Source organism: Acomys minous (genome assembly GCF_964271855.1).
Source record: "Acomys minous genome assembly, chromosome: 4".
In the NCBI taxonomy this organism is placed as follows: Eukaryota; Metazoa; Chordata; class Mammalia; order Rodentia; family Muridae; genus Acomys; species Acomys minous.
Genome location: NC_140486.1, coordinates 95,738,659 through 95,810,747, shown reverse-complemented (window position 1 = coordinate 95,810,747; position 72,089 = coordinate 95,738,659). Strand labels below are relative to the sequence as shown.

General features: G+C 40.2%; 1 long non-coding RNA gene across 1 annotated transcript; it reads left to right on the top strand.

Annotated features, from left to right (window-relative positions):
• Positions 1–33,599: 33,599 nt before the first annotated feature.
• On the top strand, positions 33,600–68,817 carry LOC311595689. Its single transcript, XR_014778542.1, has 3 exons — positions 33,600–33,823; positions 62,380–62,504; positions 68,718–68,817. It is a non-coding gene; the product is annotated as an uncharacterized lncRNA (long non-coding RNA).
• Positions 68,818–72,089: the final 3,272 nt, after the last annotated feature.

Sequence of the window (72,089 nt, the reverse complement as noted above, 5' to 3'; positions counted from 1 at the left end):
AGGCGTGAGTCATAGCCAGTGTAGCAGAGCAGAGATGCTAAAACCGAATTGTCTATCGGAGGTGGAGAGCGGCAATAATAAATAAGCTGATTCATCCATCCATGGGTCCTCAGAGGAACAGTGATGGAAGAGAGGAGAGCCTCTCAAATGGAACGTAAGCTAGAAGTAAGATACAGTCATAGCATACCCCCACCCACGTTTGCACCCCAGACACAGAGTGAGCTAACTCCCCTGCAGAGGCAGGCTGAAGCAGCAATGTGCCTGGGATGAAAAGAAGAAAAAGGAGCAAAGAGCAGGATATTAAGAAGCCAGTGTCCAGCCAGCTTCATGCCCAGTGAGCTCCCGGGCAGCTACCATTGAGACTGGATAGTGAATGGTTTTTTTTTTCCCCTTGGGAAATAGATAAACAACTGTACTTAAATTATTATGTCATAATATTAGACTTTCAAAACTATATAACTCTGTTCATTTAAAAATGCAAACAATTGATCAGTAACAATAAAAAGCTGTTTAAAACTTGCATCTTAAAATCTGGATCTGACATGTAATATATAGTAAGAGCCTTCATTAAACACCCCACTAGTCCATTATGCACATTTAAGCATGAGGTTGAACTCATCCTGTTTTCTTGGAAGTAGACACACAGATTCAATGAGAGGCTTAAGAATCTGCAAGTAACTCTGTATTCCAAGAATAGTTTCAAATAATGAGGACAAAGCATCCCCTCCAGGACATACCACGTTGTGGTGAGAAGGACTCTGGGACCCCAGCCGTTATCTCAGCCAAACCATTTCTGTCCCTATCCCCTCTAAGAGATTACATAATTAGTATCTTTGAAGAAAGGAGTAAAATAAGAGGAAATTCTTGTTGGATTCCAGATATTTGATCCCACCCCATCTAGAGGAAAATGAATAGCTTTGAGAAGGGGGACTTGTCCTGCCTATAAAGCTATGAAAGAATTATGAGATTTAAATTGCTGCCATAACAGCTAATCATAAAATATGCATTTTTAAAACAACACACATTTATTGTCCTTCAGTTTTAGTAATGAAAATTCTGTGTCTCGTTAGCTGCTATCAGTGTGTACATAGAGTTGCAATCCTTTCTGACAGTGCCAGAGAAATTTTTTTCTGTGCCATGTATAGTATGTAGAAAACTCCTTCATTCTTTGGTGTATTTCCCCTTTCTCTGCCTTCAGTAGCAACAATAAAGCCTGAGTAGGTCTGTGCTAGGTCCTCTGCATGTGTGTTATGGCTGATAACTTGGTGGTTTTGTGGGACTCCTAACAGAGAAGGTGGGGTATATCAGATGCTTTTGCTTGCTCCTGGGTCCCTTTTCCTCCTACTGTGATGCCTAGTCTTATTGCAACTTGTTATGCCTACTTGGTTGATATCCTTAAGGCATATGCTTTTTTTTTTATTTTTTTTATTTTTTTAGGAAAACAGAGGACGAGTGGATCTGGGGAAGGGAGGGTGGAATGGGAATTGGGAGGAGTGAAGGGAAGAGCAACTTCAGTTGGGACATATTGTATGAGAGAAGAATGATGCATGAATAAACAAGCAAACAAACAAACAACAATGGCTAGTTAACTGTTCTCACATTACCCTGTTTTAACCTACTTCTGCTTTCTTTCTTTCACATTGAAAGATTCTTGGTATATACCTAGCCCATTTTTGTCTGAAATAATCTCTTCCTTTAAGATTCCTGATTAAAGCTATAGTAGTGTTTCTCTTATGAACTTGAGTGCCCTTGTGCTTGGTTAAGATGTTAAGAATTGCAATTGGGTGGATTTTTTTCCTTTGATGAGCATGTAGTTTCCTCCCTTATCTCCTAATTAGTTTTGAAGTCTATTTTGTCAAACATTAAGATGGCTCACCAGCTTGCTTCTTAAGCCCATTTGCTTAGAATAGTTTTTATCATCTTTTTACCCTGCGGTGATGTTTATCCTTGATAGCAAGATGTGTTCCTTGGATGTCACAGAAGGATTGATCCTGTTTTCACATTCGTTCTCTTAATCTTTGTCTTTTTATTGGGAAATTGAGAATACTCACATTGAAAGTTGTCAGTAAACACTGTTGATTCTTGCTGATTTGATTTGTTCTCTCTCTCTCTCTCTGTCTCTCTCTCTCTTCTCTCTCTCTTCTCTTCTCTCTCTCTCTCTCTGTCTCCTCTCTCTCTCTCTCTCTCTCTCTCTCTCTCTCTCTCTCTCTCTTTCGCGCACGCGCGCACGCGTGCGTGCATGCGTGTGTGTGTGTGTGTGTGTGTGTGTGTGTGTGTGTCCCTTTGAGTTAATGGTCTGAGATTATTTCTTTCCTGAATTTTCTTGGGTATTGTTAACCTTTTAGGTTAGAGATTTTCTTCTAGCACCTTTGTTAGGGCTAGATTTATAGATAGATGTTGCTTGAATTTTGCTTTATCATGGAGTATCTTATTTTCCATATCTATTGTGTTCTACTGAGTATAGACATTGAGCTGTCATCTGCAGTCTCATTGAGTCTGTAGAACATCTACCTAGGCCCTTCTGGCTTTTAGAGTCTCCATTGAAAAGCCGGGTGTTGTTCTTCTAGGTCGGCCTTTATATGTTACTTGAACTTTTTCACTTGTAGCTTTTAATATTTTATATTGGTTTTGATTATTACATGGCAAGGAAACTTTCATTTCTAGTCCAGTCTATTTGGTGTTCTGTATAATTCTTGAACCTTGATAGACATCTTCTTTGTGTTAAACATATTTTCACTGCCTTTGACCTAGGTCTCTTTTCCTTCCCCCATTCCTTTTACTCTTAGATTTGATCTTTCATACTGTTTCAGATTTTCCTGGACGTTTTGTGGCAGGGTTCTTTTTGTTTTTGTTTTTGTTTTTCAGATTTAACATTTTCTTTCTCCTGTGTCTCCATTTCTTCTATCCTGTTTTTAGTGCATTAGGTCAACCTTCCATCTATTGTAGTTCACTGATGAGGCCTGCCTCTAAGGTTCTTGTAAGAATTTCTAAATTTTTCATTTCCATATCTTCCTCAGTTTGAATTTCCTTCATTGATTCTATTTCCAGTTTTAGGTATTGAACAGTTTTCCTCGTTTTCTTCTACTGTTGACCCTCACACATTGATAGTGGGAGACTCTACCAAAGAGGTATATGTGGCTTAGGGCTAGGAATGAAGACATATCCAAAACCATCACATTTGTATCTTACCTGGTTCAGGATGTTTGATAAAATAGGTGGAAATGTAGTTTTAAGTCAAATGTTTTCCTTATGTAGGTTTCCTCTGGATTGGCAAGGGATAAGTTTGAGGTGTCATTAAACATCTGGCAGATAAATACTTAGTCTTCCTTTCCAGCTCCCCACATGTCTATGAGCAAAAAGCTTGCTGTGCCTTTCTGTATTCACACAGGCAGGTGTGCTACACACAAACACACAGCTCTATCTCCTGCCTGAGATAAACAGGCTCACTAGTCGTAAGTAGTCTTCTCAGTAGAGCCTATGGTTCTTACCACGTTCAACTAATACAAAAATAAATAAATACCTTCATTTACTTGAAAATAGCAAAATTTTCTCAAAGAGTCCCTAAAGGGTAGCAATCCTAACATATTCATAGGTGATAGTCTGTTAAAATTAAGAACCCTTGTTCACCATAAAAATTACAAAAATGTTTTGTATGTGTTTGAAAATGTGACCTATCAACTAGCAGAGGACACTCACTGTCTGTGAATAGCTGGATTCCTAGTCACAGCGCATAAGCCCATCTCACTGTAATTGGCTGTAGGCAAAGGGCTTGAGGTCTACCCTCTGTAAGGAAGGCCAGGTCCTCTGCCGACTCAAGCCCACCTGATCCCTTGCTGTGACTGTACCGCCCTGAGGTCTGGCTGTGATGCCACTTGAGTCCTGAGCTAAGCACTCACCCTGCAGCATTTTGCACAGACCCAACTTCATGCCAGCACAAGGGTGTGGGAGCTCACTACCCAGCACCATCAGGGGTCTGTGGCATCTTTCCAGGGATGAGAGCACTCTTAGCCAATGCCATGGTTATCACCAAGAAGTCAGGAGAGAATCCAGGGGTTGAGCTAGTCAGCTCCTCTCTTCCTCCTGTCCTTTGTGCTTCCTTGATTAGTTCTACAGCATGGGTAGGAACCGGTTCTGTAGTCTCTTCCTCCCATTCTATTTAACATCACCCTTCAGTCCAGGGGGAGGGGGCGTGCCAGGTCAGCATTTCTCAACCTGTGGGTTGCGAGCCTTTTAGCAAACCTCTAGCTCCAAAAATATTTACGTTACGGTTCATAGCAGTAGCAAGATCGCAGTTATGAAGTAGCAATGAAACAACTTTATGGTTGTGGAGGTCACCACAACAGTAGGAAGTGTGTTAAAAGGTCGCAACACAAGGAAGGTTGAGAACCACTCCTCTGGGCTGTGGACTGATCAGAACTTTGATGAAAAGTGGCCCCAAAAGGCTATGCTTTCCCAGGCTCCTTTGCAATTTGATCTCCTCTATGCTCTTCCCTCCACGTGGGATTCTTTCCCCTTCTAGAACCTGTCTGCCTTCTGATTAGCTTTGATCAAGAGATGCATCTCTCTCCTTCCATGCTTCAACAGGCTGCTGTTCCTGTCTCACTCGTGCAGTATTGCTGCCACCTCAGGAGCAAGGCCAGGACAGCTTGCCCGAGGAGAAAGGACCTTGAAAATAGACAAACCGTTGGTCCATCTGAGGCTGCTCTAGGCAAGATTGGCCACTGGTCCAGCTAGCAGTTGATCACAGGAACAATGACAAGGCCAGCTCAGACAGAATTGCCTCACTCAGATAAATCTGGTTAGATGACCTGCAGATAAAGACAAGCAAATGGGATTTTAGGAAACTGCTTTGTAGAGCAGCTTGTAGCCACGGCCCATTCTTTCCTTATCCCCCTTTTTCTTTCCACTCGTCTCCTATGAGAAAGGCAGTTTTTCACCTCTCCCTTTGGCCATGGATTGTGCTTAAGCTCTAGTCACAATCTGTCTTTCTGGGAACATCAGACTCACGGCGCAATCTGACTAGCAGAATGAATCTTGTCTCTCGGTTATAGAAGACGCTCTGTGATTTAAAGAGTCGGGCTCAGCTCATGGCATGCTCATGACAGCTAAGGGAGTTTGAAGTGTTTCTCTTTCCATAAAACCTGGCTCCTAAGAAACAATTTTGTGGTTGCAGCTAGAAAACAAACAAACAAACAACTTCTTATTCTGTATGCAGGAGCTGGCGGGCTCAACTGTTCCTCTGTGTGACTCCTCTAAATGCCCTAATCCTCTGAGGGAAAGGCATAAATCAGGAAGAGGGGGTAGCAAGTGGGTGATCACACTGAAGCTGAGACAAAGGAGAAGCAAACACCGAAATAATGTTTTAAAATGTTATCTTCCCAGCAGGTGTGAACAAACAGTGTGTTCTGGGACAATGTAACAATACCCTAGATCCCTTAGTGCTGAAGGAGAGAATTTGAATTCATGGCCTCTAATTTGTGGACAACCCCCTCTCTACTCTTACCATATAACGGAATGTGCCATAAAAAAGAGGTCCTACTCAGCCAGACACAGTGGCGCACACCTGTAATCTCAGCCCTCAGGAAGGCAGACGTGAGAGGATCTCTGTGAGTTCCAGGCCAGCCTGGTCTACAAAGTGAGTCCAGGACAGCCAAGGCTACACAGAGAAATCCTGTCTCAAAAAATGAAAACAAAAACAAACCAACCACAAGAACAACAACAACAACAACAACAACAAAAAACAAGTCCTTCTCTACCAATTATGAAACATGGGAAACATACATAATGCCTACCTCAGCTCCAGCAGACAACGAAAACTAGCTTTTCAGTTCCCTACTTGCTTTCCATGAGATTTCAAGAGAGAGAGGAATGATGGAAAGAGAAGAGAGGAGTAAACTCAAGACAGATCTGTGCTCTTCTGAAGCTCAGACTACTCAGGCTTATTGAGATGGCAGAAATAGCATATGAATGATTAAATGGAAATCTATATTCATTCAAAATGTACAAGCAGAAATGTACAGTTGAGGCTCTGTCTCCCCCCAACCTACCCCCCACACTATTTGGCAGTTTTGTCTATATATTTATATATATATTTATGTATATATTTATTAATATATACTTACATATATTTATTTATATATTTTAGGAAGCTTCTGCTGTATTAGATTTTAATACTATCCCTCAAGTCCCCCTTAATTTTAGCTATCTCTCTTCATGTTTCCTGCTTCATGACCCCTCTCCCCTCTGCCTCTACTCTTGCTCTTCCCATTCCAGCCCCGCCCCCATGCCATAAATACCTATTCTATTTCCCTTTCCTAGGGAGATCTGTCCATCTCACCCCTAGAACAAGGTGCTAGCTCACATCTGCTGGCCATCCCAGCCCCAGGGGATCCTCTACTTGGTGCAACTCATCAGTATGCTCCTTGTTGTTACTGAGTAGTACTCTATGACTCAGATGTGTGACAGCTCCATCCAGCAGTGGACTGCGCCTCCGTGTCTGATGGGAACGTTCAGCAAGCGCCACTGACCCGTTTTCTTACCTACCCCAAGTCACTGAGTCATTCTCTCTTCTCCCAGCTTTAATGTAGTATAAGGAAGGTTCAGTATTTTTTTCTTTCTGCATTCATTCGATTATTTTAAAATACCTTTCCTTTCTGTCTGTGAATTGCCTTGCTGCCATTGTTAAAAACATTGATCTTGAGTTGTTTCTTTTGGAATTTTCCATTCTTCCACTTTGCTCTTCCTCTGGTATTAAGCCACTATTATGTTGTTGTGATTATACCTTAGTAGTTCATCTAGAAACACAACAATGGAAGTCTTATTTTATATTTTGATGTTTTCCCTCCTTTAATTTCTCCCTACTATCCATTCAACTTTATGTTCTTTTTCCTCTCTTCCAAACAAACAAACAAACAAACAAATCAAACAAGAAACATACATAAAGAAAATGAAAACTAAAAAGCAAAAGACCGTTAAGGCAAAAATAGTGCTAAAACAAAACAAGGTGAAAATTAAAAGTCCATAAAATACCATGGAATCTCTTATGTGTTGGCTAACTACCCAGGCCTGGGGTCCACACCGAGGGATAGGCTCAAGCCTATAATGCCAGCCACTCAGGAGCTGTGGCAGGAGAATTACAAGCTCAAGGCCTGCCTGTACCAGAGTAATAACCCATCTCAAAAGAAGTAAGACAATCGAGGCTTACAATACAGCTCAGTAGTGGCAGAACGCTTGCCTAGCATCCCAAGGCTCTGGTTTCATTGCTTGGCCTCAAATCCTTTTGATCATTTTAGACATTTCCATTCGTATTTTAGAATCAACATGTCACCATGAATCAATTTAAGGAAAATTAACAATTTAATAGTATTCAATTTTCCACCCATGAACTTAATATATTTCCTCCATTCTCTTTACACCATTATTATTTTTCTCATCAATTATTTGAGATTACCTATTAAATATCTCCCCACAAATAAATAATTTAAAATTTTATTCAAAGCTTGTCTACTTGGTGCATTTATAGAATAAATCTTTTTTTTAAACTCATTCACCCCTTATCCATAAACACAGTAGATATTCTATGGTGGTGGTGTACCTTATAGCATTCCTGAGCATAGCATCGCTCTGTTCTATTGCATTATGATTTTACCCAAATATGGCACCTAAATATAGTTTTAATACATGGTACTTTACATTTTAGATTCAATTTCCTACTTTTAGTATTTCTGACTATTATTTTTCATTATCTTCATCTTTTCTCATTAACTCTGTATTTCCCATCATCATACTTAAAATGGACATTCCAAATTTTTATCTTAGAACTCAGTTATTCATCTCATTTTTCTATCTTGTAGGGTGTATTTGTGTGTGTGTGTGTGTGTGTGTGTGTGTGTGTGTGTGTGTGTGTGTTGTGTGGCTATCCATGGAGGCCAAAAGAGGGTGTCCGATCTCCTAGTGCCAGAGTTACAGGCCATTGCAAGCTGTCTGACTTGGGTTCTGAAAACTGAACTGGTGTCTTCTGGAAGCTCACTCAATGCCCTTAAGGCAGAGCCATCTCTCCAGCCCCTGCTTCCATCCTTATAGCATCTTTGACTTGTACCAATTGGCTGCTTTTTCTTCTGCTTACCAATCATAATGAATGGCTTCTACTTGATAACTTGTTTTCATACTTTTATTTATTTATTTATTTTTACAATTTTGTTTTGTTAAAGGAACCTGTCTCTATGGTTTTCTTTTGACCAACCACTAAGTTTCTGGTTAATTAGTCTGGATATTCTGAGCCTTGCTTAGCTTTATTAGGTAGGTTCTATCTAGTGCTCTGGGGTACTGCTCAGAATTAAGGATATTCTACTCCAGCACTCAGCACTCAGCCACCAGCTAGAGTGAGTTCTAGGAAGAATTCTTTTCGTTGCTCCCCAGTCATTCTTTTGTCCTTAGTGTACTTACCCTTTGATTGCGTGGTCTGTTGCTTAGCAACAGATTCTAGGATAACCGTGTCTGGATTTTAAGAGTCCGTGTGTGTGTGTGTGTGTGTGTGTGTGTGTGTGTGTGTGTGTGTTTTCCCATTTGGGGGGTCTCTGTTCTACAAATTACAACTAACTTAGGATCCTTGAAGCACAACCTCTGCCTCTTCTACTGTGCAAGACCAATGTCACCTGCTTTAGTTAGCTCATCAGGTGTTATTCATGAAGCACACGACATTGAAAAGTCACACTATTATTAAACTTACCGCATACCCAGTTTCCTTCTCTTGAGATGCAGTCATATTGCTTATTGCTCCATTTCTAATAGTAGTTGTTTGGTTTCCGTTGTCAAATGTTTAACCATTTGTTTGGGCCAGCTGTCACTTTCAGTTCATTGCAAGAGGAACAAGCTCTCCTAGCTACTGTGCCACCTTTCCAGTCACCTAAAGACTGACTCCTTCATTGATGTGTAGAGTGTTCCTCAAGCATGCTCCCTGGGGAAGGGGAGGGGGAAGTGTTGAAGCAAGCAAAATGGTTCAGCCCTGTGACATGTCTGTCCAGAACACACAGGTAGGCCAAGCCCAATAGCTTGAATCTCACTGTCCTTTAGTGGGAGAATACAAGGAGGCTGATGTGAGACCGACTTCAGACTGACCACATAGAGGAGCTGGGAGGAGGCAGAGACACTGTGTCTAGAAAGGGTCATGAAGTTTTGTTTCTGGTTTGAGAAAGTCCAGCTTATATTCAAAGAAGACATCAAAGAATTCAATACAGAATTTTTAAAAATTTTGCTCTGATAGTCTTTCATTTTTAAATAAAACAACTGGGCTGTTTAATAAAAATATTGATACTGTTAGACTTAAATATATTGAACATATAGCTTTTTGGAGTTTTTTTATTATTACTTCAATCTACTTCTAATCTCAATCACTCTTTTACTAACTTCTTATGAGTTAAATTTTTATCCTTCCACTTTAATATTTAATGGCTTTTTAATAATAACTCTTTAATGTTTTAGTGCTTCTTGCAGAATATGTGCATTGCAAACGCTTTCTACTTAGAGTTAATAAAACTAACACACCTTGAATTAAATATAGAAACCTTGCAAATGTATAATTAATTGTATTTGCTTAACCATATTAAAGCTGCATGTCACAAATAGTCCATGTCAACATTCATTATAAACTTCCAACACAATGTTTGGAATTTTACAACATTTATTTTTATCTTAGAATTGTGTAAAATTTAGTTTATTTTTACATGTATGCGTGTGTAAGCCCTCAGAGGCTAGAAGAAGGCAAGAGATCAAGAGATCCCTTAGAGCCTCAGTTACAGGCAGCTGTGAACCCCCTCACCTGGGTGCTGAGAACTGAACGTGGGTCCTCTAGAAGAACAGCAAGAGTTTCTTCACAACTGAGCAGCCTTCTCACCAGCCTTTGGAAAACTTTTTGAAAGAAGAAAAATACTATTGGTTTTTCAACTTTGTGATTTGTTATCTTCATTTCATTCTCCAGGTGTGGTGGCGCACGCCTTTAATCCCAGCACTCGGGAGGCAGAGGCAGGCGGATCTTTGTAAGTTCGAGGCCAGCCTGGTCTACAAAGTGAGTCCAGGACAGCCAAGGCTACACAGAAAAACCCCATCTCATAAAACCAAAAAAAGAAAAAAGAAATCTTAATTTCATTCTATACGAGAAATATGCATTCATTTCTTCTTCTTTTTTTTCAGTTTTTAACATTATAATTTATTCACATTACATCCTGATTGTAATCCCCTCGCTCTTATCTTCCCGTTTCCACCCTCCCTCCCTCTTCTGCCCTATTCCCCTCCCCTAGACCTCTAACAGGTGGAGTCCTCCTCCTCCACCACAGCCTATCAGGTCTCCTCACGCGGATAGCGTGCATCCCAACTTACCTCCTCTGTGTTCCTGTAGGGCCTCTCTTCCAATCAAGTCAACCAGCACCAGAATTGCTGTCAGAGGCAGTCCCCTGCTCTGCCCCCCTTCCTCATGTGCAGAATGAGCTTTCCATCAGCTACATCTGAACGGGGGTCTAGGCTCTCTACTTGCAATATCTTTGGTTGGTGCATCAGTTTGTTCAGGCCCCCCTGGATCCAGATCTGCCAGGCTTGATAGTCTCCTTATAGAGCTCCTGACAACATCTCCCCAAGTCCTTCCATCCCCCAATTCTTCCATACAACTCACACTGCTTCGCCCAGAGTCCAGCTGCAAGTTCCAGTATCTGTCCTGATCCTCTGCTGGGTGGAGTCCCTCACAGGACATCTATGCTGAGCTAATATCCGCTTTTAAGTGAGTCTATACCATGCATGTCTTTCTGGGTCTAGATCACTCAGAATGATCATTTCTAGTTCCATCCATTTGCCTGCAAATTTCAAGATTTCCTTGTTTTTTGATAGCTGTTTTTGATTCCATTGTGTAAACGTACCAGTTTCTTTATCCATTCTTTGACTGAGGGACATCTTGGTTGTTTCCAGATTCTGGCTATTATGTATAAAATTGCTATGAACATAGTTGAGCAAATGTCCTTGTTGTATATTGGAGCATCTTTTGGATATACGCGAAGGAGTGAATAGCTGGGTTTTGAGGTAGCCCTATTCCTACTTTTCTGAGTAACACCAGATTGTTTCCAAAGTGGTTGTACAAGTTTGCACTCCCATCAGCAATGGAGGAGTGTTCCCCTTTCTCCACGTCCAACCAGCATGTGCTGTCACTTGAGTTTTTGATTGTAGCCATTCTGATGAGTGTCAGGTGGAATATCAGAGTCGTTTTGATTTGCAGTTCCCTGACGACTAAGGGCACTGAGCATTTCTTTTAAGTGTTTCTCAGTCATTCAATATTCCTGTTGCGAATTCTCTGTTTAGTTCTGTACCCCGCTTTTTAATTGGGTTATTTGTTTGGTGGTATTTAATTTCTTGAGTTCTTTGTATATGTTGCGTATTTAGCCTTTGTCAGATGTAGGCTTGGTGAAGATCTTTTCCCAGTCTGTAGTCCATCGCTTTGTTCTGTTGACACTGTCAATTGCCTTACAGAAGTTTCTCAGCCTCATGAGGTCCCATTTGTTAATTGTTGAACTTGGAGGCTGGGCTCTGGGTGTTCTGTTCAGGAAGTTGTCTCCTGTGCCAGTGAGCTCAAGGCTCTTCCCCACTTTTTCTTCTAACAGATTTATTGCATCTGGTTTTTATGTTAAGATCTTTAATCCACTTGAACTTTAGTTTTGTGCAAGGGGATAATTACTGTTTTTTATAATGTAAATGTGCGGTTGTGGATGTAGTTCAGTCCATTTGCCTGAAAACATCTGTAAGTTTGTTCATGAAGCAATATCTCCTGGATTGTCCCTGTTCATGCCTTTTTCTTTTCTTGTCTGTGGCCCGCTGTTTTTCTGCCCTTGTTTGTGGTGCACTATCAGCCAATTCTACTGTTTTTCTCACCTGCTTGCACTTTTTTCTATTAATGTTTTCTAGATTGTCACATGATTTCAACTACTTGGCTGTGAACTAACTGAGTTTGGGATGCCTTAAGTGTACCACACTGGGCATCATTTGAGATTTTTTGATGTGTTACGTTAAATTTTTCTTGAAGTTCAAAGAATGTTCAACGTTACAGTTTTTTATTTCATTTCTGTGCCAGTCTCTCTCTTCTACAATGAAATCTAAATTATACATAAACTGGAACTGCTCATATAGCAGTGATTTCTGGTCATTTAAAAAAAACTCTCTACCCTCATTTAGAGTAGTTTGTATGATTTGTTCCTGATTTAAGTGACTCTCTCTCTCTTTTTTTTTTTTTACCCTTTCCAGTCTACAGTTTTGCCCACCCACTGAATTTTTCCTATCAAATGGTGTCTTTTATAATTATAAAATTTCCACTGTTATATAATACACTTTTATTCCTTTAGGGAGAAGGCACTTGCTCACTTGTTGTGGCTACCTTTCACTACATTTTAAACACGTTAATTGCAACAGTTTTAAAACTATAATTCTTATTTGTTAATTACAATATTCTACCTCTCCAGACCTTTCTCTCCTGATTTTTCTTTCTCTTTAATGTTTCTTTCTTTCTTTCTTTTTTTTTTTTTTTTTTTTTTTTTTTTTTTTTGCCTGTTTTAAGTGGCATTTTGTAATGTGCTAGGCATTGTAGACAATAACGTGTAACATCTCTGAAATTTTTTTTCCCTCTCTGAAGGTGATTGCATTCTGCTCTAACAGGAGGTTAAGCTACTACTGCTCACCTTGGATTCTTGGAAGGCTGAGGGCACACACTGCTGATACAGGTCGGTCTTGACGACTCACACCTGCATCTCATTCTGGGAACTGAATCTTTATTCCCTTTGCTCTCTCCCTTGTGAGCATTGATCTAAACTCCACAGTCCCTCGTGGTGGAGAGCACAATGAGTCTCTGCTCATCCTTTTGAGCTATTTGTTTCTCCCCACCCCTCCATGTCTCTTGCAGTAGCCTACACACATAGCTATAGGGGCAGACAAATGACCCCGGGGAAGTTTTTAATGATTTTTTGCAGCCTTTCCTTTGGTTCCTATTTTTCATGTTTGCCCATGCCCATCCTTTCTGAGACTGAGTTCCCTGTTACTCTTTTTTGTTGTTTTGTTTTTTTTGGTTTTTTTTGTTTGTTTGTTTGTTTTTTGGTTTTTCGAGACAGGGTCTCTTTGTAGCCTTGGCTGTCCTGGACTCACTTTGTAGACCAGGCTGGCCTCAAACTCACAGCGATCCGCCCGCCTCTGCCTCCCTGTTACTCTAAGCCAGTGAAACTCACCTTTTGGAAAGAATTTTCACCACTGCACGTTACAAAGCCCCAAAAGCCTTCAGGAGAAACTCACAATTGGAGAGTCCCCCTGCATATTTGCTGTGATAACCAACTCTTCCCATGTTTTCCTGCTTCCCTTCCCTTTCCAGCTCTTTCAGATGAGGTTTTCAGTGCTTTTTAAAAAACCCTGCCAGACTGATTTTGAAACTAGTCTCTACCATTACTGCATCCCAAACTCCTCCCCTAGTAGTCCTGGAACCGGAAAGCCTGAGGCATCCTGGGATAGAAGCAGCCTCCCGCTGCTCTGAAGCTCCACACGAGCACCAGCTGCACTGTGTTCAATCATCACAGCTGGCAGCTACCGAGTACAGACTCCACCCGGATGTGTCGTCTGTAATGGGTTTCTAGAAGGCACTATCATACGTCTCTCTCTTCCGCACTGAGCAAGAAGGAAGTCATCAACACCCATATGCTTTCTAACTCTGTTCAGATTATGTAAATAGCAGTCTTTGGTCTCAGAGATGGGAGCCATAAATAAAACAGTGTTCTGTCCTACACAGGAGCTGGGGAGGCGGGGCGGGGGCGGGGCGGGGGCGGGGGGAGGGCTTGGTTGTTGTTCCCCTCCCACCCCGTCATCATTCTTTTTCTACTGAATCTTGCTCTTTACGTTTCCTGCAGTACTCATTTTAATTATTAACGTCGCTTGGAAGTCACGGTGTTTGTATCATCTTCCACAATTTCATCTCTAGAACATGTCTTTCATAGCACTTCCACCCTATAAAAATCTTAGAAACTGTCTTGTCTGACTCACTTGACTTTAAGAGTGGATGGTTATCTTGTTGAGGGCAGTCCTAAGCAGGACAGTCTTCCAGATGTGAGCTTCCTAAAGACACAGTCTCACAGCAACCCCCTCATCCTCTCCCTTTTACAGTCTTTCCACCTCCTCTTCCGCATTGTTCCCAGAGCTGGTGCAGTAGTTGTGGTGTAGATATATCCATAGTGTCTGGACTCCACACGGTGCATTTGGATTGGGTGTGGTTTTCTGTAATTCTCTTCATCTGTTGCAAAGAGAACTTTTCTCAGTGAGGAGTGAGGACTACACTTACCTGTGTGTGTAAGGACAAACATTTAGAGTGTATTTAGGGATTGTGAAGAAAGGGGAAGAAAGAAATGATGTACTTATATCATAATCTCAAAAATGAAAAAAAATGATTTTTTTAAAAAAATCAAGATTTTTTCTCTCCAAATTAATCAAACTATAAGACAGCTAATGGGAAAGAACCACATGGCAAAGAAAGGGTGTTCTCTGGGGATGAGAGCATTCTCTGCCTGACAGCCCACATCAAAATGAAGCCCTTGGTCCAGTCGGTACAGGAGCTGTGTTGCTGCGTGACCCTCAAAACAGCTTGAATGAGCTTAAAGCGAATTTGTGCTTATGACCCCCAGAAAGGCATATGGCACAGCCGGCACACTGCAGCCTGTGAAACTAGAGCAGAGAACCCACCATGCCTAGATTTTTGCCTCAAGAACTGTGATCTAATAGGTGGCTGCTGTTTTAAGGCCATGAGCTTGTAGCCATCTGTATGTAGCACAGGGAACACACGCGTGTAGCACGGATGTTTTTATTCCATCCTGGGAGATGCTAAGTTTCCAGGACTGGGACACTTGGTGATGGAGGAACTAAAGTGATGTTTACTAGACCAACCTGAACGTGAAGCACCGGACTGTACCAAGAAGTCTATGTGTTCTGACTGACCCACAGATAAGATGTGGTTTCCCACTTTTTGTGCCTTATTCTCTATGTTCAGGCGCATTTCTTCGTGAACTTCACAATACAGTTTTCAAGTATATCTTGGCTATTTCGACAGACCCTACTCATGATCAATGAGACTCCAATAACAGTGGTTGTTAGTTATAGAGCTTTTGTTAAGATTAAATAATTTAGCCACTCCGATTTTATTTAACATATGCCTCCAGGTATCGATCTCAACATTTCATAAACTAAGGACACAGGGTGGTGAGAAGGTTAAATGACCCAGCCAGGGTCATGGAGTAAAGAAGCACAGAACTTGAAGCCAATCCCAGAACTTAGAAGCAACAATTCCCCCTGTATAATATCCTACCAGTTATTTTATTGGCACCCTTTAAAGCAGCGTGCTATGGAAGGTCATTGTCACATGCACAGTCATACTCTCAGGGCAAATGGTGGCAATGGTACAGATGCAGAAGCCAGTCTTAAACTTAGACCTTTGATACTCAGAGTGTCATTAAATCAGCCATGTGAGAAATCCAGATACTTGTCGCCTACCCAGGACCCACAGAATGCTCACTTGCCTTTTACAGTACGCCTAGAGGGCTCGGAGGCATTCTAAGTTTGAGAAAAGCAGTTCAAAATTATTGACTCACTCATAAATAATCTTGGTCTTCTTCATCTACTTGACATCTCCAAGACACTTAGTTTGTTTCAAGTCTTAGTGGTATTTTCCATATACCTTTGTTCTAGCCACTAATACTACATTTCAATTCTGTGAACATTTTCCAAGGAAAAGGGTTAGCTTCATTCATTATCGATTGTTTTCATGTTTAATATGTTTAAACAAATGTTAAGCAATTAAACTTTCATGAGCACCATTTTTATCCAATATTTAGGGCACCTTAAGCCATGGTAATCTAAATAATAAAATTCTAAGGAAATATTATAAGTCTAAAGTTTACTTGAGACGAAAACTACCATAAGATGGGATTTACTAAGTTTGTCATGATTTTTAGTTAATACCATAAGGCCTCAGCTCAGCTCTTCCTCCTGTACAGCCTAGTTCCTAGGCCTAGTCTAGCTCCAGATGCCAGAAAAGAGCAACAGGAGGATGCTTTGCACTGCTCCTGAAAATCTCAGAGCTGTCTGTATGACTGGCACCTGCTCTCATGCCATGGATGACAGAACCCAAATGACCTTAGGATGTAGCCAGGCTGTTCTCCTATCCAGAAATGTTAGCTGTGTCAGATGGTTGATCAAGAAAGCCAGTGCTGATGCACCAGCCATCTTGTTGTAATACAGCCCCTGCATCCACATCCACTAGGTGAAGATGCAAGTTATGAAAATGGGGACGAACGTGTCCTGCACTCAGTAAAGAGCTTTCTTCTGGGCCTGACTGAGCAAGAACAAGTGTTCTTGAGACAGACAGCCTTTGGAGAAGAGAGCATTTTTCTATGGAGACATTTAGAGGAAGCCTCCACAGATTGATTTCTCTTTCCCTTCTTTCTTTCCTTCCTTCCTTTCTTCCTTCCTTCCTTCCTTCGTTCTTTCTCCACCTCTCTCTGACTCTCTGTGCCTCCCTGGCTCTCTATCTCTGTTTCTCTGTCTCTGTCTCCCTGTCTTTCTGTCTCTCTGTGTCTCTGTCTCTGTGTCTCTGTGTCTGTCTGTCTGTCTGTCTGTGTCTGTCTGTCTGTCTGTCTGTCTGTCTGTCTGTCTCTCTCTCTCTCTCTCTCTCTCTCTCTCACACACACACACACACACACACACACACACACACACACACACACTCAAATAGGAGGATATGTTCCTCTCAAATATCCTTCCCAGCATCCTGGTGCCCTCCCAGTGCACACTCCTGGGTCACCCAGAGGTGCTATAACCATTAAGTATCTTCCCAGCTTTGAGGCTTGTGCAAGTACCCTGAGTATTTTCTTTAAAATAATATCAATAATGGGTGAAATTGATTCCTCTCCATGAAAAAGCATTTTATTTCTTTTTGGAATATATTAAGAGAAACTAGGAAAAAAGAAATCTTATAGCTAAATGGTTATAAATTCATATTGCATCCTTGGGACATAATACTACATAGTGCCTTGCTCAGCCTTGTTTACTGGTAAGCCAGTGTCACACTTCCAGAGACCTGTCATGTGCCCTGTTTTCTCTTTTCCTGTGTGGTTGGAATATTGGATATATACAAGTTACATTTCACATCTTCTTCATTTTTCAGGTTGATACCTGGATCCCACATCCCCAAGGTAAATATTAATGGCAAATCTTTTCCTAAATTTGAAAAAGGTGTCAAACAACAGAAAGATCTCATAACCCACCTCCCTCTGCCGTGTCAAGCTCCTCCCATCTTCACTACATGGCAGCACTAACACACATAGTTAGAGTTGTCTGCTACATATGAACTTCGTTTGTAGAATTCAGAACACAATTAGACTCCCAAAGCCCCTTTCATGTTCATCCTTGCTCTCCAGAACCTGTGTCTCCCTCTACCTGTTCCTCGGCCCTCAGCCCGCTCTTCGTGCTCAGTTTGCTGAGCGATCAGCATAATAGGTTCGATATATGATCCTGTTCCTAGGAAAAGCTTGGCAAATTACGTTCCACGATTACTTAGACATAACACAGGATTTTTAGGCCTCAAGAGCCATAGTTTTCAGCATAGTGATTTGTCTGGCTCTCTCAATATTTATTGCATGGTTGATGCAGTGGAGTTTAAGCCTTTGGTTATCTGGTAGGGAAACCCCTTGTTTGGTGGTGGTTCTACCATGGGTTTCGTCTAAGTTTCTCGATCCGTTTATCCTTGGATGCTTCACGAAGTTCAGTTCAACTTCTCATCTACTGCCTGTCTGCTGATGTTCTCTCTTTAATGACACCCTTGCCTAAGGCTTTCCCGCTGTGTCTTGGCTGGGGTTCTTGGCTGGGGTGCAGAGCTGGAGGCGAAAGGCATCAGGTTTTATGTGTGTGGTGGTTTGTTTTGAACAACAAGAACCATTTGTGAAATAGCTCCTCTGAGCCTCTAAGCCTCACGTACACCCAAAGATGGGCTGTAATGTGCTGAGTCTATACAAGGCCTGCACTTCCACAATCACCAGCTTCTCAGATTAAAGAAACATGACTTCATTGCCACTGGATGGCCCTCCCTTTCCAATGAAAACCCAACGTTTGACCATTACATTACCTTTTATGTAACGGTGCCGAATCTCTCAGGGTCACCTCTCCTCCCCTGAGGTCACCAGCCAGGTCCCTTTTACAGTACACAGCCTTTCTCAGGCAACCACAGAGAATAACCAGGAGAAAATTAATGTACCAGAGTAACAAATCTCTAGCTCTATTGCCCTCTGAAGGGAAAGGCTGCCGTTTCTACATGGTCTCAAAGAAGGACCCCAGCAGGGTTGAGGCATAAATGCCAAAAGCCTGCTTCTTAACTTAGCCTCTACTGACGTTTCTGTTTTTCCTTCCTTACTTCTTCCTTTACTCCCTGGATAACTTTGTGCACAGTCAGAATCTTCTTTGGTTCAGGGGGTTAGAAATTTGTCCAAATGGCTAAGAAAACTGACAAGTGGTGCACTCTCTAACCATCCAGGCTTTCACAACCAGGACTAAGAGAAAGGAATCCTTTTTCTGTGCCCCTCTATATTATGGGATGTCCCTGCTGCTGCATGTTTATTTAAACGCATGTTCTGTGTGCTTTATCTTTTCCTGATGGTACTTTGTTTATGGAGTCAGTGTATTAAATGTGATAATGCATATAAAGTGTTTAGCACAGTGTCCACTCAGTATTCTATTTATAGATATACAAATTGAATCACAGAGAAAGAGAGAGAGAGAGAGAGAGAGAGAGAGAGAGAGAGATAATGATGATGATGATGATGATGATGATGATGATGATGATGTTGTTCTCCAGGTGTTGAGTTAGAGGATGCAAATCTGACTCACCCCCAAATCCACCATACCCCATGTGGTTTCATTGCAATGATACCTATATCCATCCATGTGTATTGAAAATAACAGCTTAACTTATGCGTGCAAGTGCTTTTCCATAAACTGTCCCATTTACTCCTAGTCTCTTTTCAGCATTAAAATGATGCCTTGTCCTGATTTAAATAGGCAGGCTCCCTCAGATGAATCACCGCGCAACATGCTTTCTTTAAGATTTCCACTGTAAAAGAGCAGCCTTCACCAAATTCTCCACTGGCAGGGATATCATTTAAAAATGTCAAATCTCTTAGGGGAAGAAAAATAGATCCATCTCTATTTCTGTCTCCTAGCCTAACAAAATCCAATTATGGTGGTGGTAACTGGCTCATCTGCTTACCATGAGCATCATCCAGGATTGGACTTCAGAATGTCACGTGACTCAAGTGTCCCCATGTCACCTTCAGAGCAGTCAGTGCCTTTTTAAGTTTTGGCTAAACTTTTGAGTAATTATTCTGAACATCTGAATATTTGATTTCCACCAATATTCAACTGCATTTCCACTTTTATCCTGGTAGAAGAACAAGTTGATCTGATAAAATGATCCCACTGCATCGTATTGCTGCTGTTGTTGTTGTTTTGATTTGCTTTGTTTTGTATCATTGTAGGGAATTTTAGTTGTTGCTTGGAGACTCCTTAAGGGAGAAGAGTTGATCCTACATGCTTGCTCCTTGAATTCTTTTTCACTCTAGGACTATTGTCTTTCATTAAAGCCAGGACTCTCAGAGGAAAGAAAAAATATCTATCACAGCTTGGGATTTAGCCCAACTTGAGATCATCATTATGCTGATCATTAAATAAATAATTCCTACTGCAAAGCCGATATGAGCTTTTTAAAGAACATCTGGAAAATGTAGACTGCCAAAAAAGTTAATCACCCATGACTGGAGAGACAGCTTGGTTGTTCAGAGTACTCCCTGTTCTTCCAGAGAACCTGGGTTCAATTCCCAGCACCTACATGGATGCTGACAACCATCTGTAACTCAAATTTCCGAGCATTTAATGCCCTCTTTTGGCCTCCTCATGTGCCAGGCGTGTACACGGTGCACAGATACACATGCTGGCAAAACACCCATACACACACCTTTAAAACTACTTAAAGTTAATCATTATAACGTCAATCACCAACACGGATTACTTAACCCAGTCTGATTCATTCTCCACCCAGATGTTAATGAATTTTATAACAGTCACTCTGTATTCAATTTCCTATTTACCATCTCTAATCCTTTATGATAAATCCTCTTGTTACACATCCTTTGAAGCGCCATTTCAAAGTGTCTGTAGAAGGTAGTGATGTGTAAAAATGATTTTCTCAATTGTGGTTGGATATTTGGGTGGTCACCCAACTTGCAGTGCTTGACTAGAACGTGTAGGCAGCTGGCAGTGTGGCCACAGTTATTCATGGGGCTGAGGCCAGAGATTACTTGAGCCAAGAGTTGTAGAACAGCCTAGAAAACATTATTATCCTCGCCTTAAAGAAAACTAAAAATGTATATATAATGTGGGGATTTTCTGTATCTGATTAGCATCAAATCTTAGGAATAGAATTATTGAGCTAAAGAGATGGCTAAGCAGTTAAGGACACTGTCTGCTCTTCCAGAGGTCCTGAGTTCAATTCCCAGCAACCACATGGTGCTTCAGAACCATCTATACTGAGATCTGATGCCCTCTTCTGGCCTGCAGATAAAACACTCATATGGAGAAAATAAATAAACAAGTTTTTAAAATGAAATAGAATTACTTTGTCAAACTCATCAACATTTAAATTCTTGACAATTATTGCCAACTTAACAGCTCTATTTTTTTAATATTCAAAATTGAGGTTGCTAGGTTAGCATCTATCCCATGCCAAACTGACTTTCTGTACGTCTCTTCTTCCATAACCTCTTTTGTCCTCAGCTCTTCTTTGAGCCAGTTTGCCATGTAACCGGAGCTGCCCGCTGAGCTCAAGTCCATGTTTCAGTCCATATTCCTTGTGTTCCCTCCATACCAATTTTCCTAAGAGGTACCTTCTCATAATTCTCTTACCAAACTTGGGCCCTTACCCTGTAAATCTGCCCCCCACAGTGTGTATAGCTATTACCCCATTAGGTATTTCCACTTTAATTAATACCGTTCATATCTTTATCCAGAAAAAAAGAGAAATATGAAAAATAACCATTTTCAGTTCACACTGGAGAAGAAATTTGAGACAAGCATCTCTGTTATTTATATTATATTACATAAAAAAAATGCTCAGCCAGCCTCTGGCTATAGCCACCTGTTTAAAGGGCGGTTTTATTAAATGCTGAGTTTTCCAGGATTTTTCTTCTCCTGGGTGCCTCAGTTTCATTTAAGCTATGGGAATTCTAATTCTTTGAATGGGCCAGAGACTGAGACACCCTGTGTCCCTTTATGTGTTCTCAAGTATAGCCAGTGATTGCTGTGGCTGTCAAGCCATCTTGCCTAACTTTGACACATTATATACCATTGATGTATTTCTAAGCTTTCTCAAACACCAGAAAATCTGTTCCTTCCTGTTAGGTTTTCCTCTGAATCAACTCTTTCTTATTTCCTGCCTCCTGAAGAACAAAATGAGAAAGGGAAAATACTGAGTCAATGCCTGAAACGTGTTACTATGCAGCTAAGGTCATTTCCAGTACTAATCAGGGAAAAAAAACATAAAAATAAAAACAGTAAGATGTTATGGCAAATTTCAGACCAGAATATTTGTCAGAATATGATCAGAAATGATTTCCCCATCCATTCCCCATCTAAACTGCTCTCAGATCAGTTTACAGTCTAAAACGTTAACAAACGGTACAGAAGGGCACATTCTGCTATAAATCACACCATTAAAGATGGAACAGCCTGTGCTTATCTGATCCAGTTGCTAAGTACCCATATTTTATGACTCAGGGGCCCACGGAGATAGAGGCGCCAGCTGCAGCCGAGACAGAAGAGTCAGGACACAGCAATAACAGCCCATCCAAGATGAATGCAGTCACAGAGCTGCTCCAGATATGTTTAGGTGCTTCAGACAAATGAAGCGAGGAAAACTTATTCAATATTAGCCGAGTGTGAGGTAACAGCCCAGTCAGAAACCATCTGGAACTTATCTTGAGCTGCCAAAGGGTATTTCAGGCACAAAACAATTAATATTTCCCAGGCTGCACAATTCCACTTTTCTTTATCCTTATTCCCAAATAACATGTATTTAAAGGGGACGCAAAATGAATACATTATTCAGCTTGCTGTGGTTTTCCTATGCAAATGTGGGGGGTGCATGCAAGGCTATATTATGTTTTTTTTCCCCTTTGGCCACTAGGTTGCCTTATTTCCCTTCCCTTCTTATGTCTTGTGTTTTAGATCCCTTCCCTCATCCATGTATCCTCTTCCTCTCTCTCTCTCTCTCTCTCTCTCCCTCTCTTTCTCCCTATCTAATCTCTCTTTCTATATATATATATATATATATATATATATATATATATATATATATATATTCACACACACATATGTCATAGTTGTTTCAACATGGCCTCTGCTCTTGTCCACCCACTAGCTTGTGAGTCAAACTTACTGCTTTCTATGCATTGGATTTTTCTCTCGTAAAATATGCACCCTGTAAGCAAGGTAGATAAAGAATAAAAGCATACTTTATTCAGTTACTTAGCCCACTCTTTGCTCATATGTAGTAGTTAATATTGGCTTACATCTATAGTCCTTTCTAGAGGCTCACAGTTGACTACCATCAACTATGACTGTCTATTTAATTCAGTCGTATCTCTAGACAGGATAACTCTGGGGAAGATGCAGCCATCTATGTTTTTGTACTGGAAACCCATGCTTTAGAATGGTCTGCCACCCTCCAGCTTTGTCATGAACTTTTTTTTTTTTTTTTACATTTTAAACTTTTAATTACATGAGTAATTAATTTTGATATAGTAACAAAGAAAGGACAGTGTGATGGTAAAAAGGTGTTTGAGAAATGATATAGAGGCAGATTTAAATGTCTACTTTTTCACTTACCATACAAGCAAATCACTTTCTTCTATTTCAATTCTATCATCTGAAGAATAGACAGATACAATAAGACAGAGCTCACTGTATCTGGAATGAACTTCAGGAATGAGTCTATCCAGGAGATGCACGGCATTGGAGCATAAGTCTTCCACTCGTGCTCGTGGATTTTAATATTAGGAACTGAAGTATAGAAAGGAAAAACATAAACAAGGACAATGGAAATTTGTAAAACTTCACTGATGTTTAGTTTTTCAGCCAAGACTCTGTCCACCGAGGGGTTTTGCAATATAAAGGCATCCCATTATTAGTCACCCCATAAATGTTCTCAGTGCTTAATATAAATGAGTCCCATCCTGGGAAGGGTTGTTCTGACACAAAATGTGATACATATAAGTCAAACTGAAAGCCTTGATATATATATTTAAGAAAGATTATTATCTTCAAATACTGTCACAAAATAATACCAATATGCATCTACTCAAACATTTATAAAGTCACGCTTCCATTATGTTCCACTGTGTTTACTCAGTGCTTCATACTCACGTGAGAAAGCTGGAGCCCATGACCCACTAATTCCTTCCATCTTCCAGGTGACGTTAGCTGCACTTTCAGGCCTTATGGTGAATAAACTGTGACTTCACCTCTGAATTCTTTGTATAAACTTGCACCCACTCAATGTTTCTGGTTTCCTTATTGTTTGGTGTATGAAATTGTCTCCACTTTGCCTCTATAATTGGCTTTCAATTCTCATTTCCTCTGTAGTTTTAAATTGAGTTGGGTAGTATTTCTACCGGTACAAAATTCTCAAGAAACCTATGGGCCCCACTCTATCACTCTGTAGCCCTGTCTCACATAGTGCTATGTACCCCAGGCTGGCTTCAAACTCACAGAAATCCCCTCGCCTCATGGGAGTGCTGCAGCTACAGGAATAAGTCACTATGCCTAGTTGATTTAATTTTTGTAGGTTTTTTTTTTAATCAGCAAAATATTTATTTTTAAATACCTCCTAAACCAATGGATTGTCACATGCATGAGTGACAGGCTTTATCCAGTGACAGGCAGTGTAGACACCAAGCCCTATCTTTTCACTGTGGCTCTAGTATGACATTACGGATGCTAAAACTTTCTCATTAGCAAGATACATGTTAAAATAGAAATATGTAGATAAGTACTAAAATATTACGTACAAAATAATACCAGTTTTGAAAGCTAAGTGGAAACAAGAATGCATTAATGTATTAATACTTGCTCAGATTTGCATAAAGAAAGCAAAAGGAAAAACCTAATTGGAGGTGAGAACAGGAGGGCACACATCTTTAATTCCAGTACCAGAGGCGGAGGCAGGCAGATCTCAGTGGATATAACAATTTTAGACAATGAAAGGCTCAGTAATGTGTGTGTTTGAGGGTGGAAATACAGAACACAGAAAGCCTATTCTCATACAGATAACAGCTAAACGACTAAGGGATTAGGATAGGTCTTTTAATTGGCACTCTATTATTATTACTATTATTATTATTATTATTAATTGATATTACATCATGATTGTTATCCCCTCTCTGGTATCCTCTTGTTCCCACCCTCCTCCTCCCTTCCACCCTATTCTCCTCCCCTAGACCTCTGACGGGGTGCCATCATCTTCCCCTTTCTGACCACAGCCAATCAGGTCTCATCCTCATAGCCTGCATCCCCTTCCTCCGTGTGCTCCCATGGTCTCTCTGCCAAGGGGAGGTGATCAAACCTGGAGCACCAGAGCTCTTGTCAAAGGCAGTCCCTGCTCCCCCCCCCCACCCGTGGAGGATGAGCTGTCCATTGGCTATATGGGAACAGGGGGTCTAAGTTCTCAGTATGTATTATCCTTGGTTGGTGCAATAGTTTGTGCAGGCCCCACTGGGTCCGGATTTGCTGCCCTTGATGGTCTCTTTTTGGGGTTCCTAAACTCTCTGGGTCCTTCTAGTCCCCAATACTTCTGTACTACTCTTAGCGCTCTGCCCAGAGTCCAACAGGGAGTTTCAGTATCTGTCCTGATCCCCGACTGGGTGGAGTCTCTCAGAAGACATTGTTAATGTTAAAGTATAAATGATTGATTTTTTTTTTAAAGAAGACTTTACAGTGGCTTCCTTTTAGTTTTAACTTTTTACTAGATAGTATTTTCAAAGAAATGTATAACAGCCTATCTGAGACATATAAAGAGCAAGTCTATGCTTTTTCTCTTCTTTTTAACTCTCTTCTCTCTATTTTAAACTTATCACAAATTATCTGCTGTAAATTTACTTCCTCATCAGCTGGAAGGAGTAAACAGATATTGAAGGTATTTTCCTTTTCTTTTTAATTTTTAGACAGAGTTTCAATGTGTAAACTAGGCCAGCCTTAGGCTTATTTGTTTTTAATTAAGTTGAATTTATAATTTCATATTAATATTAATCCGTCATGCAACTCACCATCTTGATGTGCTAAGAATAAGAACATGTCACTAGGAGGAAGCCATTGCTCTATCTACCAGGACTCCAATGTAGTTAAATCCCCATGCACTAATGCCCCCAGCTTCCTAGGCATGCTAGGAAGCAAAACAGAGCACTTCCCCCCTAGGAAGCGAAGGCTCCAGAGAAGCCCATCACACTAATCTCCTCTCCAAACTCAATTATATTTTTCTGGAATAGTCATCCTTTGCCTAATGAGACATCTACCAACATCTGTGCATGGGCAAGTGTGCACGTGTCTGTAATGAAGAGTTCAGGGAATCTAAGAGGGAACGAAGATTTTCTTTTTTTCTTCTAAAATATCCCTAGTTACCATCGACGCTACCTTTCTTGAAGGACATTAGAACGCATGAGCTAATGTGTACTTTAAAAAGGGCAAGGATACTTTTTTAAGGTCATCTTTAGTGGGCGACCCCGTAGCCTCAGAGAGCACTATGTCCTCAATATATGACAGTCAACTTGAACCGCATTTGGAATGTAAGTGCTAGTGATTTATCTGTGAATACCAACTCACTCCCACGAAATATCATTTTGTTCATAGGTTCTGACATAGGATGTTATAAATAGACCAGGTCAAGCCTTGGGATGATTGAATACAGTAATTACAATTATCCTCTATTCGAGTAATATCATGATGAGAGTCAGCAGTTGCTTCTTATTACAAGGCTTTAAGAAATACTTTGATCTCTTATTATTGATTAAATCTGTTGATTTAATATACATATAGTGTGTGTGTGTGTGTGTGTGTGTGTGTGTGTTGTGTACTCTCATTTCCCCCCCCCCCCCTCTCTCTCTCAACCTCTTTACCTGCCATTTCATGTTAAGCAAATCCTCCACAGAGTACTGCATTGGTTTGTGTCTCATCTGCATAGCAAGACACAGTGCATTCTACAGTAAGATCACATTCTCATCTTAAGCCTCTATTTGAAACCTTGCTAATGTGAGGAACTGTGAGCATCCTTCCTGCAGTCATAGCTGTGTCTCGTCCCTCTCCTTGAGAATTAGAAGACAAGATTGATCTTTTATAGTCGGGTGCCTGATATTGAAAGATTTTTGCCAGTGGGTCTAGAATAATGAGCTGCACTAGTGTTTTGATTTTCAGCACCATGTCCATTTATACTCATATAATGTAGATGTTCTTTTCTATCTTTACTCTTATTTGATCATCAATATATTTTGATTGGTGAAGGTAACATGCTTCTCTTCTACATCACAATTTACATGAAATAGAGAGAGTCCAGTGACCTATATGTTTCCAGACTGCTGGAAGTTACTTTAAGAAAAATGATTATAAAATTCCTATATCTGGGTTTCTTCACTTTGTCATTGCTGTTCAAGTCCTACCTATTTTAAACTTATCACAAAGTATCTGCTGTAAATTTACTTCCTCATCAGCTGGAGGGAGTAAACAGTCTTCATCCAGAGGGTCCCGGAACCTGGAAAGGAGACCGTCAATGCCCGCTGATCTGGACCCAGTGGGGCCTGCACAAACAGTTGCACCAACCAAGGACAATGCAGGCAGAGAACCTAAACCCTCTGTTCATATATAGCCAATGGACAGCTCATTCTCCATGGGTGGGGAGAGCTGGGACTGCCTCTGACAAGAACTCTGGTGCTCCAGGTTTGATCACCTCCCCTTGGCAGGGAGACCATTCAAGCACACAGAGGAAGGGGATGTAGGCTATCAGGATGAGACCTGGTGGGCTGTGGTCAGACAAGGGGGATGTTGGCCCCCCAATATCAGAGGTCTAGGGGAGGGGTATAGAGAAGAATGGAGAAGGAGGGTGAGAACAGGAAGATACAAGAGAAGGGATAACAATCGGCATGTAGTATCAAATAATAATAATAATAATAATAATAATAATAATAATAATAATAATAATAATAATAACAATAGGATACCAATTAAAAGAACTATCCTAATCCCCTAGGTGTTTAGCTGTTATCTATATGTGAATAGGCTTTCTGTGTTCTATATTTTCACCCTCAGGCACATCACTGAGCCTTTCATTATCTAAAATTATTATTTATATCCACTGAGATCTGCCTGCCTCTGCCTCTGGTACTGGAATTAAAGGTGTGTGCCCTCATTCCCTCACCTCTAATTAGGTTTTTCCTTATGCAAATCTGAGCAAGTGTTAATACATTAATGCATTCTTGTTTCCACTTAACTTTCAAAACTGGTATTATTTTGTACTTAATATCCTTAATTTCCTGCTGTATAGCCCCAAGTAATTTTGTAAATAAAGTACTGTAGATCTAACACTCATTTACAGACAAGAACGCATGCGACAACACTTTTATAGATTTTGAGCTTTGGGTGAGAAAATAAGGCTATTTATCTCCTAAGACATTATCCTCCAACTTCATTATTTTGCACAAAACAAGATGGGTTGAGGCTTTAGAATTGCTTCATTGATTTTAGCCAAGATATATTTTCCACAATGATCTCAGTATGCATTTTAAAACTGGAGAATCGAATCAGGACATGAAGCCACAATTTGATGTCCTCTAAAGCAGTGGAGAATTTGGAATTTCCCCCTTGGACAGATATACACATGCTGAGAATCTGGCCAAGTTACTTAAAATGCAATCTCATGTGGCCTGGAGAACAGAGCTACTGAAATTTAGTCAATTCATTAGCCTTACTCAGGTATAACGTGCAAGACCCATGCTATTCAAAAGGGGCTGATTATTAAACAAATATGGCATTTATGCAACTATACTGATGCAGTAATTACTACTAATCTGTACTCTTCAAGCATCAACAGTCAACCGACTTTAGTGTCAAAAGTAGAAAACAAAATAAATGCCATCAAAGGATGTGTCCATCAAACTGCTTTGCAACTGGTTTGGATAAGGACTGCACTGCCTCTATAATAAAGCCCTTTGTTGGTTACCTGGATTTGTCAGTGATTCACAATGGTTCTCTGAATCACATTGTGTCACTAATGAATACACAGTGACAATAAATCATTCTACAAAGAATTTGCATGGCACCCATGTTGTGTACAAGCTGCTTAGCATGGGAGTGATGTCATACCCATCTTGGAGTGTGAGTCTTGGTCAAAATACTGATCAAGACTGCAGCAAATTTGCAGGGATCTTAGAAGAGTAGATATAGGCTGATAAAAAGGCCTGTTTTTAGTTTCAACCTAACAGTAATATTTAATTCCCTAAGGTTGAATGCAGAAGAGCATCAAGTATTCTATCCTGACAAAAAAGCAAATGATGAGATGGGTATTATCTTCAGTGACAATGGAAGTATGAAACCATCAGAACACAAATGACAACTGGTCATGGGCAACAGTGTATGTTAAGATCATTAATAAAGTGTATATATTTGCATCCTGTGATTATTCCTCTGGGAATTTAGTATCATGAATTCAACTGAAGTGATCTGAGATTTAGGTATAAAGCTCTTTGAAGTCATCGTGGTATTATCTTCAGTATAGTGAAATTGAAATCAATATAAATATTCAATAGAATGGATAAATAAATCTCACCATACTCCTTCATTGAAATATCTTGAAATGACTAAATAACATGCACTTGAATGAATTTAAATAAGTCAGTAACATGAAGTCCTCTGAACACAGAATTAAGTTAAAAGATAGAATGCAAAAACACTTAGTGTAACCTCAGTGTTTTAAAGGGGGAAAAACACCAAAATATTAAATGTTGTCTTTAGCTGAGGGCTGAGAGGTCTATCTTGGCTTCACAAAATGCTTGTGGTAGTTCTCCCTGAAGCGCATCTAGGTGAAAATGAACATGATACAGCACAAGGCAAGTCTGACTCACAGGTTGGGAGCAGTGGTTGCTTCATCACACCACTGTACACTGTCTTTAGGGACTGGAAAAGCCCTTCAAAGTTTTCCAAGGTAAAACTTTGTATGAACAGACCAGCCATTGGCAGGGGCTGCCGACTGAAAAGCTCAACAGTAAAGAATGTTTATCTTTTCTATAGTACAACTTAAGATCAGGGATGGAGATTACTCTGGATGATCTTTTATTATACAGCATTGTTTTGGCTATTCTGGGTTTTTGTTTTTCCATATGAAGTTGAGAAGTGATCTTTCAACGCCTGTAAAAAAAAATTGTGTAGGTATTTTGATGGGAATTGCATTGGATCTGTAGATTGCTTTTGGTAAGATGGCCCATTTTTACTATGTTGATTCTCCCAATCCACGAGCATCGAAGTTCTTTGCATTTTCTGGTGTCTTCTTCAATTTCCTTCTTCAGAGACTTGAAGTTATTTTCATAAAAGTCTTTTATTTGCTTTGTTAGAGTTACACCAAGATACTTCATACTATTTGTGGCTATTATGAAGGGTGTGGTTTCCCTAACCTGTTTGTCATTAATATACAGGAGGGTTGCTGACTTTTTTGAGTTGATTTTGTATCCAGCCACATTGCTGGAGGAGGTCTTTGATAGAATTTTGGGGTCATTAATGTATACTATCATATCATTTACAAATAGTGATACTTTGACTTCTTCCTTTCCTATTTTCATCCCCCTTGATTTCCTTTCGCTCTCATATCGCTCTGGCTGGAATTCAAGTACTATAGTGTAGAGATAGGGAGAAAGTGGACAGCCTTGTCATGTCCCTGATTTCAGTGGAATTGATTTAAGTTTCTCTCCATCTTTTTAAAAAACTTTTCCTTCAAAATTTTCATGCTGAAATATAAGTCCCTGTGGTGGTGGAATTAAGAGTTGAAAAGTCGTGAGAGTGGTCCAATGAGGAGAGTGAGAGAGGGCACTTATCAATTAGACCTGTGAAAATTACCTCAGCCACTCTACATGTGAAGATGCAGCAACCCACTGCATATCTGCACACTGGGTCTGGATATGGTTTGAGTACATGGCCTTAAAGTTTCTATGTTGGAAGCTCAGTCCTCAGTGTGGTCTGGGAAGTTATGGGACATTTACAAGGTGGAATATGGTGGGAAATTTTAAATACTTATGGTTGGTGTCCTCAGAAGGGGCTGATTTAGTTGTCATGAGATTCCGTAAGCTCTCAAGAATGTGAATTACCAGAGCAAACTGAACCTGTGATTCACCCTCTAACTTCTCTTTAGAAGATTTGATCTTTTCTCCCTGTGCACGGTCCTGCTATTATGCCTTTATCTATTAAGTATGAGGTCCTCACCAAAACACAACTGATACCAACACCATTCATTAGAACCCCCACAGCTGGAAGACATAGAAAATTAGTTTCTCTATAATTTAAGCTCTAGTCTGTGGTATTTTGTAATAATAAGGAAAATTAGAAGACCATACAACAGTATCTTTGCCAGAACTTAGATCTCAGAAATCCAAGAACTGCAAGAAACAAATTTATGTTGTCTATTAGCCACCAAGCTTACAGCATTTTGTTATAGCACTCTAAGTGAGCTTATGATCTGGTATAACCTTACTGAAGTGATTTTCTGCAGCCTCCAGTGGTGAGGGGAAGGCTATAAGCTGACAGCAGCCATGTTCTCAGCATTGGTGGTATGGATGTATAGCCTTGAAAAACAATTGGAACAGATTCCTATACTATCGATCACAAGGGATGCTTATTAATCCTTATTAATGGCAGGGGGTTACCAGCAATTTCCCTCCCCCCCCCCGTTTCCTCTTTATTAAGAAATATTTATATACACTCATTTTTCTAGAATAATTTAGTAATAAAAGTACTCATTAGATACAACAACAAAACAAAAAAAGTGCAGTATTCAAGACTTTGCATTTTAAGTTCTCATTGAATCTGCCCAGTTCTATGTAAAAAAGAAAGTCAGAATATGGCTCCATTGTTTTTGTCCATCAGACATTGCTTTCCTAGTGACAAATTTTTCTCATCTTAGGGAAGATGAAAAAGAGAGTATTTCAGTCTTGTTATTTAATAACTACATTTTTATTTCAGGTGTTGTTAGGAAGCCTACATCTGTTTTGAGAGTCAATCAATTGGTCATCCTTCGGGTTCTAGCCAGTAGCCATGAAGAGTGATGATTTTGGGACTCCCCCCCTCCCCCCCGACCCTTGTACCCATTCACATAAGTCAACCTCAAATTCCCCATGAGAATTTCCACAAATCCTTGTGTCCCAATTACTACTATCTGTCACTGGACTTCTGTGGCAAAGAGTGTTGGTTAAAAGGAAGTCATGCATCACCTCTAAACAGAAGCCCCTCAAGGAGTGTCATTCAAGTAGGAGACGCTGAAAGGTTCTGAATGAACAAGGAGAAAGAGAGCCTCTGACAGAGGTGTGTCCATCCTTTCAGTAAGTAATCGCTGTCCAGCTGTCAAGATAACAATGGAAAGGCCAAATTTGGAATGATCCATCAGGATCTCCAGGGTAGGTGTGCTGTATCTCTCCTTCTAGAAGGTTTCCACCAACACCAGCTTGGAGTATGCCTCAAAAGTATCCACAATTGAACGTGATTTTCATATCTGAAAATCACCTTGGAATATTTCTCAAAGTCAGTTATTTCTTGCAGTGGTTCTGGGTGGAGGAAGATGGCCCATCTGAATCCCTGTGCCTCATTGGAACACAACCAAATTGCATTTCCTGGCATCCCTTGCACTTAAGTGTGACCATCTACATTTTACCTAGTGAAAGATGAGCATAACTGACAAACAACTTGACCTTGCCCACGAAACTATAATTCATGTTCTTTCTCCTTCTGCCTACTCAACACAGAAACACATGGTGACCTTGGAGGCCCTATGCAAAAATATTTTGAAAGCAGGAACCACAACTCTAAATTTTGAATCCCTTGTCAGGTCAGGGACCCTACCAGTTAGGGGTCCATTTTTCATCTTCCATGAGAGCTATTACACTAAGCTGCTGAGAGCTACAGGTTCATCATTTATAGCAGTTCTCATTAGGGTGACAAATAGGACCTGCTTCCCCCTGACTTTTGCCTCATTACTTCCCTGTGCTTCCCCCATTTCCACAGTAAAATAAGAAGGCTCCTAGTAGGTAGTTCAGTGGTACTAGGAGGTATGTATGTTAAGTTTACAGTGCTTGACCTGGGGTAAGCTTATAACAAATGACAGGTCTTTGACAGACTCTCTTGTTCAGTGTTAGCTTTTGTTGCCATTAAGCTAAACATTCAACATACATGATCTGAGATAATCATCAAACGTCTGGGGTGGGTGGTGGGTGGGAGGAAGGCATTATCAGTTCACAATGAACAGTGTAATGAAAAAAAAAAGTGTTTTCTACAGACTCAGTACTGTTCTACTTTCCATGCATGAGTCTCATAAATATGAAGTACGTGCAATTGTTATCCCCATGTTACACATGAAGAAAGAGAGCTTGGGTTTTCTTTCCATCTCTAAGCCCATATAGCTACAAGGTGACAAACATATAATTCAAATAGGGGACTCTAGACCTACAGGCCTGACTCTTCACCACTGCTGGCTTGTCCTGAAGTGTCTGAAGCTACCCAGGGACACACAACGTACCTGAGATCTCTCCCCAAAAATTATTTTAAATATCTTAAAGCAAAACCTAACTGGTAGCATTTAGTGTTGGAAACAGCGTCTCTAGGGACCAATGTATATTTAGATAACTTGCCACTGAAATGGATGTCCATCATACATCAAAGTGTCCACTGTTAGCAGTGGACATCAGCGGTTATGAGTCAGCCCAGCAATAGTGGATACAGGATATGCAGGATACCCCAAAACTAGGCAGGGATGCCGTCTCTCACTTCTGGTAGGAGTGACAATTTTGTATGAAATTTGTATAAATATGACCTTGAGGTCAAAATCCTCCATGTTTCCCTGTGTGTGTGTGTGTGTGTGTGTGTGTGTGTGTGTAGTGGGTGATGTGTGTGTATATATTGTGGGTGATGTGTGTGTATATATTGTATGTGTGTGCTTACCTGCCTAGTGGTTTGTGTGATGTCATTTACCTGGAATAAATACACTATGTCTTATCTTCTCAAGGCTCCAAGCATTGTCTTAAACTTCCCCAGCATCCTATTTTCCTCCTCCCTTCCTGATGTAGGAAAATGAAGCTCATATTTAGTGTATGTCCTACAGTTGGTCTTGTGCGACACTCAGAAGTCTCATTGACCATATAGCCCAACAACTCTGCCCAAAGACTGACATGAGAATGCCCTTTGTTGTCTGCTTATCCCACATTCCAAGTTCTCTCAAATATTCTGACTGGAATGGATGGCATCTGCCAAGATTTCCAGCCACTGTGAATCTTTGAAGTTGGTAGCACTTGAATCCAGGAACTACTAACATAGTACCCTGGTAACTGGGCCTGGAGACCCCTGATGGTAAGACTAGATCATTGTCTTCTGTGCCTTTCATAGAGATGAGTCATCACAGAGATCCTGCAAAGCAGTCTGGTTTCTAGTTTTGGAGGTAAGATTCTAGAACATTAGCAATGCTTAAAGCTTTCGGTCAGATGTTGCTCAGACTGTAAGCGCATCCATAAGGATGAAGCTAATTTCTTCATGAGGCACATTACGGAGCCACAGCAGTGTTGAATCTGCATACCATACAGCTCTTTAATAAAAGGTTCCATTTTGCTTTTACCCGAGCAGAGATTTCTTTCTTCAGACTCTCTGCATTTAAATTATCCACCGGACATCGTGGGGCGATTGTCTAAAATATATTATTGAGTTTTATCATTTTTGAGAGTGAGTTCATTATCTGCCTACTGCTCGGCTGCAGTGTTAAAAATAGTACACAGAGAATAAGGCGTGTTGAAATCTATCATTATGTTTCTGCTCATGAAAATCATTCTGCCGTCTCATCCCTCAAGATTTACCCGGCAAAGCACAGTTACTCTGTGAGCAATTAAAGGTACCACCCAGAGCTGATTTGAATAGAGAATGCCCCAGTACTAGCTAAACCACACAACCTATTTACTTAAGGACATATAAACATCAGGGGAAAGGTTTTTTTTTTTAATGTCTTTGTCTTATAAAATAGAATTAGGTGCTAACCATTGTAACATATCACACTTGTCAAAGATTGTGCTTATAATGACAAATAGTTGGAACATGAACAGTGGGTGAAATGTTCACTCTCAACAGCTGTGATGCACAGTCTGATCCTAGATATGTCTTTCAAGTACCAGTAGAATATTAAAGCCGACACTAAAGACTCTGAAGCGTCCAGGAAGATTACCCAGCTTCTCCATGTCTCCTTCATCTGCAAAATAGCGAAAAAGGCCATCGCCCACATGATGTCTGTAGAATGGATAAAACCAGTGAGCTGGCTTAAAATACATTGTTTTCCTGAAAAAAACAAATGCCAGCTCATTTTCCAACTTCTCAGATGAATACGTTCTTGGGGTTTTGATACAAAGTATGGTGACTACAGTTGTGTTTTATGCATTTTATTTAGTTTTCGGATTTTCAGTTAGACTCTCACTCTGTAAGGCAAGGCTGACTATGTAGCGATCCTCTTACCCCAGCCTTCCAAGGCCTGGGGCTGCAGTTGTGAAGCACCATGCCCAAAGAGTGGATAACAGTACTATGCTGCCTAGTTGAAATTTGCTGAATGTTGTTTGTTTTTGTTATGTTGACTATGGTCAGACAAATGCTCTAAAACTGAACTATACCACTAGCCCCTAAAAGAGTAAATCTGAAGTATTCTTAACACATATACAAGCACACACACACACACAACACACACACACACACATATACACACACACACACAAAGCTGAGGAGTCCATTATATGTTGGTCAGCTACTCCTCAACATTGGGGAAAACTGATTTTCCCTCTTCCAGTATTAACGACAGTTCAGTTGTTAACCTTTTACTCTAGTGTCTAGGTTTTGTTCAATCATTCTTTTTTTTTTTAAGTATACAACAAAATAAAATATACTAAAACAAAGCAAACACTATCACATTGAAGTTGGTCAAGATAAGCCAACAGGAGGAAAAGAGCCCAAGAGAAGTCATAGGAATCATCAGCCTGTTCATTTGCACACTCATGAATCCCATAAAAACACTAAACTGGAAGCCATAATATGAGCTCAGAGGACCTGGTACAGACCCATGCTGGCCCTGGGCATGCTGTTTCAGTCCCTGTGAGTTCATGTGCCCTTTGCTCATGTTGACTTAGAGGGTCTTGTTTTCATGGTGTTCTCCATCCTCTCTGACTCTTAGATTCCTTCTTCCTCCTTTTTACTGGCTTTCCTTGAGCTTAGATTGTTCCTAGAGTTTGTATCTCTCTAACATTTCCAGGATCATCAGTGACTCACAGAGAATGGAAAATATCTTGATTGCAATTTCCCCTAGTACAGCCTATAACATGAAAAAAACTTAGCATCCTTTAATCTCTCTCTTGTATCATTTTTAGACAAAATCTCACTAGTTAGCCTAGGATAACCTCAAACTAAACATCCTCCTGCCCAGCCCCCGACATGCCAGGGTTACCAGGGATTTTATGGAGACATCCCATTTATGGCTGAGTGTTCCAAGGTCCTTCGCTCTACATAATAGCTGTGGATCTCTACATTTGTTCCCATCTGCTACAAGAGAAAGCTTCTGTGATGACAGCTGAGCCAGACACAATATGAGCATAGCAGAATGTTAGGAGTTATTTAATCATATTTTCTTCTTCTTCTTCTTCTTCTTCTTCTTCTTCTTCTTCTTCTTCTTCTTCTTCTTCTTCTTTAAAATAGCATTATTTAGTTTTGTTCTAGGTTCCTGGACTATCAAGTCTCAGGTTCTGGGTCACCTAAGCAGTGTCAGGTATGGGTTTTATCTTATGGAATGTGCCTTAAGTTAAATCAGCTATTGGTTGGTTACTCCCACAAGCCGTGCTCCACTGTTGCCCTATCTTGCCGGATACCACTGTAGGTAAAGAATTTGTGGCTGGCTTGGTGTTTATGTTTCTCTTTGGATATTGTGCAGAGTACTTTCCTGTACCAAAGATGCTGGAATTCTAGGAGCAAAGGCTCTGTGTAGGCACCAGTTTGACATCTCAGTGTTCAAATATATGCAATTTTTTAATTTGTTATACTTCAATGAAATTGGGAAAATGTCAGATTTATTTTTTGGATGAGCATGCATGGATCCCTTTTTTTAAATTAAGACATTTAATTAAGAACTAATACACAAATTAAAAAGCATACTTTGACTTCAAAAGACAAGAAATAGAGGTGCCTGATGGCAAACACCTAGTAACACTGGCATTTGGGAGGCTGGGTAAGAGGATGTCTAGTTTGAAGTTATCTTGGGCTAACTCATGAGACCTTGTCTAAAAAAAAATGAAATAAGAGAGAGATTAAAGGATGCTGAGTATTTTTTTTTAATTTTCATGTTATAGGTTGTAATAGGGAAATTTCAATCAAGATATTGCCTCTCTCCATGTGACACTGATGATCCTGGAAATGTTAGAGAAACACAAACTGTGGGAACAATCCTTCTTAACTCTAACAATTCAGGTGAGGTGTTGAGTTGCACTGTTCGGTAAAACATGTGGCACATCCATCACAAGCATGAAGAACTAACTTTATCTGCTCCATTATTCTTAGTTAAGGCATTTCTGGCTAGTTTGGATGGTCAGGGTCTATGAAACTCAAGTTTATAAGTAGAAAGGTTTTGGTAAAACTGACCTGCCAGGGACCATCTTATTGTGACACTTGGAACAGTAATGTCAGGTGTCTCCTGCTACTTAAAAATGATCTCCCAAGCTCCTAGGCTCAGAGCAACAAGGGTAGCTTAGCTCATTTCTATGGTTGACAGAGCAAATTAACCTCAGCTGGGTGATTCCTTTGGCTGCAGCTAGTTTGTGATATTCCCAGCAGGTTTTAAGTCACAAACATTTGACATCTGAGTTGGCCTGCGGCAGTTTGGCCACATGACGTGCATGTTGCCTCCACAGCAGTGGAAGCATGAAAATCATTTTGGGTGGCATGAGTGTCTCTTCCACAAGAGGTCTATGATGAAAGTAGATCAAACATCAAATCATATTGAAGAACTAGAAAAATAGACTTTCCCTCTTGATGAAAAGGGTTACAAAGCCATTTGTAGTTAGTCTTATAAGTGACCTCAGATTAATAGTTATCCTATATTGTACAAAAGAAAACTAAAGAGTGCTCCCTCAAAATAAAGATAATTGGAGTTAATTTTGCAGATTAGCTAGGACCTTCCTTGCCTTAAATGCCTCTCTCTGCTTTTCTGATACCTACTTGCCTAATGTGAAGGATGATTTCTGTCCGTAGGATTAAGCACCGCTCACGTTAAAAACAAGTGTGGTTGTGTAGCTCACTTTGATTAAACTTACATGATTGGATAACAATTCCTTCAGAACATACGTGGCAAATAATTAGCATGTTATCATTCTTGATTTGATTTTATTGATTCAACAGGGAACTCATAAACTACTTGTACATATTGGAGAAAATGGATCGGAGAACTGTTTCTACAGCCCTAAGGGTTGATCCTGGAATGCTCTGTAGCTAGTTAGGACACGGATGCCTCTGCAATAACCATTGGGGTCCCTTTCCTCAAGTTATAGAACTGTATCAACTCTTAGAAAGATGCATATGCAGATTTCCAACACTTTAGGCACAACCTCTACCCTTCACCAAATCTGGGGTCAAGACCCTTTGAAAGTGAATTTGTGAGCTCATGCTGTGAAGGTGGTTGGTTGCTAATGCCTTTTACAGAACAACATAAACACCTAATGTAACAAATATAATTCCTTCTTAAAGACATATTTATTTATTTATTTATTTATTTATTTATTTATTTATTTATGTGTGTGTATGTGGCTGTTAGTGGAAATAATATGTGTACCCAAGGAAGCCAGGAGAGGTGCCCAGTGTCCTTTGTCATTTTCTACCTGTTCCTTTTAGTCAGGGCCTCTCTCTAAACCTGAGGATCACATTTTCTTGGCTATGTTGCAAGCAAGCTAATCTCAGAAGTCCTCCTCTCTCCCCCCTCTTGAAGCTGGGTTTATATGGGCTTGCATGAAATGTCTAATGTGTGTGGGTGCCCATATCCAAACTTCAGTCTTCATGATTGTGCAGCAAGAACTTATAATTCCTGAGATATTTCTCCACCCACAACAAATAAAATTCTTCAAGCTATGAATAGAAAACCTACACTCAAATATGTAGAAAATGTCAAGTGTTTTCAAATGAAATTGTATTTAAGCCACACACACACACACACACACAAACACACACACACACCACCACCACCACCACCACCACCACCACAAGCAGCAGCAGCAGCAGCAGTAGTCTGCAAATATTGTAAAATAAATCAGTTACATTTCAAAAGGAATTAGGACTGATATTAATCTTAGTTGTCTCTGGTTTGTCTATCTTGCATCACAAATGTATACTGTAGTCTCTTTTTTAGACTGCAAATCAAAAGTATATGGAGGAGTAAGAAGAGACATAATAGAAATGTATTAGAGACAATGTAAATAAATGATAAATGTAAACAACCCAGCTAATTTAAAATATTAAAATATGACAGGAGGGAAGACTGCTGGCAATCAGATTACATAATCCTTCATTTTAAACTTGTAAAACTTAGAGAAGCTATATGCTGCAATTTGCTCAGCTAACACTTGACTAATTTTCTCCCTCTCAACAGATTGTACTATTTGCCTTGGGGCCTGCTCACAACTGCATAAGTCATGCTCACCAGCCTTTATGACCTCATTTTAACAAGTGTGAAATATTTTTAAATGAACTTTTGAATTTTACCAGAGTGAAAGATTGCAGGGTAATAGACATATTGGATCTTTTTATTTAAATCTCAGTTCACCTTCTTACCAGGGTTTTAAAAAGCAGGATTTGGGTTCCTGGAAAATGCCAGAAATGCTTGACTCCCAAAAGCATTTTTGTCGTCTCCTTAGAGTTTCCATTGCTTCAGAACGCAAAGGCTACGAATTCAGGCAGGCACCAGACAAACTTCGGTTAGAATCGTCTGGGGTTTTAGTTCTGTAAGGACAACATCTCGTAAAGAAGTGATGCTAAAGAAGCTGTGCCTACCCATCAGCCACTTGGTCCTGGCATTCCCAGAGTATACGTAAGCACATTATTTCCTCACCGTCTACACTATCCAGTAGATAGATGATATAGACTGTAGAAACAGAAAGGGAGAGAGAACTGGGAAAGTGAGAAAGGGGAAGGAAATAAAGGGTATGCATCACATGCCAAGAACCTTTAGTGTGCATAAGGATGGAAATTGTCTTTATCCATTCTTCGACTGAGGGACATCTAGGTTGTCTCCAGGTTCTGGCTATTACAAATAAGGCTGCTATGAGCATGTGTCCTTGTTGTGTGGTGGAGCATCTTCTGGGTAGAGCAGGTGTCCTTGTTGTGTGGTGGAGCATCTTTTTGGTATATTACAAGGAGTGGGATAGCTGGGTCTTGTGGTACATTTACACTATGGAATACTACTCAGCTATTAAAAACAAGGAAATCCTGAAATTTGCAGGCTAATGGATGGAACTGTAAATGATCATCCTAAGTGAGTTAACCCAGAGTCAGAAAGAGGCACATGGCATATACTCACTTATAATTGGACACTAGACCAACAGAGATATCCCATGAAAATCTTCACTTAGCCAGAAATTGGGATAGATACTGGGACTTCCTATTGGGACTCTAGGTAAGGGAAAATGGGGAAATAGAAGGATCCAGAGGGTCCTAGAAACATATAAGAAGACCATTAACGCTGGTGGATCTGGACCCAAACAGGTCAGCTCAAACTACAGTGCCAACCAAGGACAATGCATGCAGTAAACCTAGAACCCCTATCCAGATCTAACCAATGGACAGCACATTCTCCACAGTTGTATGGAGAGCAGGGACTGACTCGGACATGAGCTCTGGTGCCCCCCATTAGACCACTTCCCTTTGGTGGGGAGACTTGGTGACACTCAGAGGAAGAGTAAGCAGGCTACCAGGATGAGACCTGATAGGTGGTGATCTTATAGTGGGGGACAAGGTCCCCTGATGTCACAGACCTAGTGGAGGGGAATAGGGAAAGAGTGAGAGAGGGGGAATGGGAAGATACAAGTGAGGAGATAACAAATAAGATGTAATCTCAATAAATTACTTAAATAAATAAAAAAGAAAAAGAAGAAAAAAGCAAAAAAAAAAAAAAAAAGAACGAGAATTGTCAGGGAAAAATAGATATTAGTGCAATTGAAGGAGACGAAAGCATTCTAAAAGGAGCAGTAATGTCATTACTGGGACATTATGCAGTGGCGTGTTTATGGAGTAAGCCTTGGTCCCCTTTGTCATTATCCCTTAAAATAGGTAAACAAGGCTGATGGTTATTTTTATTCATATTGCTTACTTGATAGATATTCTTCCTAGCTCATACTTTGCAGATATGGGGGCTATGACCCCTATGGGGTGATGGCCCCTGATGAGGTGACAACCCCTATGGGGTGAGAGCCCTTTGTTGCTTTCCTGGTTTCTCTCTAATTTCCAGGGCTGTGTCGCCTCTGCACAACCCTAACAACAGCTGTTCACTCTGGCGCTCATCTCCCTGTACTCTGCAGGGTTGAGCTTTCGTACCCCTCCCTGTTGATGTACAGAGATGAGAAGTGACAGTAGGATAGTGTAGCTTAAAATAAGCCCTACCACAGAGAGAAATTAAAATATCTGGATTTGGGGAGGAAACACATTCTGTGGGAGACAAAGAAATTGAGAGGGCTGTGAAGTGTTGCTACAATTAAAATGTTAATTCTAAATCTGTTTGAACTGCAGAATTCCGCTTCTAATTTTTTTTTTCTGTGTGATCATATGGTTCATGTTCTGAATGTGTTAGCTTAGGCAACCAGCTTAAAAATATGCTCTGATTAGTTCTGAATTATTCAGCGTTAATCACGTAACCCTTCAAGTTATTGCCCTTGTGTTCCGGGTCTCCAAAGTCACAAAGTTGAGCTCCAACGCTTCTGAATAAAGTGATCCCAAAGTGAAATGGTAACGTGGCTCTACAGTCAGCTTCCTAAACGAGAAGCGCACTTCACGGGCTCAGACCCGGATGCAGAATGGAAAGTCTGGAAAGACAAGGGGACCAATTGTATGATGACACATGGGTAGAATTCTGCCTGCTCATAACGCTTTAGAAGCTACAGTACTTGAAGACAGTGTGCTGATGGGCTATAGGACCAATATTGATCAATACTCTGTTTCAGGCAAGTTAGAACAGAATAGGTCTCCAATGCAGTACAATAGCCCTTCCTTGGGGTAATGCTCTGGAACCTAGGATATTTGTTATCACCGGAGGAGAGTCATAGTGGAGGAAGAATATGATGCCATGAAAGATATAATTTAAACATGGGAAAACCCTTGTTCCATCCTTACAATTCATGTGACATGCGGGTTTGAGTAACTGAACATTGGTTTTCTTATATCCCACTTTGCAAATGATGCATACATTCTTATGAAAAATATTAATATTGATACTGGGTATTGTTGCCTTTAGGATAAGCATTAAATACACAAGGAAATAGTTTGTACAAACATGGGTCTCACATCCACCTTTCGAGTTAGCTTTTAGGATGAGCTCACCCCATGAGAAGGGATTCTTTTACTCCGTAACAATAGGAACAGCATTTTTAGTTTCTAAGTCAAACTATCGTTGTACCATGAGGAGAGAGATGTGGTGCTGATGGTGCAAGGATGAGAGGAGGATGTTGAGGAAGAGCGGGGAAGAAGACCGTCATAGAGCACAGACCTGGAGACATGCCTAGGTTCAACTGCTTTGCTCCACCCCTGAGCTGATGCAGCAAACATCAATGAACTGGGTCAGGAGCAAGACGAAATGATGCAGCTTGTGACTGATGTCAATTTTCTTTCAAATATCCATGCTATTAGTAAGATTCGGAGTTCTGGGGATTGGCACTCTACGCCTAAGAGCTTCGTGTTTATTCCTGGGAAAGTCTTCCAGGCTTCTCAACACATAGATCATATTTTACTTCAACTTTGTTTCTTTCAGATGTGTCTGTGCAAGTTATCCAGTGTAATGTATTAAAATAGAATCTGAATTTCATGGACCAAAATAATTCTCTACTGAAGTTGTATCCTTTCTGACTTGTTCTGTTAGAGCTGTTTTTCTTGCATCAGTCTTTACAGTCTTTATTTGTTTATAGTTGAAATCTTACTCACATTGGACTTTTTTTATTACGTTGGCACAGTGCAGTATATTCTAGCAATTAGCCCCTTCTAGAATTGTTTTTCCAAAAGCAAGGAAACAATCAAACAAGGCAAAATATTCTGTGTGTTACACTCATAGGTTTCTGTCCCATAGATTATTGCTGTGTCCAGCCTGTTTTCTGACATTCCTTGCCTGTCTGTTACTCTTGTTTTAAGCCTAAACTGCACAAGTTTGGGAAGGTGTGCTATGGCATCGGTTTTACAAACTGACGGGCTCAGGTTCTTTCTACTTTACTCTCACCTTCATCCTCCACACTCATTGTATCACTAAGATTTCCACATCTTACTTTCTGAATGTGCTTCTTTGTAAAAAAACAGCTTCACTGTTCCATTGCTGTGGAGAGACACCATGACCAAGGCAACTATTATAGAAGAAAACATTCACTTAGAGGTATGTTTACAGTTTCCCAGCCTGTTATCATCATGATGAGATACAGGCAGATGCTGGAGCAGTATCTGAGAGCTACAGCCTCATCCATAGGCAGATGGGGAGAGGGGGGCAGAGAAAAAGACGGAAGGAGTTTGACATGGGCTTTTAAATCTCAAAGCCCACACCCAGTGACACACTTCCTTTAAGAAGGACACACCTTCTAATTTTTTCAAGTAGTGACACTTCCTGGCGACTAAGCATTCAAATGAGAATCTGAGACCCATTCTCATTCATACCCCCACGTTCCACTCTCTCACTCTCATAAGCTCATAACCATATCATAATGCATGCAGAACGCATTTAGGCCAACTTCAAATGTCCCCATCGTCTCTCATAGTCTCCACCCTGTTTAAAAGCCCAAAGTCTCTTCTGAGACTCATGCAACTTCTTCACTGTAACTCCTAGTAAAATCAAAATTAAAAAAAAAAATCACTACTTCCAACATACAATGGCACAGAATATACCTTATCGTTCTGAAAGGGAGGAATGGGACATAGTGGTGGGAACACTGGATCAAAGCAAGACTGAAAACTAGCAAGGCAAACTTCAAGTTCTGATATCAAAGGGCTTTTCAGATATTTGACCACACCTCTTCTGCAACCTTCCTCCAAAGGTATCTCATGACTCTGATATCTTCAGTATCTTGGGGTTTCCAAGGTAATCCAGGTTTAACCTTATAGCTTCATGCAATGGCCTCTTTCGACCTCCAGGCAGGAACATCCTGACACACACCTGACCTCAGCAGCTTTCCTTAGTAGAGGAGGGAGATTCCACTATACTCCCTCACCTATGCCCACATACACCTTTTTGTGTCCTTTACTCTAAAACACGGACCACATGGACAAAGCTGACAAGTTATGCTTGATGAGGCCGGAACTTGCCCCCCTTGTTCAACTACATTTGGACCAGCTTTCTGTTGTTGATGATTTCCTTCACTGCTTAGGCTTTTCTTTAATTCCTTTTCACAAATTGGAAGCTTAGCTGGATGAGGTCTTGCTCTGAGGTCACCACTTCCTTTATTCCATTTAATATCAGGCTTTTTTTTTTGAAGCCATTTATCCTTTTGAGGACTGGACTTAGCTCCAGTATACTTCCTGGTGCTCCCTTTTTTCCTCAAACTATACAATATACAGTTTCCTTTGTCCAGCTTACCACTTTTTATTATAGATCTGCCAAAGAGAGCCCACTAATAACCACATGACATAGTAAATACTAGTCTGTCTTGAAATCTCCTCCATCAGCACCACTTGTTGACAATTCTGCCCTTTTTTTCAGTATGTATTTCTAGATTCATTATTTTTTTAAAAATCAGGTGTCATAGGTAAGTGGATTTATGTCTGGGTCTTCAGTTCAATTCCATCGAGCAACATGTTTTTGTGCTAGTACTATGGGGGCTTTATTACTACAGCTTTGTAGTAAAAATTCAAATCATAGATAGTGATATCTCTAGAAATTCTTTATTAATATTATTATTATCATTATCATTATTATTCAGGATTGTTTTAACTATGGAATATTGCATGTAGAAGAATTCAAATAGATCCATATTTATCACCCTACACAAAACTTGACTCCAAATGGATCAAAGACTTCAACATAAAACCAGATACACTGAACCTGATAGAAGAGAAAGTGGGGAATAGCCTTGAACTCATTCTCTCTCTCTCTCTCTCTCTCTCTCTCTCTCTCTCTCTCTCTCTCTCTCTCTCACACACACACACACACACACACACACACACACACACACACACACAAATGCCTTATGAACAGAAGCAGAGGCTCTGAAATAAACAACTAACATGTGGGACCTTATGAAGCTTCTGCACAACAGGGGTCACCATCATTGCATGACAAAAGTCACCATCATTGCACGACAAGGTCACCATCATTGCACGACAAAGATCACCATGATTGCATGACAAAGGTCACCATCATTGCACGACAAGGGTCACCATCATTGCACGACAAAGGTCACCATCATCGCACGACAAAGATCACCATCATTGCACGACAAAGGTTACCATCATTCTGACAAAATAACAGTCTACACAATGGAAAAAGATTTTTTTTATCAATTCTGTACCAAGTAGAGGGCTAGTATGCAAAATATATAAATAATACAAGAAAATAGACCTCAATAAAAACAATTTATCCAATTAAAAACGGGGCACAGCTTTAAACAAAAATTCTTATGTTCAATATTTAAATGTTTTTACATATACATTTATATTATTACACATATATACAATAAACTACCTACAGCAAGAAGAACCATGAAACAATCAGGAAGTATATAAATGTCACATTTTTAGTGTTTTGGCTAATTGTATTTGACAGTCTTGAAAGCATCTTTTCTGCTTGGTGGGTCTAAAATTCTGAATGTAAATCAATATCTATCATATCTCATAATTATCAACTTAAAACATCTATCTAGACCTAAAAACATCTTAACCCCTAAACAACTAAGCTTAATTGTAAAACTAAACTATCTGGTCTTCAACCCCATCAGAGACTTTAAAGGGAATAAAATTGATTACTTAAGTATACTGGGAGTGCAGACTAGTAGCTTTCCAAATGTGAAGATGACAGAGACATTTTGCCACCTGAATAGTCACACAAAATTCTCTATAACATTGGAGCATCATCTTCAGCCTTCTGATACAATATATCTGACTGACAGATTTGTGAGGCAGGAGTTATTGAGGACTTACTTACCCTGTCTTGGCAGATTTTGGCCGTCTACTCTGCCTGAATCCAAACTTGCCCCCTTTTAGGTAGACTTCTGTCTGTAGTAGAAATGAGGACATTTTCCCCAGTGGTTTATGTGCCACATTTGAAGCCATCTTCATAAGGAGATTCTTTGATGCTCATCATCTTCTTTGAGGAAGGCTGGGTGTTGCCAGAAGTTAACCTGTCTCATTGTCAGTGAATCTTTAAAATAATAAAAACATTTTAAATGACATATTCTGATATTTTTGAAGATCTTATCTAACTATCCTACCTTAACTTTCTTTATAACCGTATCTATCTACTGCACTTAAGATGTATATTCTTGTGATAAAACTAGACCAGCAATTGACATGTCCATTATCTAATCAGCTAATAATCAACTTGTATAACTTAAATATCCTAGGCAGCCTGCAATAGCACTTTCAAAGTATTAGAAGTAAACCTTATATTATAATTGAGTTATATGGGTGTAATTCTGCATATTAAAGTAGAAATATATATAATGTGTGTGAAGAATAATCTTACATTTGAATTCTATACCACTGTATCTATTAAACTTACTTTGTATCTATATACAAAAATCTATACCAGTGAATTAAAAATAACCTTGTAAGTAACAATTAAGATATTAAGTTGAGGAGTAGATTCACTAATCTAATTCTTGTTCTTTCTTCCCTATATATTTTTATATTCCCCCTTTTTTCTTTTCAACCCCTATCTCCAAACCTAAGAATTGAAGATAAAGAAAAAGAGAAGCATCCATGCATCCAACCTTGTTTTCTCTATAAATAAGACCAATAATAGCATAACTAACTCCCATGGAAAATAAGCCTCTATAACCAAAAAAAAAAGCAACCCAAAACCTACCTGACCCCCTTAAAGGAAATGAGGTGTTGTTCTCTTAAGGTTTCTTCTGGCTGATGAGTAATATCTTTTCAGGGACCCAAATAAAATTGGGGAAATGGTTAAACAATGGTCCAGTTTCTAAATGTTGAGAGATTCCAGGCTTAATTAGCGTCTTGTGTGGGACAGTCTGAAATGCTGGACCAATTAGGATTGAAAGCTTTCTTCGAAGGTATCCTGAGAGCTCTCTTGTTCTGATGAGGAACAGCAACTGATGCACTTAGTGCTAGAACGTGAAGGATGCAGGATGTCAGTGTCCATCATGCTGAGAGGAAGGAATCTTGTCAGTTCTGATCCAATGTCAGTTTTCTGGTTCTTTTGTTCTGAAAACTTACCATTTCTTTCAAGTATCATACAGGCCTAAAATTATAAATGTATAAAGTGTGCATGATGCACAGAGCAATTAAGACTGGTTTTCTGCTCTTTGTATGAGCAGGAAAAAAAGTCATCTGGAAATCTTCATTCATGCCATATGAAGAATAGCATCTAATAATAGCGAACAAGAAGCATTGTCTATGCCTAGACATTCATGTCTCAGCCAGTCTCAGAGCTATTCCCACTTAGTGAGATTATCAATATAAGTTACCTGCTTGTTCTGCAGTTTAAATTTTTCACATCCTGATTGTGTCCTCCTCCCTCATCTCCTCTCAATCCCCGTCCCTCCCTTATCCCCTCTCCCTAGTCCTCAGAAAGGGGAGGCCTCCTCCCCTAACATCTGACCTCAGCCTGTCAAGTCTCATCTGTTCTACCTGTAACCTCTTCCTCTGTAACCTTGCAAGGCCATCCTGCCAGGGAGAAGTGATCTAACTTCGGTGACCAGAGTGCATGTCTGAAGTGGTCCCTACTCTCCACATTTTGGGATCTACAAGGAGACTGTGCTACTACATCTGAGCAGAGGGTCTAGATCCATATCATACATGGTCCTTGGTTGATGTATCAGTCTCTGTATTATAGTGTAGTTATCCTATAATATGTGCCTAATATCCACTTATGAGTAAATATATACCTTGCAGGTAAACAAGAATTCTTAATAGAGAAAACTCAAATGCCTGAGAAACATTTAAAGAAATGCTCAACATCCTTAACTATCACAGAAATGCAAATCAAACCCACTTTGAGACTACATCTTATACCTGTTAGAATGGCAAAGATCAACAAAACAAACTTGCCAGCTGACAAAGATGTGGAATAAGAGGAAAACTCATCCATCACTAATGGGCATACAAACTCATACAGACACTATGGAAATCAGTGTGACAGTTCCTCAGGAAGATGAGTATTGATTTACCTCAAGATCCAGCTATACAACTCTTGGACATAAACTCAAAGGATCCTTCATCCTACTACAGAGAAAGTTGCTCAATTGTGTTCATTGATGCTCTATTCATAGTAACCAGCAATTAAAAACTACCTAGATGTCTCTCAACAGAAGAATGTATAAAGAAAATATCATACTTTTAAGCAATGTAATATTACTCAGCCATTAAAAATAATGGACTGGAGAGATGGTTCAGAGGTTCAGAGCACTGTCTGCTCTTCCAGAGGTCCTGAGTTCAATTCCCAGCAACCACATGGTACTTCACAACCATCTATCCTCTGATCTGGTGCCCTCTACTGGTAGATAGGCACACATGCAGGCAGAATGTTGTATACATAATAAATGATTTTTTAAATGACATCATGAAATGTGCAGGTGAATGGATATAACTAGAAAAAAACCATCCTGAGTGATATATCGCAGACTCAGAAAGACAAGCATGGTACATATTCCCTTATATGTGGCAATTATAAGTTAAGACAATGATAACCAACCTATAAACCATAGAACCACAGAAAGTAGGTATAAGAGTGAGGACTAGAGGGAACAGACAAAATTTTTTAGGTAAGGGAATACAATTAATAATTATGGATAGGAAGGCTGAAAAGGGAAGTTCAAGTCAGGGGGAGAGGTTTATGAAAGAGAATACAGAGAAAGACAGGTAAAATTCAGGGACATCTGAGAGGGAATATAGAAACCCAATAGAAATTTCCTAAAATATACACATATATGAAGTGACCTAAAAGAAATTGCCAAATAATGGCAGAGACAGAGTTCCAATGAGCCATCTTATATCACCAAATAAAGATTCCAATATCAGAGTTGGACTACATCTTATTGAGTTGTTGGCCAAAAGGGCCCCACAGGATCCCCCAAACAATCCAGCACTGTCAATACACACAAACAGACAGCAAGGCACTATTGCTAAAGACAACACTTACACAATTCATTGAACATGGAGAAGTTGCCCTGGTACCTACATAGGGCCTTCGCCCATACATCCCAATGTCTTTGGTACAGTAAGGTACTCTGAACACTATCAAAAACAAAGCTAACCACAAACCTTTATCTACAGTGGTGTCCTACCTGCAAGATAGGTTAGAGCAATGGCGGCACAAAGGTTATAGGAATAACCAATCAATATCTGATTTAACTTAAGGCCCAATCTACAAAATGAAACTCCTGCCCAACACTACTTATGAGACTAAGAACCTGAGACTTGATAGTCCAGGGACTTTAGGGTAAAACTAAATAATACTGATAAAAAAAAAACAATTAATAAATACATAATGATAAACTGACTGCTAATGATATTATTCTCCATACTCATACATTATTTCCTTGTTCAGACATCATCAGAAAATCTTCCTCCTGCAGGAGATGGGAACAAATCCACAGCCAGATATTAAACAGAGTGAGAGACCTTTAGAACCCTCAGTTCTAAATAAAATATCTCCATCAAATCTCTCCCCTCAGAGCTTAGGGAACTCCATGGGAGGGGAGGCAGAAAGAGCAAAGGAGCCAGAGAGAATGGAGGACACCAAAAAGCCAAGACCCTCTAAATCAATATAAGCAAAGCTCATGTGAGTTCACAGAGACTGAAGCTGCACGCACATGTCCACTATGGGTCTGTTCAATGTCTTCTGCATATATAGTATGGCTTCCAGTTTACTCTTTTTATGGGATTCCTGAGTGTGCAAATGAGCAGGCCTCTGATTCTTGTGCCTTCTCTTGGGCTCCTTTCCCTCTGTTGGTCTGTCTTGACCAACTTTAATGTGATGGTTTTCATTTTGTTTTACTATATTTTATTTTGTTATATATTTCAAAAAAAGAATGATTTACTTAATGGAATCTTAGACACCAGGGTGAGGGCTAACAACTCAACTGTCATTTATACCTGTAGGGAAGAGGAGAAAATATCTGTTTTCTCCAATGGAGTAACACCAAGTATATCAACCTGGCCAAGGCAGGCCACATGTTCAGGAGTAGTTGACCATATAAATGGAATCCACAGATTTTTTTTTTCTTTGAGTGTTTTTATTTGGTTAGAGTTTGGCGGAGTTTTTGTTGTTGTTGTTGTTGATGATGATGATGAGTTTGGCTTTTGTTTTTGTTTGTTTTGTTTCTTTGGTGGCAATTTATTTTATTTTATTTATTTATTTATTTTTTGCTTTGGGAGAGGCCATTGCTATTGCTGTATTGGGGTTTGAGGGTTGTTTGTTTTTTGAGAAAGAAATTGAAGTTCGATGGGTAGGAAGGAGGAGGATCAGGAAGAACTTGAAGGAGAAGAATATGACCAAAATATATTTAAATTCAAAACTTGTTTTAAATAATTAAAAGTATAGTAGTAATAAGAAATGAATGGAGAGAGAAAGGAGAAGAAGAAGAAGAAGAAGATGATGATGATGATGAAGAAGAAGAAGAAGAAGAAGAAGAAGAAGAAGAAGAAGAAGAAGAAGAAGAAAAGAAAGAAAGAAAGGAGAAATCTTTTCTGCTATAACTACCTAACTTAATTACCCAGTTAAGGTCATATGATATGGCCACAAGGAATTAAACTATGTGGCTTGGAGGGGACACAGCACAACTGAGGCTGTGATTAATTTTATTGAGAGCAACCAGATGTTTTATACCTTTATCAGAAACAGAATATCATGGCAATTGTCATGATCAATATGGTTTAGTTGCCAGGATACAATATTTGCAAGTTTTACAGGGTACACAAGATTAATGTCTAAAGAGCAATTGTACTGTCCACTTCCTTGACTACGAAAGGAAAGTACAGAGAAACACAAAACAGACTGAACGCTTCGCTGCCTGAATGAGTACATTGGTTTCTCAGAAACTGGAAGGCACATTGTGTCCCAGGATCTAACCTGAAAACCCTATAACGCATGCCTGTCAAGGCAACTAGATCAGGCCAACTCCATGGTTCCCTGCACTCTGCCAATACCATTAATTAAAAACTCTTCCATTAGTCTTAAACAGATTTATTAAGACAAGGGCAGAAAATAGCTAAATTCTTCACCAAACTATCACAAGAATGGTCTCTAGGCCACTTACTAATACTCTTCCCTCTGAAACATCGTCAGCTGGGTTGCCACAGTTCAACTCCCCCTCTGTCTTTCATGATCCTATGAGTATGGCCCGTTAAACTCCAGGTAAAGTATTCAACTATTTTCTAAACCAAAGTTCCAAAGCCCATTTTCCACCAACAAGTAGCATGGTCAGACCCGTCACATCAATACTCCACTCCTGGTACAAAGTTCTGTCTTAGTCACTGTTCTATTTCTGTGAAGAGATACCATGACCAAGTCAACTCTTACAGAAGAAAACATTTTTATTAGACATTTGCTTATAGTTTTAAAGATTTAGTTCATTCATAATTTGGCAGCACTCAGGCAAGCATTAGAGCAGTAGCTGAGAGCTACCTTGTGATCCATAGGCATAGGAAGAGAGGCTTTGTGTTTGGCATAGCCTTTTGAAACCTCAAAGTCCATTCCATGTGACATACTTACCCCAACAATGACACACTTTCAAACAGTGCCACTTCCTGTTGACGATGCATTCAAATCTATGAGACTATAAGGCCCTTTCTCATTCAAACCATCACACTAACTTCTAACAATGTTTAATGCATCCATAAAGTTGTAGAACACTAGAACATTTCCATTATCCTAAGAGAAGTACTGTACTTCTTAGCAGTCACTCCACATATTTACTTCTCCTCATACCTAGAAACCACTAATATATATCCAGTCTCCAGTTTAACCTAGTCTAGAGGTCGCATGTGTGTGGAAGCATACAATTTGTAATGTCTTATGACTTACTTCTTTTAATCTAGTGTTTTGAAGGTTAATTTCCACCATGGCCTCTAGCAAATCACCATTCTTTCTTCATAGTTGTATTTTGTTTCATTGTTATATCATGTTTATCCATCTTAATGTACATTCATACCGTTTCCACTTCTTTGTGTTGTGAATGATGCTAATATGAATACTTCCAGGCAAGTTTTTGTGTGGATGTGTTTTTGGATCTCTTGGATGCATTCCTAGGTATGGAATTTCTGGTTCATAGAATGCTCTATCCTTCAAATTTAGAGGAACTGCCAAATAGCTTCAAAAAAAAAAAATAGCTGAGCCACAACCCGTAAAGAGTGTACATGGGGTTAATCTGCTGAATACTTAGGCCTGTGTACTCATCTCTTTATCCCATTATCAATTTCCTATTTAGGAACCATCATCTCTAGCCTGGACTGTGGCCCTTATGATTGGCCAGGCAACCATTCTTCAAGCTTCTCAATCCATCTTCCTCACTTCCATAAGAGTCATTTCTTTGTAAAGCACAGACTTCATTGCATCATCCCTTTGTAAGGTTGCAGATATATGATGTGGCCTCAAAGACTCACCCTGGAGCCAGCTCATCTGCTTCTGCTCCTTCCCTTATAAACCCTGCATGCTCAGCTTCCAACACCGTTCACTTACAATGAATTTATTTGGGTTTTGGAAGATGTTAGAAGCTATATTTTGTTGAGATGTATCGTTGTCTTCCACAATTGTCATCAAACAAATATGTATTAGATACCTACATGTTACAGAACTTGAGATTTAAAAGTATCACTTTAATTAATTATAAGCAATCATTGGTCAGTCACTGTGTGCCAATTAAAAGTAACAAGTATTTAGGGTTTTTAAGGTTAATTTAGACAAAGTAAGTCTGCAGTGTACAAAAGAAACCATATACTCTGCAGGCAAGAGTATATCTTCAAGTCTATATTTGTTGGGGAAATACTTACAAAATTGTATTATGTAATTGTACATATTCACTGTAGCACCCCTGTCTGTGCCACAGTTAAATACAGTTATGGGTGAGCAACTGACTGACAATCACAACTAGAGATGGCCCAGTATATTGTGGCACGCCTTTGATCCTAGCACTCAGGAGACAGGTGGACCTCTGCAAATCTAAGACCAACCTGGTCTACACAGGAAGTTCCCAGGGCAGCCATGGCTACACAGTAAGATTCTGTCTCAAGAAACAAACAGACAGTTCTGGACAGATGGGTCAGTGCTTAGGAGCACTGTCTGTTCTTCCAAAGGTCCCGAGTGTAAATTATGATGTATTATTGGATGACGTTATTTCACTCATTCACTAAAATACTAATCAAAAGTTTGCTGTGGGCCAGGTACTACCCCAAACACTTGTGATACAAAATCTTCTGCTGTCATGAATATTCATTTTAGAATTAAAAAAAAAAGACAAACAATAAACCAATAACTGAGAAAGCATTTTATTGTTGTTCAGGCAAGCACTATACCACTGAGCCATACTCTCAGCGCAAGTGAGCATTTAAATGGCCACAAGAGGGAGAAGAAGAACAAAACAGGCTGTGTGGCAGCAAAAGCTTACAATGGGTGGTAACTGTGAGCAAAGCGCTCAGAAAAGGCCACATGGGCAAGAATTTGTGTCATGGGTCATTAGAGAAGAGAGCTGAGCTATAGAATAATGGCAACACACGCACACGCACACGCAACACACACACACACGCAACACACACACACAGCGTTGCTAATCATTCATGAACAGAAGTTCATGAAAGCAAGACTGATGCAGCATGGACATGCTCAAGGATCTTTGGGACCTGCACAGATCTCTCAGGAGTGGAGGGGAGAGTCGGCCTAGCTCTGTTATTGATCAAAGGCTTCTTAAAGTTTTTCCGCATGAGGTTCCTTTTCACCGGAGGCATTTTCATAAAGCCACAGGTATACACATATGTGAAAGTGTACAAGTCAAATACTTAACGATAAGAAATTAGACAGAGCTTTATTTTAAGCCAGACACAATGCGTACCTCTGCAATCTCAATACTATGGAGTATAAGCTGGAAGGTCACTGATTTTGATCAACTCAGTCCATACGGCAAGTTCTAGGCCAGTCAGAGCTACATACAGCTGTTTGAGATCCTGCCTCGAAACACCAAAATAAGAAAGAAAAAACAAAAGACATTTAGGAAAATTATTGGAACACAATAAATTTTACTACTTACTAAAGATACAAGCAAACTCTGCATACTAATGAGATGAACGTGCTTCTTTTTACATAATATTATGTCTTGGCTGAGTATTTGACAGTGCAGGAAGCCGAATATCTCCAATGTTTTTCAGAGTCAGTCAATATTTTGACTATGCAATCAACTGTGTTGAGAGCATGGCTTTACAAAATGGAAAAAGTGTGTTTAGGGCCACTTCAGAAATTCTTGGAAACTCTGTCCTAATCTCAAATTAAATTCATTTAATGATTTTTTTTAAATGAAACTCAACTCAGCAATTCGGAAAGCAATATTTAAAATCAAACATCTGAACACAGTACAACCCAAAGATGTACTAATTTGATTTTTTTTTTTTTACATCCTGTGATGGCTATGCTTGGTTATCAATTTGACTACATCTGGAATTAATTAAACTCTGAAGATGGAGGGCACATCTGTGAGGAATTTTTGCTTAATTTGAAGTAGGTAGAACCACTTCTAATTCAGATCGTTGAGGTAGGAAGACAGGTGCCTTTAATCTGAATCTGGAGGCAGGAAGAAACACCATTAATCTGGGCCATGGCTCTACTGCAAGCTTATTTAAGGACATGGAAGAAGAAGAAAACATTTGTTCTTTGCCTGTTACTCTGACTAACATACATCACGAGGAACTGTGGTATAAAAATGTTAAAAAGCAAAAAAAAAAAAATGTTAAAAAGCTTTTTTCTAATCTAATCATTGCATTTCTATATAAGGAAAAAAAGCTTTGCACAGTGAAAGCACTGCAGTTTATAACATGACTGTTTGAGATCTGAGGACTGAGGTGGGCTTGGGCAGGTGTAAACACGTATGATGCAAAGCACACGTGAACTCACAAGCAAAGCTACAGTGGAGCCGTGCAATGCAACATGGACCAGCACTGCCAGGAAACCTTCACCATTCATGTCATGTTTGAATTTGAATTTCGGACCCTGCACCCTTAAAAAACCTCTTACAGTTGCCAAACTTTTCACAACCCCCACATGTCACAGCCCACAGTTTAAGAAGCTATGCTCTTATGAGCACCAGCATCACATGGGCTACAGATGAGCCTACAAGATGCTCAGAGTCCAGTCATTCCCCAACACCAGTTATTTTTGTTACTGCCCACATACTCCCTCAAGAAGGAAAAATTTTAAAACCCGAAACATCAACAAGGATTGACTTGAATTATTTCAGGGACAGCGGAGTGTCAGGAAGCCAGAAAGGGTTTCCATGTGTCACAGCATCAATAGGCAGTGATAAATAGGTGAGAAGTGGGAGGGAACACCAGGGGCAGTTGCACTACATTCTCTATATGTGGATGAGAAGGCAGGGAAAGGGAGATATGCTGGCCGGGGTGTGGCATGTGGTCCAGGGCCTGAGCAGCAGGTGTTCTTGAATTCTCTAGAAAGTATCTGCATGGGACACCAGCTCACTGGTGATCTTGCTTGGCCTTCCAAATTCAAATCATTGAGATCTAGAATGTCAGGTGACAAATTTGTTCACCCTGAGTGTACTTAGTAAATGAACTATGCCTAACAACAATATGACAGTCTTTTTTACTTTCCTTTTTATTTTAAATGAACATTTTATAAATAAAAGCAACAGTGCTCAACCTGTGGGTTGAGACTCCTTGATGGGGAGCCACCTATCAGATATGCAACATACCAGTAGTTACATTAAAATTCATAACAGTAGCGAAATTGCACCTATGAAGCAGCAATGAAATAATTTTATGGTTGGGCATCCCTACCACATGAGGAATTGTATTAAAGGGTTGCAGCATTGGGAAGGTTGAGAACCACTGGATAAAAATTAAGCTGGGGATGTACCTCAGTGGCAGAGCACTTGCCTGGCATCTGCAAGGCTCTGGGTTTTATCTCCAGCACTACGATTTAAAAATATATAGTAACATATAAGTATAATTTCTGAAGCCAAGCATTGCTAAACTGTATCATGGGGAATCGCCTCCCCATACTCACTTTTCATTACCTTTGCTAATATTCACGGTGGTACTCTTTACCTATTTCACCAGATTGCAAGCCCAAAGCCTGAAGCTAAGATAATAGCATGGCACCTTATGGGGCTGAGGTTCTGTGGCTGGGTGGGTGTCCCAATCCCTCCTCTGGAAGTCTTGGCTCGTTACAGCAGATGGCCAGTTCAGGCTCCATACCCCTCACTGCTAATAGTCTTAGGGTCTATTGTCCTAGGTTTCTAGCTTATGCCAGAGATGCTCCCTCATCCCTCCTCTTCCCAGCTCTCCCCATCCCCCCCACAGTCCCCTCCATCCCTTCATCCCCTCCCCTTATGTCCAATTTATTTCTCCTTCTCTGTGAAATTCAAGCATCCCCCCTTGGCCCCTTTTTGTTGCTTAGCTTCTTCGGGTGCGCGGATTGTAGCATGGTTATCTTGCACTTTACGACTAACATCCAGTTATAAGTGAATGCATGCCATGTTTGTCTCTCTGGGTCTGGGTTACCTCACTCAGGATGATCTTTAATAGTTCCATCCATTTGCCTGTGAATTTCATGATTTCTTTGTTTTTAATGACTAATACACCACTGTATAAATGTACCACAGTTTGTTTATTCATTCTTTGGTTGAGGGACATCTGAGTTGTTGCCAGATTCTGGGTATTATGAATAAAGTTGCTATAAACACAGTTGAGCAAGTGTCCTTGTGGTATAGTAGGTATAGTCTTTTGGGTATACGGCCAGGAATAGTGTAGCTGGGTCTTGAGGTAGATCTATTCTCAACTGGTCCTGCCTATGAGATGTGCAGGGATAAAAGATTGAGGAGAATTTGAGGGAAGGGCCTACTAATGACTGGCCCAGCTTGAAATCCATGCCATGAGAGGGAGTCCACCCCTGACACTATTAATGATATTCTGCTATACTGGCAGACAGGAGCCCAGTGTCATCAGACAGGCTTCACCTAGCAACTCATAAAAAACAGTACAGAGTCCCACAGCCAAATGTTAAGTAGAGCTGAGAGGAAGGATTTAAGGAGCCAGAGGAGTCAAGGACATCACACACACACACACACACACACACACACACACACACACACACACACACACACACAAAACAAACAAACAAACAAACAAACAAACAAACTTACAGAATCAACTAGTCTGGCCCCATAGGGGCTCATAGAGACTAAACTGCCAACCAGAGAGAATGTGTGGGATGGACCTAGGTCCTCTGAACTTATGTAAGAGTTGTGCATGTGGGTCTTCATGTGGGACTCTTAGAGTGGGAACAGGGCCTGGCTCTGACCACGCTGCCTTCCCTTTGCAGCCCTCTCTCCTAACGGGGATGCCTTGTCTAGCCTCATCTTTTTACAAGTTGATATGCCAAGGTTGGTTGATATCCACGGGAGGCCTCCCCTTTTCTGAGGAGAAAGGGAGGAGAGGTGGATGGGGGGGGGAGATGAGAGGGAGAAACTGGGAGTAGAGGAGGGAGAGGAAGCTGTGATTGGGCTGTAAAATAAATAAATGACTTAATTAATAAAAAAAGATAATAGCATGGGCATTTTTCTAGTCTTCTGCATCAATTATTAAAATCCTATTGGGGGGGCAAGAAGTTTTAACTGTCGTCCTCATCTCAGCCCCATTTCTCCCCAGATAGTTACGTCACATTTTGGAGCTTCATTGAGCCCCAATGATTACAGTATTAGAGCTGTTGGGGTTCTACCCCCAGCTAAGGCACTGCTATCTATCATTCTCCCATGGGGCACATGGTCTTTTTGTTTTTGTTGTTGTTAACTAAATGTTCCAGGTGTCTTTGCTAATTCAGTGCAGCTTACTACAACTTTTTGAATAATTCAACCGTATCTCATAGCTCTCTTCCTCTCGTCCTCAGGAACACACGTTTCAGAGACACATCTCCGTAAACCCCATCACACTGTGAAGTCCCACAAGGGCTAGCGCAGATCTGCCTTCCTTCTCCGCCCAAGCACAGTCCTCAGCATGTGGAAGGCTGTCAAAAGGCATTTGTAGGAGAAAGGAAAGGGGAGAAAGGAGAAAAACAGCATGAAGGTAAAGCTCGATGGGACAGGGAGGAGTAAGAAAGTGAAGACATTAACTATCCAAATCATCAATGGTCCCTTTCACCTCACGATATAAGTAAATAAAGACTTCTGAGTGTTTTGGTCAACCATGGCCACAATACGGCTTGGCGTTGAACGACTCTCACGTGCGTGGTTTAGGCATCTGTTCTCTTGGCTTGTGAGTTCCTTGGGCAGCTGCGCAGCCTTGCTTTGAGCTTCAGCATCTGGACAGTGGAAGACGTCGAGCACAAGCTGACTCCACGAGTCTCTCTGTTCTCCTCTGACCAGCAACAGTGCAGTTACTCTGTGAGAAATCACAGAGGGCGGCACTCACGCGGAACTGTCACCATTATTTCCACTCACATTCTGTTAAAGTCACACACTCCAGGCTAACTTCATTGGTTAGGAAATCAGATTGAATCCACGCTGGTGAGTGGTACCTCAGAGTCACAGAGCAAGGGGTGTGCGTATTTATTCTGATAAAGACAATATTTCATTATCTACCCCTTTAGCTTCTTGTTGTGCTATGTGCCCTTTTTTTGGGTGTCAATCTGTGTGTATGTGTGTGTGTGTGTGTGTGTGTCTGTGTGTGTAAGTGGTGTGTGTGTGTGTGTGGTATGTATGTCGTGTGTATGTTGTGTGTGTCTGGTATGTGTGTGGTGTGTGTGTATGTGGTGTGTGTGATGTGCATATGTGTGTGTTGTGTGCTGTGCATTATATATGTACGTGTGGTGTGTGTGTGTGGTGTGTGTATGTGTGGTGTGCTGTGCATTATATATGTGTGTGTATGTGTGGTGTGTGTGATATGTACGTTTTATATAGTGTGTTAATGTGATGTGTGTCATGTGTATGTGTACGGTGTTTATGTGTGTGTGGTATCATATGTGTGTGTGTTATATGTGTGTGTGGTGTGGTATGTGTGTGTTTGTGTGTGTGTGTAGTGTGTGTGTAGTATGTATGTTTGTGTATGGTGTGTGTGTGGTGTGATGTGTGTGTGTGTGTGGTGTGTATGTACGTGTGTGGTGTGGATGTGGTGTGGATGTGTATGGTGTGTGTGTGTGATGTGGCATGTGCGTGTATATGTGTGTGGTGTGTATGTGTGTGGTGTGCACGTGTGTGTATGTGTGGTGTGTATGTTTGTATATGGTGTGTATGTTTGTATATGGTGTGTGTGGTGTGTATGTGTATGTGGTATGTATATGTGTGCAAGTTGTGTGTATGTGTGTGTGTGTGTGTGTGTGTGTGTGTGTGTGTGTGTGTACAGGTATTTATAAAGGCCAGAAGGATGTGACTGATCCCCCAGAACTGGAGTTACAGATGGTTGTGTAGCACCCAGTCTGAGTGTTGGGACATGAAACTTGATCCATTGTACAAACAGCAAGTGTTCTTAACCAGTGATCTGTCTCTCCATTTTCCCATAATAAAAATCTATTATGGGTTCCATCTGCTAAAAATCATAGAAGTCAACAGCTCTCCTAATTGCCTTGACATAGATTTAGGTGGTGCAAGATAACACATCATCTTCTATCCTACATCTGTCCACCACACTAAAACCACAGAAACACGTTTGTCCAGCACGGTTCCGTGACAATGTGTGCCATCACTCAATTATCGCCCTTATTGTCCTCCTCTCTTCCAGCACTACTGATTCCACCTGGCTTTCTGCAATTGTGATGTCACCAGTGGGACTGGCCAGCTCACACACAAACAGCCACTGTCTTTTGTAACTGGAGAAGCTCATGAATAGCATATCTTGCAGATTACTTAGGGGAATTGGGGCATCATTACATATACTCCAGAATTCAGTGACCATGGACAGTTTAGCTAAGCCCTCCCAGCCTCTCACTCAGGTGCTTACAGAGGGTGGTGCACGGACTGGGCTCAGTATCCCAGGATTTTCTAAGCCTCAGTCTCCTATTTGAACACAAGCAAAGCAAATCTGCATAATCAGGGTCACTGCACACTGGGTCTATAGGAGTCTGTCTTCCGACACTGATTGTGGTGGCCCCCAGGTGTGTATCATGCTCTGTGCCATGGTGGATAATGATCCTTGACAAAGGTAAAACTTGCTGAAAATTCATATTCAAACCATAGAATCAGAAACATTTCCAAGGATAGCAACTTAACTTTTCCCTTTTGTGACTTAGTAATTAGTATGTATTAGTAGAAGACACAAGGTAGATGATTAAATAGCCTAAGTAAGGGCATATTATTATGCCTGATTCTGTTTCAGTGAATTATTTCAACAAATTGATCATCAGATTTCAGGCTATAAATTATATACACATATAATAAATAATTTATTATTTTATAGTATATGTATAATTGATTAAATGTTAAGGAATTATATATTGTTAATTATATAATTAATAATGTTAGCAATATTATGTACTATGTTTTATATATAGTTAATTATATATGTATGTATATATGTAATTTATTTGATACATATGACTCAAGTACAAGGTTAGCTAAGGCCACAGGAAGAGAAGAAAGGAGAGCAATGTGTAAATTTTTTCTATTCTTTTTTTTTTTTTTTTTTTTGCAATATGTAATTTTTAAATTAACTGAGCCTTTCCTGGAATAGTAAAAGTCTTTCTGTTCACAAGGGCAACAGTGCTTTTCATTATTGTGCAAAGGAAGGATTTATAAGCTTTTCTTTAATCCTAAAAGCACCCATATAAAGTTTATTTGAATTTACCTTCATAGGCATTTCAGAAAACAGCACTGCTAATCTGAAGCCACTGCACTTATCAATGGTGTGCACCGCTACTGTGGGGAGCTGTGCTAAATTCTGCCATGTCAGAAATCCTGTGCTTAGGCTGCATGCTGTGACCTTCCAGTTCCTGACCTTTGCCTCAGGAGGTCTTGTGTTCTAGGCTATCCTTGGACTATTTACTGTTAAAAGAAAGTCCCAACTTGGAACCACCCAGAGGATCAAGGAAGTTCTTACAGGGAACTACTCAGAGAAACAGGAAGTTCTTACAGGGAGCTACTCAGAGAAATAGGAACTTCTTCTACAGGGAACTACTCAGAGAAATAGGAAATTCTTCTACAGGGAGCGATTCAGGCTATTGTATTTTTGCCTGGGGGCTAGGGTGAGTGAGATTAGAATAGATCCTATTGACCTTGCTCTATACGTATTCTTACTAGTCAGCATTTAAGTGAGTCTTGATCAGAAATTTCTAGACTTGACTCGTTATTTCTCGCATCTCTGTACCCTACTTTCAATCCCCACTCCCTCTTTCAGGTGAACCCTGATTCGATTTGTCCCAGGGGCTGGGACACATGAGCTACTGCCTGTCTTTTTAGCCAAGCCCCTGTAAGAACGGCTGGCCTACCATCGTAGCAAGCAAAAGGATGGTAGGCACTGAGGAATTCTCCTCTTAGACCAGAATAGGATGACAAGTTTTATTGAGCACAGTGTAAGGGGGCAGCAGGTTACACAGTAACTACAGTAGAGCCTGAAGAAGAGGGCAACAGACTGGAGCTAGGGGGTCTCAAGCTGAAAGAAATTCAGATTGGCCAGTGCACAGTTCTGGGTGGTGTTGTGGGGCAGGGGTACTGTGAGCTGCTGGGTATATAGTTTCCGCTTGGGCAATCTTTGTCATGCAAATTGGAACTATGAAAAATAAGACCATGACAATAAGGGCAGCCCTGTTTGATCACAGATCTACCCTGGTGAAAGGTCAGATGGCTGGACTTTGGGCTGTTGCTCCGTGGTGTCAGATTAGAGCATTCTGAAGCTAGAAATTTGAGATCCCTGGGTCACAATTGTAAAATTCTCTGGAGTCTGGATTACTTTTCTGGGCCTGATTGATGGCCATCTTTGAACTATATTGCTGATCTGGGATTTCTCCATTAATATTTCTTAATCTTGCCAACCATTGCTTTTTAGCTGCAAGTCGGCCTATCAGATAATAAAATAACTGATTAACAGAGGGCATAGTATGAATGGAAAACTATTTTCATGAATACTTGTGCCCTTACTTGTGATTTGGTATTCCATTCATTCCTCAATTCATATTCCCATTAGCTAAACACTACTGTTTCCTATAATAAACTAAAATATCAGTATTTCATGGCATTCCGAGTGAGCACAGTGCCCCCCAGGTACGTCATCACCTGAATAGTTTGAGGCTCTCTGCTGCACAGTACATTTTTTGATGAAGTAATGTCTTCTGAGTTCCGAACATCTAATTGAAAAGTAAACCCTTGGAAGATAATCAGGTTATAATAACAAAGTCACAAAATACATATTTGTGCTTTTTTTTTTTAATTCTAGGCACTTCCGCTTCAACACCACACCAAGGCTCATCCAAGAGTCCTATCTGTCAGGCTGGGGCTGCAGTCTTCAAGATGAAGAAATGGAAACACAGAACATCAAAGTACAGTTTCCAAGCTTCCACAGTAAGTATCATAGCTGGGGTTCAGCTTCTGCTCCCACAGTAAATCTCACATTCATTTTCAGAGTTCATGTCACTATCTTCATTTTCCATGAAAGAGATGTGTGAAAGAGATGTCCCAAGTATTGTACAGCAACAAAGCCAAGAGAGGAAACAGTAGCATGCAAAAATCAAACCTGAACACAATCATTTCCTTTCAAGGACCTGGAGGTCTTAGAGGAGCTTAAAGTAATTTCACCCACGGGGGTACCATTTTCTCTGGGAAGGGAGATATTAAAACCTTGAGCAACAGAATCTTGAAGTGTTAGTCTGGTCAAAAAGCATTGCGAAGAGACATCCTGTAAAATAAAGCCATGCTCACATCAAAAAGGATGATGCAGACAACACTGCTGTGTTGGATTTTTCAGCAGGAAATTTTATTCAGAAAATAATTCTGTCCAGCTGAATATTTCATTGAGTCCTGTTAATGTAATAGCCGCTGTATAATGACAAGGGAAGCATGAAGATTGCATGTTTAGGGAAGAAAATATGGTGTGGGCTAAACCTGTACTCTGCACACTGTCTGAAGGTCACAACCTAGCAGACAATATATGAATGGGTCCTTGCACTTCGTTCCTCCCAAACACAAACCAAGTTAGCAACATCTGCATGGCATTCTGGCATGAGCTCCACTATGGCCCGTGCCTTCGCTTCGGTTGGAAGGGAAACAGAGGCATTAAGGAACCCCAAATAAAGTTGTTTGTTTTTTTTTTAAATCAAAGCTTAAACACTAAAGCTTCCCCCAATGAGATGTGTTTTTATGTTTTGTTTTGTTCTGTTTATATTTGTTTAGTTTTGTTTTGTTTTGTTTTGTTTTTCTTTGGGGAGAGAGGTTGCAAGGGCATAGGGTGGATATGAAGGGATGAGGAGATGAGTGGGATTGGGGTGCATGTGTGAACTTCACAAAGAATCAATAAAATAAAATAAAAACAGTTTCTGTATAGCTTAATCCACATGCTTAGTAACCATTTACTCAATCAACCCAAAGGTCCAGAGAATGAGCAATATATGTGGTCTGTCTTAATTAAAGCCTGGCTCCAATGACTCATTTTTACGTATTTCAAATGCTAATATTTCATGTTTACACTTATTGTAAAAAGAAGAATATACTTGAAAGTTAATGTGTCAAGCCAAAAGCAAAGCATTTTCTTCCTTAAGACAGGAATCCGCAATGTCTACTCGACTTTGATTGTCATTCTCTAAACCAGGGCAACCGAAAAACATTTTAATCTCTGATCCAGCATACACTTGACTTTTGTATCCAACTTCTCTTTTATTAATTATTAATATAAATATTGAGGATAACGAGGAGATGAATTTTAATGACTGCCTTATGTAAAAGATAATCACTGTTCAGTTGGGAAATAAATTGCTTACCATTCTCCCATATGCCTTTAGGAGGCTTCAAACAATATGGCAGCCGGGGGGGGGGGGGGGGGGGGAGGGGAGAATGGGGTAGCAGGGGGGCCGGAATGTGGGATATCCCATCACTACAAGATAATAGGCACAACAATGATGAGTCTACCAGAGTCTACAGGAAACAGGACATGATAAGGAAACCACACAGAAGGGGCATGTTACCACAATCTGGGGAGCAAGTGTGTAGATCCTAAGGAAAGGCTTTGTGATACGATCCATGTGTAGTCGTGTGTATCAAAGGATGAGCCCAGAGAAGCTGAAATCGCTGGACAACTGAGAGCAAGGGTCAGTACAGAGCTGCCCTCTCAGGTTTTTATGATTTCTTGAAGAGTGTACAAGATGGGCAGATAACACAGTCTCCCGTGACTGACATTTAATAGCATTACTTTTATACACAGTGACTAGAATCTGTATTAACAGGAGGGCCCAGGGATGTCTATATTTCTCAATGAATTTAATTCCCTTGACTACTGCCCAACAAAGATAAATACAAAAGATATTTGCAATCTGGAGGATGTTATGTACAGTTAATATGATATCATCATTGTTAGAATGAGTGCAATTTAAAGGAAGATAAACTTCAGTTCATTATCAAGGCCTAGCAGCCTAACAGGGTTCCTCATAAAGCAGAGAACCAGCGGTGTTTAGTCAACATCAGTGCTTGGAATATGTCACAAAGGGGAGTACATCTTCAGGAAACAGCTGCTAAAGCATGACTTCTAGTTTCTCACAATATTTTATGCACCTCCTAATCTATTCTGCCCTATTTTTACAAAAGTATCTGGCCGTAAAACTTTAAACCCCTACCCAGATCTAGCCAATGGTCAGAACAGTCTCCACAGTAGAGTGGAGAGTGGGATATTACTTTCTCACATACTCTGGTGCCTCACCTTTGACCATGTCCCCTGGAGGGGGAGACCTGGTGACACTCAGAGGAAGGACAGCAGGTTACCAAGAAGAGACGTGATACCCTATGTACATATACAGGGGGAGGTAATCCCCCTCAGGAACAGTCATTGGGGAGGGCAGTAAGGGGAAAATGGGAGGGAGGGAAGAATGGGAGGATACAAGGGATGGGATAACCATTGAGATGTAACAAGAATAAATTAATAAAAAAAGGAGAAAAAAAGAGAAATGTATGGGAAAGGATGGTTGCTATATAACCAACCATGATTTAAGATCTATTCCACAAGATGAGAATCAAACCTGGTACTGTAAACCTGGCCAAAGACCAGTGCCTGGGGAAGTCAAAGGCACTAGTGAACCCATTACACTTATTTTGGTAAACAGATGTAGTATCAAACCTCTTTCTAAGCATTTACCTTTTATGTTCATAGATTAGTGTAGCTCTTAGACCTCATCAGAGAAGCTTCTTAGTGGGCAGTGGTTAATAGACCCACAGCTGGTTAAGTGCAGAGAATAGAGGGAGTGCTCACCCCTAAGTAGGGCATCTGTAACATACACCCCATATGGCTCAGGGAACATCACAGAAGAGGGGGCCGAAAGACTGTAAGTCAGAGGTTAGGAGGCACTGTTGTGAAACAGTGTGTTTTAGATGTTGTGCAGCCGGTGTACTCATGGACTCACAAGAGCTAATGAATGTTCCAGAATGAATGAGAGAGACCACGATGAGGTCCCACCCCTCGCTAAAGGACTATCAGAAGATGATGGTTTCTGGGAGATGAAGGATCATTTTTCTTCAGGAGTGTAGCACACACACCCCCGCCCCCCACGCACACACACAGAGTAAGTGGCCTACTCCAGTGGCTGGCCCTATGTTCATGTGCCTGTGGACAGCACAAATTGAAAAATTGAACTCAATGGATTATAAACAAAGGACAAGAGGTCGGGGGAAGATGTGAGGGTTATTGGGGAGAAGCTAGAGGGGAAAATGTAGGGTGTGGATATGATCACAGTAAATTATATGTATATAATAAATTATCAAATAATACACAGGAAATATAATTTAAAAGAGAAATATGGGCAAGGATCAATATGGAGTTATATAATGTCATCACAAAGTAATGACAAGATAGAAACCATCACTCAAATTGGTTCTGTATTCATCATATGAATGTATTGATATCACATATCAGTAAAAAAAAAAAGTTAGTGATTCAAGGAGTTGGATTTGATCAGTATTTGATCAGTACACACTGCACACATGTATCAAATCATTACAGTGTGCACCAAAAATCCATACAATTAAAATAATGATAGCAAAACCTTCAAGTACTTTTAGCAATAAACATAAAACTCAAATATAATTTTATGTATAGTTATGTATGTGTTTTCTTTTGGGGGATATACCAAAGTAAGCTTTTATTCCCAACCCTCTAGGGACTAGGTTATAAACATCCTTACATTTCCCAAGCACAATTCATCTTTGAGAAAACTAGCTGTCGGGTGTCGGAGTCACATGAATACAGTGTGCATGACCTTTCAACGTGTTTTTATTCTTAAAGCATCACCATGAGCTTCAGAAAAGCAATGGCCCCTTACTCTGTAGGGAAACTTGTAGTTTGTTGCAGCGTCTTATCTCTGCAGTCTGGCTGTGTTTAACTTCCACAGTGGAACAGTTGTGATCGCATCAGCCAAGTAGCAGAGATGGATTCTTTACAAGCAAAGGGGAAATTATGTTTTAAAGGAACCCTAAGATTGGAAGAATTGAGAGCATTAGAGGGGACTATCAGAAGGTCAAGACCTTCCTAATACTAGTTGGTGAATTGCTGTAATTTAGTTTGTGCTTATCTCAGAAAAGTAAACAAATAAAAATAAATCTGTGTGTTATTTCTCCATAAAGAATTCTATTCAACTATCTCTTCTGACCATGCTTCACGCTTTCAAGTTGCAAAGCCCTGAAACAAAACACCCAGTCAGCACAGTTTAAGCTATATGCCCAATCCATCACAGCACGAGGAGAGGAGACACGCCCTAAAGACCCATCTGTGACAGAATACACAGAATCTTACCTCCCACGCAAGACTCAGAGTATTTCAGAGGCGACTTCTCACAAAGAAAACAAAGCACTCTGGGAATCATGCATTGCGTTCACAGTAAAAGGACAGGACATTTATTGAATTAAGGCACACTGTAATTTTAATCCTGGCCACCTCAAAAATCAATTTTTCCTATGTGTTTCTTCTCCAAAGTTGAGACTACTTGTACTACTCTCCCATCCACTTAGTTTATGTATAAAGCAAGGGACTAGCCAAAGTTTTACTATATAAAATATTTGCCTGTAGAAGGATCCTGCCTTGCAGTACGGATCAAGTGGCCTAGTTTCTGTGTGAGACCATTATTTAAAACCCAGACCATTTCAGTGTATTAATGAGCTGTCGTTGTCTGAGAGCTGTTTCCCAATGTCCTGGTTTCTTCTTTGGGTTGCCATTGTCCTCTTATGGCCTAAATATTTTTATACATAACAATGCCCTAGTGCTCGTAGCCTGGGTGATTTAGCTCATTTTCCAGTCAAATCATTATGTCTTCCCAGTTATCATGTCTCTCTCAGGGCTGGAGCTGCAGGCAAATTACAGCCGTACATTTAAAGCAAACAGAATATGAATGCTAAGCAGTTATTTTAATTAATCAGAATATCAAGGACCAGGATATACAATGTGTTCTCTTAGGGGTTATAATTTTTTCAGGGCTTCAAAGAAGAACAAGTAAGACATTCCAAGCCCTGACGCTGAAGTAAGTTTATTGAGGGACCACCACGCAGGACTGTAACTCACCTCTTGCCTTTTATTCACACAGTGATTCCTGGAGCGAGCAGGCACACTTTGACTAAAATGGTAACCAGCTCCAGCACCAACCTGATTGCCACAGGTGCTCATTTGTAATGTTGGTACCTGCTAGTCAGAAGGGGATAGATGGCCACTGTCTTCCAGCAGGTGAGTCAGTCGGCAGACAATGTTCTAAAGGCACACCGTTGCAAGCCAAATTTGTTTCACAGCTGAAGGTTCCCAATAGTCCCCATCACAATACTGATGGTAAATTGCTGTGATTTAGTTTGCTGCCTCTAGCCGCTGTGGCTCCTCACCTGAGTGCACTTGTGCCTCAGGGAAGGTGTTCTAAAGGACGCAATGGAACCCATGTGGGGAATGAGAGAAAGAATCAAGGAACTTACTTACCCTTTTGTCTTCCATTTTGGCCTTTCCCACTCTGACCTGGGAGAGCATTTGCTGTGTTTTTGTGGATGTATCCAATAATCAAGACACATAGGAAACATGAATAAAACCACTGATATTGTCTTTGGGAATGGATTAATGATTATCGGAGTCATTGAATTCCATATTGAAAAAAATGTCTTAGTGACTGTTACCTCAGACTTGGATATATTTTTCGCAATTGTCAAAGTAATTTTCATTATTCTTTCTATGGTTTTGATTGGCAACAAACCATCAAATCTTTTTAAAATAAATATTTTTATTTTTATGCTTTTAATATTTATTTATTTTATTTTTATGACTGTGTATGAATGTGTGCGTGCCTGCATGTGTGTGTGTGTTTGTGTGTGTGTGTACATGAGCCTGTGGAGGTGAGAAGGGTGTATCAGATCCTTTGGAACTGAAATTACAGGAGATTGCACACCCCCCACATGAGTGTTGTAAACTGAATTCAGATCCTTTGCAAAAGCAGAAAGTGCTCGTAACAGATGAACCATCTCTCCAGCCAGACATCATGTCCTACTATTTATTAAGTATTTTCCCACTAAGAACTCCAAGTAATATTATCTGAATTTTATTATTTTATTTAGATGAAAGAATGCGCCCTGGTACATCTTGAATTTCATGGTGTGAATCAGAGCCAAGATTGGAGGCTAAATTCCAAGTAAGATACAGCAAGGTTGTTTGGGGGAAGGCATTATCTACAAAAAATAAAACTGCTATTGCTTTTGTTGTGGCTGCACTGCCACTGTTGAAGCACCTGTCTTCCTCATTCGATAGTGGTAGGTTTTCAAGTATAGTTAGCTGGTTGTTTGCTTAATAAGCTCAAACTTGAAAAAGGGGCACCTATTGAAATAATTTGAAGCAACAGTGAAACAGGAACTTTGAGAGATAATATCAAGCCACATTGAACTATTACTTTAAAACTTATCATGGTTTTGGTGAACTATCTCTTTAGGTATTTTCAAATAATGAGATTGTTCGAATAGCGAACTTTCACAGAAAAGGGACTTTATACTCCTATAACCATGAGGGGGCCATGCACAGAGAGTTTTCTTGGGACTAAACAGTTGTTAAAATGACTGGATATTCAAAGCTAGCATCTACAGATAAAACATAACATTTGTCTTTCTGAGGCTGGGTTACCTCATTTAGAGTGATTATTTCCAGATCCATCCACTTACTTCCAAATTTCATTTTTAACAGCTGAATAGTATTCCTCCAGTGTGTAAATGTACCACATATTTAGTATCTATTCTTTGGTTGATGGATATCTATGCTGTTTTCATTTCCTGGCTGTTGTGAGTAGGACAGCAATGGACACTGATGAGAAGGCATGTCTAGAATAGGCTTTGAAGTCTTCTGGGTACATTACCCAAGAGCACTATGGAGTACTACTGAAGTACAGAGCTTCCTCTTTATGTTAAAATCCTTATAGTACAAAGCTGTCATTTCATCTGCAGATTCTCAGAAATTCCAACAGCCAGCACAGTCAGAGGTGTGAACAGATTGTAGTGGCAATAGCCTGGATATATTCTCAGAATGACTGTCCTGTGCTGCGCAAGAGGGAAGGGCTGTAGAGATGAACGCACAACTGCCTGAATCATCAACCTGACCCTCTCTAGCAGCCCAGAGGAGCACTTTTCCCCAGTGAAAGTTTTGTTAAACACCAAGGTCTTGCAACATGAGGATCCCTGTGGAGTGTCATTCAGCATGTGTCATTAAAAATATTCTGAAGGTTTTTTCCCCCTCTCACTTGGTCTTCCAGACAAGAGTCTTAATTTTACCAGCAAAGCTCAGCTCAAGCTGCATAGCTAATCTGTGATAAGAAAAAAAAATATGTCAGGAGGGGCCTCTACTTAACGCTGCTCAGAGGTGGGGAATTGCAAAGCTGGAGTTCCAGTAATCATGAGTGGTGAGGCCCGGAATATAAACCAAGCCTCTGATGACCACACATTTGTGTTAGTGGTTCCCATGCCCTTTCACCAGCTTGCTACTTGATGGCTACAACTTACAGAGCAGTGAGTCAGGAAGGCTTGAAGATGACGCTGGGAGCTTGTGCTTCTTCTTGCAATAGCCTGATAATCATTTAAAACTCTACATCCAGAGTAAGGAAAAGGCCGACCTAAAGGTTTTTAGGGGACAAAATCCTGATGCAGGATACTATTGTATATACCAGGCTTCCTTCCATCTGCATACAAACTAACATCATTTTTAATGAGTCCTAAGTATAAAGAATTAGTAATATTCATATCTCAGAAAGTATTTTTCAATTTGCATATGTTAAACAAAATAATTAGTCCCTTTATGGCATTTTCTTTCATTTAAAATTATTACATTTCTATTTCTTTTGTGTGGATGAAAGTGTGTGTGTCTGTGTGTGTGTGTGTGTGTCTGTGTGTGTGTGTGTGTGTGTGTCTGTGTGTGTGTGTGTGTGTGTGTGTGTGTGTGTGTGTCTGTGTGTGTGTGTAGGCTTGAGTGTGCCACAGTACATGTGTGGAGGTAGGGAACAACTGACAGGAATTAGTTCTCTCCTTCCATCACATAAGGCCCATTGATAAAACTCATATTCAGCCCCTACGGCACTTTCATGCACATTCGTAATGTATTTTGATTATATTCATCTCCAGTACTCTGATATGTACCCTCCCACTGGTCCTCTAATCTTTCAAAAAAGCAACCCTCCTATTCTGTATCATTTTTAAAAATCTAAATTACACACATTAGTGAAACCATTCAGTGTTTGTCCTTTTTACATGTAAAAAATTCTGGATCCAACATCTTAACCATCTCTTTGGCAATGGAGCTTCAGACTCTTGAGGGATTGGAGATGTGCATTCTGGAGGTAATGTGCTCTGCTTTGATCGAACAATTCTCATAGATTAGATGCTATTTTCCATCAGGATAGGCAGGTGGGAGGGAGAGAGATGGGGAGAGGGAGACAGACAGACCATGTTTGGGTTTATTGTTTATATTTTTTTTATAAATGTGTAGCCCAAGAAGGCAACCTGGAAATCACCAAAACATGTAGATGATGACCAGGAGACCCCATAGGGCACCCACATCTATTGCAACATGGCCTGGTGCATTGTATTTAATTAATTGCTTGTTCCCAGAGATCTTTACTGTTCTACAAACAGATGCTCACATACGTCAAGTGATGCGATGTAACCTTGCCTCCAAAATTATCCCTAAATGGCCAATACAAATGGCTCTACATGGGTAGGGCAGAAGAGAGGTAGGGGAGCTAAGGTTCACAGGTTTGGAAGACAGGAGGATCATGGGAGAGGGGAGAATGAGAGAAGGAGAGGAGAGGAGAAGTCAACATGGGTTAGCATGAAGAGGAAGCATGTGGCCAGGAGGAGCTTGCTCTGAGGATTGGCATGATGGAGAGAAGGAGTCCAGATGGAAAACATGTGCAAGTATTTACGGGAATTTGCATGGGAAGTAGCTCAGACAGGAATGATTAGAGCAAATGACTTGGGATGTGTGGCTGGAAGATAACCAAGTGGCTAGGGCATTTATAACCACCTATCCCTGATGGTTTAAGGCTATTAAAAAATCTACCAGGTATCTGTGTATTTTCATTTCTATAATAGCGGGTTAAGGAATAACTGCTGTATTAATAGTCATACTAACCAATCTTTATTATTAAAAATTACTTCAACATACATCTTTCAGATAGTTGTTTTTAATTACTTAATTTAATGAAATCATTAAACTATAAATTGTTAAGTGCCTACCACATGCCTACAACTGTAGTGAGGTATTTACTTGCATAATCTTATTGGCATTGTACAACAACTGAGACAAATATTATCCAACTTTAAGGAAGAAAAACTAATGTTCTGGTGTCAAAGAATAATTGCAAAGTCAAACTCAGTTCTGTCAGAGGCTAGAAGCCGTCCTTTCAACCATTACCTTTCCTTGTAAGCCAATCCAGTATTGGCATAGCCTCCAAG